The sequence below is a fragment of the Lathyrus oleraceus genome, chromosome 2 (assembly GCF_024323335.1).
Source record: "Lathyrus oleraceus cultivar Zhongwan6 chromosome 2, CAAS_Psat_ZW6_1.0, whole genome shotgun sequence".
NCBI classification, from domain to species: domain Eukaryota; kingdom Viridiplantae; phylum Streptophyta; class Magnoliopsida; order Fabales; family Fabaceae; genus Lathyrus; species Lathyrus oleraceus.
This window is the reverse complement of record NC_066580.1, coordinates 155,796,804-155,868,892: the sequence shown is the minus strand read 5'-3', so window position 1 is coordinate 155,868,892 and position 72,089 is coordinate 155,796,804. Positions and strand designations below refer to the sequence as shown.

The 72,089-nt window shown below is 37.9% G+C and overlaps 1 protein-coding gene and 1 non-coding gene across 2 annotated transcripts; both read left to right on the top strand.

The window, feature by feature from the left end:
- Positions 1-31,072: 31,072 nt before the first annotated feature.
- On the top strand, positions 31,073-31,179 carry LOC127124990 (small nucleolar RNA R71). The gene has a single exon (XR_007804459.1). It is a non-coding gene; the product is annotated as a small nucleolar RNA R71 (small nucleolar RNA).
- A 12,517-nt stretch (positions 31,180-43,696) lies between these two features.
- LOC127122388 (uncharacterized) lies at positions 43,697-54,897 on the top strand. Its single transcript, XM_051052728.1, has 4 exons — positions 43,697-45,271; positions 45,395-46,095; positions 53,076-54,105; positions 54,583-54,897. Exons 1-4 carry the CDS (start codon positions 43,697-43,699, stop codon positions 54,895-54,897), a joined length of 3,621 nt encoding a protein of 1,206 aa, XP_050908685.1.
- The last annotated feature ends 17,192 nt before the right edge of the window (positions 54,898-72,089 follow it).

The window sequence follows — 72,089 nt, the reverse complement described above, 5'->3', positions numbered from 1 at the left end:
CAAGATAATGTCAAGCTAGCAAATTGGTTCATGGTGGTTGACCAGAGAAAGTCAATTGGTCAAAACTGGGGTTCCCTAGACCCTATCTCCTACAATATTTGTCATATGAAAATGATTACAAGAGAAACGTTACTCTAAATAACATTCCAAATAACTTTCATGTTGAGGTCTAGATCTAGTTTTGCTGGGAAAGTCGTTTTTTATGGTTAAAGATTATAGGTCATTTTGTCTAAACCGTAGTTTGGAGGTAAACTTCCCAAGGCCATAACTTGCTTAATTTTTATGAGATTAAATCCATTAAAATTCCATGATCAATTTCAAGATGTCTAATTCAACTTTTATGTTTGGATTAAGTGCAAATTCAACTTGAAAATGCATGTGCCAAGAAGAAACATTATAGGTCATTTTGGGCCAATACCATTGAACAAGTGATTTTCCTCAACTTCTAAAATGTATAACTCCTTCATGAAAAATCCAAATGAGGTCAAATTTGTGACCATATTTAAGAGGTTTGAAACATATATAACTTTGATGAAGGAACATTTCTCATTTGAAGTCCATAGAAAAAGTTATTCAAGGTGGAAGAAGTGAACATTTGACTTGGGACTTTGAAAATTTTCAAATATGTTTGATTTCCCAAACTTCCACCTCAAAATGCATCATGATACAAGCTTCAAATTAAAACGTGGTCAACATGAAAGTTGTTCCCCTTGATCTAACCTTTCCAAAACATCCAAGATCATCTCATTTGGTTTAAAATTGAGGGACTTGCGCATGGGTGTAAGTTAAGGTATCATTTGGATAATTTCGAGTTCCACTTTTCATACACATTCGCATGAGCTTCTTACATGATTTTAGCATGAAGTACATTGGACTTAGATTAAATTTCATCATTTCATGGGCCTAATGCACACCCATGCATCCATGCAAGGGAGAATTTGAAAATTTACCAAATTTGGAAGTGTACAAATATAATTCACATTGGCTATAAATAGGACCCTTGATAATTAGATTTGGGATCCCTCTTGCCCAAGCTTCGACCCTCTCCTCCCCCAAACCCTATTGAAAGGATAATCTTGAAGGATTCTTGAGAAACCCAATTTCAATTCTCCTTCTGTTTTAGGATTGAAACTCCAAGAGTCCAAGCCTTTTAACAATTCAAATCATCTTCTGCAAGCTTCTAGAGTCAAGCCAAGCCAAATTGGAAGCCAGATCAAGCAATTCTAAAGCTCCTCGAAGGTGAGATTTCAGCAACTTCTTCTCTTTTATTCTCTCTTAATTCTCCACTATTCTTGTTAATTTTTGGTTTGCTGAAGTTATCCCAATGTAGGAAACAAGATTGAGTTGCTTTGAGGTCACATCGAAGCAACTCAGTTCATGATCCTCAAAATTCAAATCCCTGTATCTTTTCATATACTTGGATTTGGACAAAATTGAGGCCAGATTCGAGCTCCTGAGCATTTTTCCTTTAAATCCATGTCTTGCATTTTCATTTTGGTGATGGTTGAAGGTGGACCAGTCCGGTTAGGTCCACCAGAGAAGAAGACCGGAACTCTGGCTCCGGCGATGTGTTGGCAAGCATCTCAACCATAGGATCCATTTAAATTGTTTTAATCTTGGGCGTTGCTTTTGATTACCATGCATGTGTCTCAATTGACCAAGACATACATGGAACACGCACATATCACCATCTGATCTGCCACCTCAATTAATGAGGGAGATCAGATGGTCCACATGTCATTGAATTTCTGAATATTTCAATTAGTTGCTTATTTTTAATTAATTCATATTAATTTCATTATTGATCAAAAAATATGGCACTTTCACCAAAAAAATTCAAATATTTTTCTCCTTCATTTTCTGAATTAAAATTATATTTTGGACCAATATTGATATTTTTCATGAGTTAATTGTTTTGTGCATATTTTTAATTGTTTAAAAATACTTCAGACTTTTCAAAAATAATGAAATTTTTTATCCAAGGTCATGTGACCTTGTTTGACCTATGATAAATCTCTTGGCCAATTATTTGGTATTTTGAAGAGGTTTTAGGTTTTTGATCAAACATGATTTAATTTAATGTATTTTAATTTGATTTTTAATTGTTTAATTGTGTAAAAATTATGTTGAGCCATTTTTATTGACTTGTTAAGTTTGATTATGTGTTTTGGCATTGGTCAAGGTTGATTTGAATTTTGTTGGACTAAAATCATTAGATTTAGGGGATTGATGAAATGTACATTTCATCTCCCAAAATGAATGAATGATTTTAATTTGATAAAATTCCTCCCATGACCAATTTGTGTTTGTCTCATTTCCCCTCCCTCTTCATCTTCAATCCCCTTCTATCCCATCTCTTCCATTGGCCAATGACATCTCAATATCCTAAGGCTAATTGGTTCATCAATAACTTTTTTTTAGATGAACCAATACAAGTATGGATGAGATTAGGTCCATCCTTTGATCATTTTTTCTTTTTGTGTGTGGTATGATTTAGGAGTATTGTTCATTATACCATATCTCTAACATGCATTAACACCAAAATTTATATTTCCCGACCTCATATAGTTGTGACTTCTACATAAGTCCAATTACGATTGCTTAACATAGCGCTAAATTTTGACCCAAAGGCATAGTGTAGCGGGAAATTCATGATCATCAAGCTATTGACAAGCTAGAGATCAATTAACAAGAGCCGCCACCGCGCTTTTATTGTTTCCAAGGGAAAAGGGAAAAGTACGAACAAAACCCAAAGATCACAGGTAAGGGGGTTGGTTACACATAAGGAAGGTGTTAGCACCCAAAGTGTCCTAGGTACTCCTAGGGAGCCCTTTTTGTGTGCATATGTATTTTGTACAAAGTGATGTTTACAAACAAATAGAATGGGGGGATGAGAAAAGAATTCATTAATTATATTTTTGTGTTTGACAAGACCTTCGGTCTTGTGCCTACGTACCAACCTAAAAATGAGGGATCAAAACCTCGTAGTTCGTGATACAAATTTCAAAATGAGTGTGTTGATTTTAACAAAAATTAAGATTGAAAGGCACGAAGGCCTAAAATGATTTGAATGAGTTAGTTCTTTTTGGATTTTTGAAAGTTTAAGTCAAGTATAGTTAAATTTATTTACAAGTTTGATTTAAGAAAATAAGTTTGAAAACGCAATGGCATAAGGCCAAAGTTTCTATCTTTTTCTGCAAAAATGGTCAAAGTTTAGAACAAAAGTAGTTCACACAAAGAAGATTTTGAAAATGGAGGGAGAGATTTTGAAATTAAATAAATGGGGAGAAGATGAAGAGACCATCCTATGCACAAAATTAAAAGTTTATAGTTGAAAAGATCAGACCAAATGTGTAGCAATCCAATAGACAAAAATGTCAATAGAAACCCAAAATTCCCTTGGACTTTTAGAATTAAGCAATACACAAATGCACAATTATATTCTCTTGAAGAGTAAGGCATAAAATAAAGATGGTCTCATCCAAGCTTATCCATTCCATGTTCTTCTTCAAAATAGTCCATGTAACAGATGAATTTCACAAGTCACAGGTTCAAAATAACAGCTTCACAATGATCATGTTGCAGATGAATCTTAGAGAGATCTTCAAAGATGTATCAGATGAATTTCAAATTGCAAGCACTTGGTTCTTCAACAAGTTGGCATTGGCCAAGTCCATTAGCTTAGGGAAGTTGCCTAGATTCTAAGTCCTTTGCTCAAGATCAAACCAACAGTCCACTCAAAAGTTTTTTAGGGTTTTTAGGATTATTATGTACATTAATGGTCAAAGACCACAGAAACAATCAAAGTAATACAAACAAGATATATTACACAATATAGTCCAAATGGACAAAGTGTAAATTACATTAATATAAACAATTAGAATGATATGTACAATGAAAAATGATATAAAGTGCTAAAAGTAAATTGCATTAAAGTAAAAAATTAAAATTAAAAGTTAATAGTTAGTAGGTTAGAGGTTAGTTTTGTTTTGCTTTTCATTTCAAGACATTCTTTGGAGAACACTCAACCCACTTGTCACAAGCATGAATCCTTGAACCAAAACATCTTCCAAAGGAAGGAAAGAAGGCCAAGTTTCCACACAATACCCTGAAAGAGGGGAGACTTACAATCTCACTAACTAGAATGTTTATGCCTTTGGTATCACAAATTTAGCGCTATGTTAAGCAATCGTAATTGGACTTATGTAGAAGTCATAACTATTTGAGGTCGGGCAATAAAATTTTAGTGTTAATCGATCGTTGTGATTCCCACAGAGACCAATCGTCAATATATCGAATACTATCGTTACGGTGTTTATCTAAGACGGTATAAAAGATATGTTGGGTTTGCAAAATAACGGTAAATAATAAATGCAGGTAAAGATAGATTGAATGTAATTCACGTCAGTTAAGTGATGTTTCGATTGTCTAAATAAAACTACTTATGAGGCAATATTTTCTACTCTTGAAAAGAATCCATTTAACAGGAACTGTCACTTTCGCGTATCTAGAACCGAGTTTACCCTTAAATTAAGGCCTTTTATTGTCACTTATAAAAGGTTCGCAGAACGCTAAATTAGTAAACCTATTTTTAAGAAATGAGACTCGTAAACTTAGTTGAAAAGTGATTTTGATTTGGAAAGTTTACCCAAGGAGTTTCCTGATTTTAAACCTATCAACGCGTCCGAAAATAGTTTCAAAAATAGTTTTTCCTTAAAGTGATAAAGATTCCTAGTTACTAAGCCAGGGTGCTTTCGCACTCCTCGAATAGTTAAAACTACCCAAGTCTGTTTTAGAAAACTCAAGTTAAAAATCAAAACAACCTTTTAAGTATTTCTACAAATTTCAATATGTGAAACATTACTTTAACCACGATCCTTACATTCTAACCTTTAAAAGATTTAGCCAGACATGGTAACACAAACAAACATAACGGTGTTAATCATGATGAAAAGTTTGTTTTAGAATGTGAGGCGTAGGGAGCGAGTAAAGTGCGTAAAATAAATAAAATAAAGCGAGTGCGGAAAATAAATAAAGTAAAGCAAGTGCGGAAAATAAATAAAGTAAAGCGAGTGCGGAAAATAAATAAAGTAAAGCGAGTGCGGAAAATAAATAAAGTAAAGCAAGTGCCGAAAATAAATAAAATAAAAGCAATGCGGGAAATAAATAAAATAAAAGCGATGCGGGAAATAAATAAAATAAAGCGATAAATAAGAACCTGCTCCAAACGGAGGCTTCGATTTTGGTACAAAAACAAACCTCCGACTCCTGAAGCTAAAGACGATAGTAACTCGAACTGACCCAACTCAATCTCACAAAGATGCGATAACCCCCCGATGTGACGGATTATTGCTATTACAAATGATAAATTATATGCTTAGTGTTGTAAAACTAAGTTGGATGCTAGAAAACGAAATGAAATGAGCTATTTATAGAGATTTTCAGCAGTTTGTAAAGACCATGGTGCCCTCCAACTTCCCCTTAGTGGGACTTAGTGGGAACGTGATTTCCAAAGGTGGCGCCCGCCATCCCTTCATGGCGCCCGCCATGTGTGTAAATGGGGTGGATCATGGGAACGTGGTGGTTACCTCCTAGTTTAGGGATGGTGACTCATGGCTTCCCCTATAGCGGTCGCCATGTGCAACACCATGTGTGTAATTTCTCCGAAAAACCCTAATTTTAGGTCTTTTTGCTTCGTTTCTTCCAAAAGAGTCCGAAAGTGCTAAATATCTGAAAACAAGAGAAAAGAGAGCATAATAAAAATAAAATGATAATAAAGTCCTAATAAACATGTAAAATCCGATTCAAAAACACGGTGTAATTCGGTTTGATCAAATTCTCCCACCCTTAAACCTTTGCTTGTCCTCAAGCAAAACTCTTTATAGTTTATGCAAGAAAATCAGTATCAACTAGAGTTAACTTGAGGCAAAAAGACTTACGAGTTCATTAAAGGAATGTATCGATAGGTACCAACCAATCGAACTAAGGGTATCGTAGTGACACTTTCCGTAATTGCGGTCGTAGGCTTCGTTCCTATACAAATCAATCCACATTACCCACCATACCTAAGCCTTCTTTTTGTTTTCCTAAAGTCCTTTTCATTCAAGTGCAATCACATTAAGCCCGTTATCTGTACATACTCATAGTAAAGTGACCGGTTAGTGATTATCATCTTAAGCACGGGGCTCTGGTACATAAGTTGGTGTAACCCTTTTTATTCAACCTTATTTGCAGTCGTGGGGAATTGGATCGTAATCCACCCTACCAAGTTCAGCACCAGATACCTCTGAACCAACTAGCAAATAGGCTTATTATTTTGTTTTTCTAAGCATTAGGGCTCCCGCACATAAGTTGGTGTAACCCCTTTATTCAACACAATTTGCAGTTGTGGGGGATTGGATCGTAATCCACCCTACCAAGTTCAGCACCAGATACCTCTGAACCAACAAACAAATAGGCTAATTATTATTTATTATTTTTTTTCTCCTGCATGTTCCGCATATGTTTATATTTTGCTGGGTTAAATGACCGTGTGAGAGTCACCTAGCCCGGATATTCATGCGGTTTGGGAACAAAGCAGGGATTTTTGTGATCATTCACTTATTTTCATCGGTCCCCTACGTAGAGCATGCTTAAGCCGGAGTTGACTGCTAGGATAAACTACTTAAGGACCTATTTGGAACAAAAACTAGGGCTAAAGCATATGGGGTATCCGGATCGACTCTTATAATCATGAAGCCTAAGGTGTTAAGACAATACCGATTTTTAGAAAAAAAAATCCCAGGTCTTTTACATCCTATTATAAACCTGTCTTGTAGCCTGAATGTTCAAGATGTACTGGTTTCTTGGCTAAATTTATTTTTGGTAAGGTTAAAGAAATGGGGGAAATAAGGATACACTTACACAGATGACTCGTCAGGCACATGTTATTTTATTGAAAGGAAAAACAAGCAAACTAAAATAAACAAAACATACTAAAAGTAAAGGAAAGCGATAAAAAGCAACAAAAAATAAAGGAAAGAAAAAGAGATAAAATCTCCTCCCATACTTAAACCGAACATTGTCCTCAATGTTTCGATATGAGATATGGTAGAAGTAACCTGGAAGAGAGAGAGAGAGAGAGAGAGAGAGAGAGAGAGAGAGAGAGAGAGAGATGGGTGAGCACCGGTACCGTCACCGCCCTGGTCAGGATGCCTGGGTCGACGACGTCTGGTTCGAGAACTAAGTCCTTCCTGCAGCTGCTGAGAGCGACCTAGAACTAAACAAAATAAAATAAAGGACATAAAAAACATAATAATTAATATAATGCATATATATATATATATATAAGTATGTGAAGAGTCAATAATAATTCACGAGTCCAGAGATCTTAGGAAAAATAAAGCAAGCATAATGTCATAGGAAACGACAAAAATAGGCATGAATAATAAGTAACGAAAAAATAGGGAAATTCAAAGGGTATTTCTCGGTCCATGATGGCATCAACGCTCGGGATATAGTGGAGTCTCCTCGAATTCGTAGCCTCGAAGCTCTGTGATATGGCGTTGGAGATCAACGATCTCATCATGCAGCATATCAGTCTCGGTGTCGTGTGTAGCGGGGTATTTGTTACCTTTAGATTTATTGACTAAATCAAAAGTAAACCATACAAGTCGAGTCGCCATCGCACTTCTATTTATCCAAAGGAAAGGTTAGAAAGCGAACAAAAACCGAGAAGTTTTATCGAATCAAAAACTAATAAAAATGTCAGAGATCGGGGTAAGGGGGTTGGTTATGCAATGGGAAGGTTTTAAGCACCCAAAACATCCTAGGTACTCCTAGGGAGCCCTTTTCACACTTGTTGTAAGGTTGGTGTTTTGTGAAAAATTTATTTGTGCAAACATGATTGAGGAGGTGAGAAGAGAATATACAAGTTATTTACAATTTGTGTTTGGATGGATAAACCCATTGCCTACGTACCATCTTAAAAAAGATTAGGATCAAAACCTCGTAGTTCAGGATAAAAATCTCAAAACAAGTTGGTGAATTGATTGGTCCAAAAGCCTTAAGGTCTTTTGTTATCCAAGGGAGAAAAATCAACCTAAAAACCACAAATCCACCATGTGAGGATAGCTTCAACATGCTAGTGAGGGGTTAATCCTATAATAAGCATGGAAGACTCATTGTCCATCACTAAGGATATAGGTGAGTATTATATCTACCTCAAGGATAACTCAAACCTAAAAGCTAAAGGTTATGAAAAGTTTTGATAAGAAAGTGGCCATTGAAACCACAAAAGCTTTTGAATGAGTTATATTTACAAATGAAAAGTATTTACAAAATATGGTCAAAGTTAACTTAAAGATTCAATTCAAAATAAGTGTTATGAAAAGAAAGTTTGAAAATCAAAAGCATAATGCTTAGGTTTCTAATGTTTGAAAACAAGTGTTAAATGTTTGCACAAAAGTTTTGGCTTGGGTTAGAGTGGAGGGAAGAAGAAGAATGGCTAAGTCCTAATCATACAAGAGATGAAGGATAAGAAAACAAGACCACAAATGGAGTTCCTCTCTTGAGATCATATTGATGATCCAAGTAGCTCCCATCCTTTGGAATAAGCAAACAAATAGGTGTATACTCAAGCAATCAATCAATCAAGCAAAGCTCTTAGGAATCTTCCAATGGCTCTTGTATCTCTCTCTTTTGAAGCATATGATAATGGTTCTTCAATTTGGCTCAAATAGGAATCCCTAGCACAAAATCACACACATCAAAAAGTTCCATGAAGGAAATCAAGAATGGACAAGAGTGAGTTTAGAAATTTGGTCCTTCTAATCCATCTTCAACATTAAGGCCTTTTTTACTCCATTTTGCATAGGGTATGTCCTAGAATCTAAGTCATTTTTGTCCATTTTTGCATTTTGGTCCACAACAATCAAAATAAAAGCACAAGCATAATAATATATACACAATTATATGCTCAAGTGAGGAAAAGGAAAATTGCATTAACATAAACATGTGCTCAAGTGAGCAAAGGGCAAAAGCAAATGAATAATATGTACAAGAATAGTAAATTGCATAAATGTAAAGTGCAAGAATTAAATGTTAATGGTTAATGGTTAGTGTTAGAGTTAGTGTGCCATAAGGCAATTTAGCGCTATGTTAAGCAATCGTAATTGGACTTATGTAAAAGTCACAACTATCTGAGGCCGGTCAATAATAACGTAGGCAACAACACAAGTTAGAGATTTTGATTAGTGAATCAAACTCCTACAACTTGACATACCAAAAAGAAGATGAGAAATGATCTTGTATTGATTTAGGTTCTTTGCTTGATTAGGAAGCAACCTATCCTTAATGCAAATCCATTCACTTGATCCATGATCAAGATGAATTAGATTTGAATCAAGAAAGGTTAGACCTCCCATACATCAAGGCTAACCACCAATCTTTAACTCATTGATCAAAAAAGAAAAAGAAGAAGAAGAAGAAGAAGAAGAAGAAGAAGAATGAATATTAAACTGCATTAATGGAAATGAAATGAAGTAATGAACAAATATTGAACAAAGATATATGAGATCAAGGTCAAACAATAGTAAACAGAAGCAAGATGAAGATTAGAAGGTAAGAAACAAATAAAATGTTTTTGGTATTTTTCAAAAGTAAAATAATACTTGAATTAAAATAATAAAGAAAGGTCAAACTTCAAACTCACTTCAAATCAACTTTGAAAAGTCCAAGTGAATTATCCTAAGTTCAGCAAGGTCAAACAAAGTTTTACAAAAAATTTCAGCATTTTTAGAAGTCAGAAACTATTTTTAATCAATTAAAAATGCATAAAAATAACCTAATTGAATTAAAATCTCAAATAAATCTCAAATCAATTAATAAATTGATGAGAATATTTTTCATAGATCTATCATCATTCAAAGAGGTTGGAAAAATATTTTTGTATTTTTTGCATATCAAAAACTATTTTAAATGAATTAAAAATAACCAGAAAAGAGAAAATTCCGAAAAAATGTCAAATGATAAAATAAAAAAATATTAAAAATCACTTTTAGAAACTAGAAATTAAAAGAAGAAAAATGCAATTGGTCTCACATTTTTTGGACCAATAATGAAGGAGATATGATTTTTTGAAATGAAATGGAATTAAAGAAATAAAAAGAAAATTAAAATCAAAATTTAAAAATTGCAAAAAACATGGAGCGTTGGATGCAGAGCTCATTAATTGAGCTGGAAAATCGCTTGGTCCACACATGCGCGCCTACCATACGCTTCAGTCAAATGAATCACACGCTGCCATTAAATAAGTCATATCATTAGACGGCTATGATCAAATCTAGAAATTGAAACACATGGCTCAGATTTAATCTGGAGACTGGACGGTGGTATGCACCACCGTCTTCTCCGGCCAACTTCCGACACCGGTCAAATTTGCAGAGAAATAAATGTTTACCAAAAGCCACGATCCAGGTACCAAATGAAAGTTAGGGTGATGTACATCACCCCTGTACCAACCAATTCAGCTCTAGGCTTCCATAGAAAGTGGAATCAGAGCTTGAATTTGGTGGTGTCCAACTAGAACTTGATGGATTTCAACAATTCAAATCATGAAATGATTGCCTCTATGTAGAGGACTTCAGACAACCCAGCAACAACAAGAAACAAGCAATATTCAAGCAGATTCGAAGAAAATAAAATCTGAAGTAAACCTCTGAAATGGAGAGTTTGAGAGCATGATTTCCTTGTGATTAAGCTTGCAGTGTGATCTATGGATATAAGGTAAGCAAGGCTTAGGAACTTTAGATCTAAAAGTCAATCAATGAATTGAAGTTTAGATCTGAAAAAATTGAGAGAAAATGGTGAGTTCCTTTGAGTATGGGTGAGGAATCAATCGTGCAGCATGTAAGGCGCCTTCAGGTTATTGAAATGAGGAGTATAAGGCACTTATTTATAGCAAAAGGCATGGCTGAAAGCATGATCAAACCATTGCATGGATGGAAAGGGCCTCCATGCATGGGCCTGTACAGGCGTATGGAGGGCCCAATTCCACTTGGATTTTCAAGTTAATCATCAGCATATGTAATTTGGACGTGCAGTTGTGTATAATCAAATCATGCAATGCAATTTTAATTGATTTCCAAAAATGCACCAATATGTTCATGCTTTCGAAAATGGCTTTTCCATAATTGAAACATAACCTTATGAGTAAATGTTGGAAAGCTTTTTGCATGAGGATCAATTGTTATGTTGACCAAAACTTCATTTGACATTTGGAAATTGGTGAAAATTGATCATGAAGTGTAGGGTGCAAAACATGTACATGTGAGAATTTCAAAAATGGCCAAACTTTAAGCACTTCTGTTTCAGTGATGCAAGCTCCAAATTACACAACCTCCAGCATAAAAGTCGTAGATATTTTCAAGACAATCACTTTGGACTTAAATTTTGCATCATTTGGATTTTTTATGAAGAAGTTATGGGCACTTGAAGGTGGACTTTTTCACATTTAAATGCTTTGGGTCCAAAGTGACCTATAATGTTTTGCATTATCACATGTTTTTATTTTAGGATTTTGAACATTTGTTCAACATAAACAATGAAGTAGTCATCTTAAAATTTCCAATTCATTTGATCCCACCTCAAAATCATTAAAAATGAAGGAGTTATGTCCTTGGGAAGTTGACCCAAAATTAGGGTTTTAGTCAAAATGACCTATAATGTTTTGAAATGGATGATGGCCTTCCAAGATTCAAATAAATTTTTGATGAACATTAAAGTTGTTCATATGGTTCTTAAGAAATGGTTTTCTCTTGGGGTCATCTCCATTTGACAAACACATAAAAAGTTAGGTCTCAGTGTACTTCAAACTAGTCAGATGAATTAACTGATCAACTTCTCAAGTCCAAACTCATATCTTGATGGATTGATGGATGAGGGCACTCAAATAAATTCAAATATGCATGAAATGATGAATTAAAGAACTTCCCTTGATTTCATTTGAGCATGGGTTAAGGTTGCTTCATGAGCAAGGCACAGTTGATGAACATATGAATTAGGGTTTCCTTGGGAAACAAGCCTCAAACCCTTTGGTTTTCTTTGGTCAAAATGATGAATTTAGATACTTGGGAGGAATATATGATTAATAAGAGCTTTGGGAACCATTGCCATGCTTGCTTTCATCTTCTCTTGGCCATATCAATGCACATAGGATCTCCTAGAAGCTTTGGATCTTGTGACTGCTCAAGCTACAAACAAAAGATGTTAGTGACATATTTTTGTTCTTTTGGTTAGTGAATAAAATGAGAAAAGAAATAATATACAATTCAAGCATGCTTGGTGATCTCAAACCAACTCTCAAAAGTTCCCACCCCAAAGGTAAGGAGCCAAGATGCTTATGATCCTTGAGGCAAGATGCAAATGCAATGATATGATGCCATGAGGGATCTTAGGGTCAAAATTAGGGTCTTACAAATGCCCCTATTTAAGGTCATTCTAGCCGGAGAAGTAAAGGTTAAAATCTTCATCTCGACGAGGTAGAATGGGCTTAAATAATAACAAAGAGACGAATTTTGGTCCCTAAGAGACCTCGTGATGCAAATGTATGTATGTAAAAAGGTAACACTCTCTGGAGATATGTGTCCACAAAGAAGAAAAGAAGTCAGAAGAAACTGAAAATCCATATGATTAATACACCCATAATTGGGACAGAGACTTTGGGGACTCTTATGGGGATAAGAAAGGGAATAAAATGCGTGAGTAGGTCACGACTTAAGACTTGCTGAGAGACACAAGAGGAATTCCATGAAAATAAATCAATGGAAAGACTCGAGCTGACTCAGAGATGCATGTATTGGGGAATATGCCAATACAACAAAAACTATCCACAAAGGATACTTCGGATGAAAATCCGGACTCAGGTGGGGAAAATCCACTAAGGGACTTCGCTGGGAAATGTTCAAACAGGACTCATGTGAGGAAACAACAGGATGAGGTATTACCGGTTAGTGGGTAATAAGCTCAAGGAGACATGTGGTCAAAACACCGGTATGAGGGTGGGAGAACAACACGCTCGGGGAGAATGAACATCTAAGACCGGTATGAGGGTGATAGATATCAAACATCTAAAAACATCTGAGGAAGACCTAAAAAGGTATATTTCGACTCAGGAAATCTGACTCCACAGGGGACAAAAAGTCATAATAGGGAGCAGAAAAGGAAGGAACACCAGGGATACCGGTTACTGGGCATATAATAGGTGACCATCCAAGCGTGAATTGGGGAATATTTCCAAGACACTCATCATCCGAAAGGAGGGGTGAACATTTGATTCCATAAGGAAAATACGAAGCTTACTCGATTGGGGAAGAACAAAAGACTTCGACCAAAGAGTGCATGAGATATATTATCTATTACCGTCAGAACGTAGATAATATACTCGCATGGAATATTATCCACAACCGGTTACTGGGTTAATAAAGGATAAATCGACCAAAAGGAAAGGACATCGGGATACCGAATACTAGGTATAAGCTGATGACCAATCAAAGGGGAGAAACGATCATTACCAAACAAAAAGGGTAAATGAAAGATGACTCGCTGGGGATACATTGACAAAGGCAATGATCCGGGAGATATATCACCGGTTACTGGGAGTTATACTCAAAAAGTGAAGGAATATCAATACCGAATATGGGATAAAGATAACCAATAAAGAGGGGATTACATCTACCCAATACTAGGTAGAAAACCACGGAAGAGTAACCGCCATCGGTTAGGATGAACAAAATAAGGTTAACTCTTCAAGGGGATACAATGGGGTTTACAACTACCGGTATGAGGGTAGAAAACCATAGAAATAGGACTTACAACTACCGGTTACTGGGTAGAAGGCCACAGACTCCGCCGGGGGAAAAGATGGACAATTACTGGTTACTGAGCAATCATTCATCTAAACTGCGGGGAAGTGCAGGGGAAATAACAAGAGCAGTCAGTCTAGGAATAAACTAGAGAGACACAATGAAACAAGACTCAACCCAGTGAGGATACATCTTAGGGGAGAAACTCCATCCCAGTACATATTTTGGGAGGAAACTGAAATAACAGTCATCCACGAGGACATAACTCAGTGGGGAATATGGAAGAAAGGGTAGACACTTTCTGCCTATGAGGCTGACTCTATTATGGAGAGATCAAACACCGACATCTGCTTGGAGAAATATGTATCACCAAATAGCAAGAGACAACAATCAAAGATATATGGCAAAGAATGCAACATGAATATCTGAATGTTAAGAATATGCATGTATATGCGTAGTTTATGTATGATTAATGCTGACAAACAGACATATCTAACACAACCAGGTCCAAGAATCGATGGACAAACGTCCGGTACTAAATCTCAAAAGAGAGAGCCAGGCCCACTTGAGAACATCCAAACGGATACCAGAAAACAAAGATCTCTACAGGGAAAGGAGAACCAGTCACTCCCGTTGGGGAAGGTTTCAACACATCTTCCTCAAAAGTTCCCACGCCACTCCGAAATCAGGAAAAGTCTTGGATGGGGAATCTACACATGGATAAAATCCATCGTAGAATCAGGTCTACTGGGGAAATTATCAAAGAGAGAAATGAAACTCTATAGGGGAGTATCCACCAGTCAAAAATTCCAAAACCTATAAATTCCATGGACTGCTGAATAAATCATATCTGCCGAGGAGGAGAGAATACTACTCCGTTGGGGATGGAAAGATAAACATCTTCATCAAACACTCTACTCGGGAGGAAACCACAAACGGGCTCTGATCAGACAATTCCACTATGGAAACACTGCTGACGACCAAATTGGGGAATACCTGTAGGCAATCTACTAGGGATACCCTACTGGTGATCATACTGGGGAATAAAAGTGGGACCAGCCCTGGTGAGGATGGTCGAGGAGCAAATCTGCTGGAAATCAAAGTAGACAAGTCCGCAGGGGAAGAGCTACAAACCAAACTTGATGATAGTTCTGCTCATGATGGGGATTTCTTGCTCACTCTAGCGGAGAGATTTCTAGCTTGAAGTGACGGAAAACCAACTTCTTCGAAAAGATTAGCATATTCAATTTATCAATCTATAAGGGATTTTAGGTCAATCCACCCAAGAGATGACAACCATATAATTGATGACACAAATGCTAAATCCAGCCTCACTGGGGGGGGGGCTAGGAGATTAGGACCAGATTCCCAACTCTCTAGGGATTTGGTGATGCATAATCTTCTTCTGCACTCGCGGAGGAGATAATCCTGGAAGATAATGAAGAGGATACATGTTGGGAATATGAACAAATGTCTTACCCTTTCGGAGATCATACCATCCCTGGGAGAGCACTGAAGACGTCCCAAGTATCCTTTTTGTCATTGTGAATGTTCACTTTGTTTAAAACAATTTATGAAAATTTTATTTATTTAAACAATGATATTTTTCAATTAAAACATGCAAAACATTTGTTGAATAGAAACAAATAAGAGTGCAAAGAATTGGATAAAGGTTCAAATTTATTTGATGGAATGGTAGTCTGCAAATGGCAAGACTCCATGGATCTTTACAAATTTGAAATTGGTGGTATATATTGGAAAATGGCTACATTGAACATAATGACCATTTCTCCACCAACTCTGAATCCGATGTATTTGAAGCTTCAATTGATGATGACTGAGCAAAAATCTTTGACAGATGACAGTTGTAGAACAAAGTCTTTGTCAGGATGCAGTTACTTGCCAAATCCCTAATTTTTGCCTAGATTTCCCCAGGGTGAGGTACTCAATCTAGCGGGATACATATTCATTTTTTATGTCTCTAACTTTTGCCTGGATCGCCCTTTCAAGTTTTCAATCCACCGAGACGCTCATTTTTGCCTAAGCCGTCCTTTCGGGTTTTCAACTTAGCGAGCTATTCTGTTTTTATTTTTAGGAGAAGTATTTCTTGACTGCATCTGAATTCACAGGACGAGTGAAATCCACCCCATCCATAGTTGTAAGTATCAAAGCATCGCCTGAAAAGGCTCTCTTAACAACATATGGACCTTCATAGTTTGGAGTCCACTTACCCCTGGAATTGGGCGTGAAAGACAAATCTTTCTTGAGCACGAGGTCACCTTCTCGGAACACACGAGGCTTGACCTTCTTATCAAAGGATTTCTTCATCCTCTGCTGATATAATTGACCATGGCACATGGCCGTCAATCTCTTCTCCTCTATCAAATTCAGTTGGTGATAACGACTCTGAACCCATTCAGCGGCAGTCAACTTGGCTTCCATCAAGACTCTAATTGATGGGATCTCCACCTCTACTGGGAGCACAACCTCCATGCCATAGACAAGGGAAAAAGGGGTTGCCCCTGTTGAAGTGCGAACAGATGTACGGTACCCATGCAAAGCAAATGGCAGCATTTCATGCCAATCTTTATACGTAACAACCATCTTCTGGACAATCTTGATATTCTTAGTAGCAGCTTCAATAACCCCATTCATCTTGGGTCTATAAGGGGAAGAATTATGATGTGCAATCTTGAACTCGCTACACAGCTCTTTCATCATCTTGTTGTTCAAGTTAGATCCATTATCAGTAATGATCTTATCTGGCATACCATAACGGCATATGAGTTGATTCTTGATAAACTTCACAACCACTTGGCTGGTCACATTTGCATATGATGCCGCTTCAACCCACTTGGTGAAGTAATCAATTGCTACGAGAATAAATCAGTGACTGTTTGACGCTTTCGGCTCTATCATGCCAATCATGTCAATTCCCCACATAGAGAAAGACCATGGTGATGAAATCACATTTAAAAGTGTCAGGGGAATATGAATCTTATCAGCATAAATCTGACACTTGTGGCATTTCTTCACATATTTGCAGCAATCAGACTCCATTGTCAGCCAATAGTAGCCTGCTCTCAACATCTTTCTAGCCATGGCATGTCCATTGGAATGAGTACCAAATGAACCCTCATGGACTTCAATCATCAACAGGTCTGCTTCGTGTCTATCCATGCATCTAAGAAGAACCATGTTAAAATTCCTCTTCTAAAGCACATCACCATTGAGGTAGAAACTGCCTATTAATCTCCTCAAAGTCTTCCTGTCTTTAACAGATGCCCCAGGTGGGTAAATCTGACTTTGGAGAAAGCACTTGATATTATAATACCATGGCTTATCATCTTTCACTTCTTCAACTGTAAATACATGAGCTGGTCTATCCAAGCGCATCACAGTGACATTGGGAACTTCATTCCAATATTTCACCATAATCATCGAAGCAAGCGTAGCAAGAGCATCTGCCATCAGATTCTCATCTCGAGGAATATGATGGAAATCAACCTCAGTAAAGGAAGTTGAAATCCTCCTCGCATAATCTCTGTATGGGAGGAGGCCAGGCTGATTCGTCTCCCATTCACCCTTAATCTGATTAACAAGAAGGGCCGAATCACCATAAACATCAAGATGCTTGATCCTAAGATCAATACACTCTTCCAAACCCATAATACAGACCTCATACTCCGCCATATTATTCGTGCATTTGAAAGTTAACCTTGCTGTAAAAGGAAAATGTGTGCCCTGAGGAGTAATAATCACTGCCCCAATACCATTTCCATACTGATTTACAGCGCCATCAAACACCATGCTCCATCGGGAACCAGGCTATGGCCCTTCATCGAGCGTAGGCTCATCGCAATCTTTCATTTTCAAATACAGAATCTCCTCATCTGGGAAGTCATACTGAACTGACTGATAATCCTCGATTGGTTCATGTGCCAAGTGGTCAGCCAAGATACTACCTTTTATAGCTTTTTGAGCTCGATACTCAATATCATACTCAGATAACAACATCTGCCAACGGGCAATCCTCCCAGTTAAAGCAGGCTTTTCAAAGATATACTGAATTGGATCCATTATGGATATCAACCAAGTCGTATGATTCAACATATACTGGCGTAAGCGCTTAGCAGCCCAAGCCAAAGCACAACATGTCTTCTCATGCATCGATTAACGAGACTCACAATCAGTGAACTTCTTACTCAGGTAGTAAATAACATATTATTTATTTCCTGATTCGTCTTGCTGACCAAGAACACACCCCATTGAGTCCTCAAGAATTGTCAGATACATAATCAAGGGTCTCCCTTCTACAGGTGGAGATAGAATCGGGGGCTCCGACAAATACTCTTTAATACTGTCAAAGGTTTTTTTGGCAATCCTCGATCCAATCATGACACTGATCTTTCCGGAGGAGGTTGAATATCGGCGCACATGTGGCAATCATGTGGGATATAAATCTGGAGATATAATTCAAGCGGCCAAGAAACCCTCGGACTTTCTTCTTAGTTTTGGGCGCAGGCATCTCTTGTATTGCTTTGACCTTGGCAGGATCAACCTCAATACCTCTCTCGCTGACAATAAAGCCCAATAACTTGCCAGAACGGACTCCAAATGTACACTTGTTAGGATTCAGACGAAGCTTATACTTCCTTAAACGCTGAAATAGCTTCAACAAGTGCTCAACATGTTCAACTTCCGTTCTTGACTTTGCAATCATATCATCAACATATACCTCGATTTCTTTGTGCATCATATCATGAAACAAGGTAGTCATAGCTCGTTGATACGTGGCTCCAGCGTTCTTCAAATCGAAGGGCATCACTCGATAACAGAATATTCCCCAAGATGTGATGAATGTTGTCTTCTCCATATCCTCGGGTGCCATTTTAATCTGGTTATATCCGGAAAATCCATCCATAAATGAGAAGACGTTGAATTTAGCTGTATTATCTACCAACATGTCAATATGTGGTAGAGGAAAATCATCTTTCGAACTAGCTTTGTTCAAGTCTCTATCGTCCACACACATTTGGAGTTTTCCATCTTTCTTAGGCACGGGCACAATATTGGCCACCCATTGAGGATATGTAGAAGTCACCAGAAACCCCGTATCAATTTGCTTCTGAACTTCTTCTTTTATCTTCACTGCCATATCGGGATGAGTTCTTCTGAGCTTCTGCTTCACAGGCACACACTCAGGCTTCAAAGGCAGGAAATGTTGCACGATATCAATATCTAGACCAGGCATGTCTTCATATGACCAGGCAAAGACGTCAACGTATTCTCGTAGTAACTCCATCAACCCCTTCTTAACAGATTCTCCCAGGAGTGCCCCAATCTTCACTTCTCGCACACAATCCTCAGACCCCAAGTTGATTGTTTCCAAATTCTCAAGATGTGGCTGAATGATCTTCTCTTCATGCTCAAGCAGACGGGTAATCTCATCAGGAATCTCTTCAACATCATCTTCTTCTGCCTCAAATACAGGGAACTCAAAGTTAGGAGATGGAGTTGGATCATTATGTTCAATGGGTTTGATCAACCTGCATAATGATTTTGGATATAAAAGAGATTTTAGAATTCAAACAAGGCAAATCATTATGCAGATGAAAAGATTGATTTTATTCTATTTTAAGGTTTTATGTTATCACCAATTTCATGCACAAAGTAAAAAGTGAAAATAATTGGAAAAACAAACATTTAATCATGAATTTATTGAATGAAAATATCATTGTATTTATGAGCCAACAATGTCATCACTCCTCCTTTTGGCATGGGAGAAGGGTTTTTAAACAAAATGAATATTACGTTGACTTATGGACAACTGTTGGAACATCAACAGCGACCCAGTTATTGCAGACCCCTCCAGGGATGACAAAGTTACCAGAATCTTCCTCTGCATCCTCTTCCACAATAGCAACAGCTTCCTCATCTTGGACGGTGTAGATGAACCCACCATTCTGAAACAGCCCATGCTTGTTGAAAGCGCCAGAAGAATACCATATGCCAACCCGGGATTTGTTGTCTTCCAGCTTGATCATTTGTCCTAAACCGGTAGTTGTGCCATGCTCAATGGCCAACTTAGCATCATTGTAGGACACAAATGAAGAAGTTCCTTTCTTAGTAGGCTCAGCAATAGATAAATATTGGAACGGTGTTCCAACTTCATCCTCATCATCTATGTAAGAAAAGGAAGACAGATGGCTAACCAGAAGAGCCTTCTCTCCCCCTACCACCACCAACTTTTTGTTCTTGACAAATTTCAGTTTTTGGTGTAGGGTGGATGTCACGGCGCCTGCCTCGTGAATCCATGGTCTGCCTAACAGACAGCTATATGATGGGTGGATATCCATGACCTGAAAAGTGATCTGGAAATCACTTGGTCGGATCTTGACTGGGAGTTCAACCTCTCCAATCACAGTTTTGCGGGATCCATCAAAAGCTTTTACCACTACTCCACTCTGCCTCATGGGAGGCCCCTGATATGACAATCTAGCAAGAATGGATTTCGGAAACACATTTAGTGATGATCCAGTGTCTACCAGCACATTAGACATGGCATCATCCTTGCAGCTCATAGATATGTGAAGTGCCAAATTATGGTCTCTTCCCTCCTTAGGGAGATCAGCATCACAAAAACTCAGATTGTTACAAGCGATAATGTTTACAACAATACTATCAAATTGTTCTATTGTGACTTCATGATCTACATCCGCCACATCCAACACCTTCTACAGAGCTTCACGGTGTGGTTCTGAGTTCATCAACAAAGATAGCACAAAGATCCTTGATGGCGTTTGTAGAAGCTGATCTACAACGTTGTATTCACTCCTCGTGATGAGCCTCAGCATCTTATCACAGTCTTCTTTCATGGTGCCATTCTGGCCAGCAAAGACAGGAGTTCTCACAATAGTGGCGGGTTTACTAGCAACAAGTTCCGGATTCGGAGCAATAACAGCATTCCCAACCGGGCGCACAACATAATCAGCAACATCAACCCTTCTGATGTCAGCCTGGGGTTTCGGCGGAGCTGAGAAAAGATGACCTCTACAGGTCAGGCCACTGACATCGGCAATATTAACAACAGAAGTAGAGGGCATGGGCACCTCCTTCCCATCTTCCAATGCCACAACATTGTAACGATAGGGGACAGCTTTATCGAAAGAATATGGCACAGGGTCAACTGATTTAATAATCAAAGAGGGAGAAACCTTCTGCTTGCTGCCATCATATCAGATGAGAACAGGCTATGGGATCCGAAATACTAGAGATATCACATTGACTTCATCATCATCAACATCGCAATTCTGAAGTATTTCAATTACACCTTCATCCAGCATTTCTTGGATGTCTTTACGGACTTGGCAACATCCTCTTTGATTGATAGTGCAAACTCGACATCTATCATGGTCGTGCTCGTAATGACTGTATTCACACAACAGTCTGTGCATCTCGACCAAATATTGTCGAATATGGCTGACATATTTGACTTTATATTTACTAGGGCCGCCCTGGACCATGTTGATAGAGGATTTCCCATGCTCGGGCAATGGGTTCTTCTTAACGTTGGGACCTACGTCCTCGAAACACAAGATACCACTTCTCACAAGGTCTTGAACCTTGGTGTTCAGCGGGTAACAATTTTCCACGTCATGTCCAGGGGCACCGGAATGATAGACACAATATAACTCGGGCTTATACCACCACTGAGGGTTGGTAGGTATAGCCGGTGGATTGCGTGGAGTAATCAGCTTCCTTTCTATCAAAGAGGGATACAGCTCTGCATAGGTCATAGGAATAGGATCAAAGGTGACCCTTTTCCTCTCGTAGCAGGTACTAGTCTGATTGTTGTTTCGAGGCTGGTAGGCCTGCTGATTGCTCGACTTTATGAGTCGAATTGGGGTACAAACTGCAAGTGCACAGTTCTATCGCGTAGTTTTAAAAGATATCGATCCCACAGGGACTTATGAATCGATATACCGTTATCTAAGGTTACTTCATAAAGCTAAGGTGGATAATGTTTGATTGTTTGGGGAAAAGCTAAAAACTAAACTAAGATCTAGATTAAATATTAATAAAGCGGATATCGGTATGCAGTTCGTCGTAATTAGGGAATCAATTCTTTGTCGGTCTCTTGGTTTTAAAACAAATCTTTTCAGTTGACTTTATTGATTAAAAGTTTTATCTCAAACTCTCGCTCTGTTGAATAAACCATGATTTTATGTTAACGTAGCTGTCACTTATAGTTAAGTCAAAAACCACTTTTTGAAAACAATAGAATCCGTAGAAACTCTTTTTTAAGAAAACACTAACCGTTTAAACACCCTTATCTCAAACTCTCGCTCTGTTGACTTAGGTTATATAATTAAATTCAAATGCTTAACTCTCGTCCTCACATTCAATCTTTAAAAATACTTTTTGAAAAAGATTAGAATTTAATTAATTCTAAAAATTGCTCTCGCCCTGATCTAGAATTAATGTCCAATTTACACTGTCCAGTTAAAACCTCAAACTCTCGCTCTATTGATTTTAACTTCTTTATGTCTTTTACTTTCGTACAAAAACCTTGTTATTAAACCTGTAAATTGAGACCGTAAAAAGAGTGATTTTAATTTTAAACTTAATTAAACCAACTTAGTTTTGATTCCTTCATTCCGCTTACTTTACATACCGATATCTGAGCGAATTAGCCAGACATGCTAAACAAACTTAGATAATTATCATGCATAAACAGACTCATCTCAAGAAAATAATATAAATAAATAATAAAGCAAAGCATTAAACAATAATTAAAGAACCTGAATAATTTAAACAGTAGTCTTGAACACTCCACCACAAGCCGGTAGGATTTGTTCTTGAATTCTTCAATTAACCAACAAATTAAAACGAAGGAATAAAAAAACTAGATTCTAACGTAAGGTTAGATCCGGTGAAAAGGTACACAATAGTTTCCGGTGTAGAAACTATTATGTGAAAAACTAATTAAGTGCTAGAGAAGAAAATAAAATTGCCAAAAGAAAATAATAAGAGTTGCAAAAGTAGTATGTAAAAGATATGCCTAAGCTGCTGAGAAAAAGAAAATTGGAAACTGCCGAAATCTGGAAAAAAGCGTGTTGCTGCAGGTTTAGAAAGTAGCTATTTATATTGGTGCCCTCCGTAACGGTTTTCAAAGCATCTTCCGTAAATATAGCCATTACTTTGAAAAAGAGTCAAGCGTGCAGATAGGTTCAACGCGTTCCTGGTGCCAAAAATGTAGGAATGGTGAGACGTTCGTCACACCATGTGTGACGTTCGTTACAGGAGTGTGCAAGGCGTGACGCTCGTCACAGCCTCTGTGACGTTCGTCACAGGCACATCGCCTGTGTTCTTGTGCTTTGGGCTGGGCTTTGATGTTCGCTTCTTTTCACTCCTTTTTGCACCTCCTTTTCTTCCTTTTTTTTACTTTTGCTTCAAATTGATCACCTGAGACAAATAGAAAGGAAATACCGCGTAATATCTGATAAAATGAAGTAAACTGAAATAAATAATAATATAATTTAATTGAATTAAGTCCTAAAATATGATATAATTTCATGTTATCAAACTCCCACATACTTAGATCTTTGCTTGTCCTCAAGCAAAATACAGTATAGAACTCGTTAAAGGTTTTAGGCAGATGAAATTTCAAAACACACGTCAATTCGTATTAGGTTGCATGTAAATTTTGTTTAGAGGTAACTTGAGTTAAATCTTGACATCAACAACCACCGTCACAACCTAGATAACCCTGCCTTATGCAAATCAGTTCAAGTACACTATGATAGCTATCCTAGTTCCTTTACTCTTATTTCACCCGTTTTCATTCTAGCGAAATCACATTAAGCCCTTTATCTTTTCGCGCACATAGTGGAGTAACCGGTTAGTGATTCTGATCCCCTTTTTGCTAGAAGTTCTGGTACATAAGTCGGATAACTTCGTTATTCAGTCCATTGCAAATTGCGGGGGATCGGACCGTAGTCCGCCCTACCAAGTTCAGCACCAGATACCTGCTGAACCAACTCATAATGGATCTTTCATATTATGCCTTTGTATGATCTGCAACCTTTAGATTAAATGATCTGGTAAGGATCACCTAACTTACTTAGTGCATTTCCTGATATATATTTTTTTTTTATGTTACTTTGGGAATCATTCACTTATATTCATCGGCCCTCCACGTAGTTTGCTATTAAGATGGTGCTGACTTCTTGTATAAACTACTCGGGGTTACTTATAAAACTAAAAGTTCAAGGGATTGGTATAATAGGTACTTATCCTGATCTAACATGTTGAGGTTTGTTTAGAGTGTTTGGCGGTAGTAGTTTTTTTTTGTCTTAATTCGTCTCAAGTTCGATAAAATGAGCAACCTTTATACTTATTGGGTGTTGAATTTTTGTTGTGGCTCATGAAAATTGAGGGAATAGATAATAGAAATTTGTTCACACTCTGGACTTAACTTAAAATAAATCTAAATATATATATATATATATATATATATATATATATATATATATATATATATATATATATATATATATATATATATATATATATATATATATATATATTTTACAATAATTAAAAGGGAAATAACAATGAAAGGAAAGGTACATACTTGAAAAAAAATGGAAGTAGAAAGAACAAGTTTTCCCCCCATACTTAAATTAAACATTTTCCCCAATGTTTTAAGGAAATGAAATACAATAGGGAAAGGGAAGAGGAACTACAACTAAGGCTGCCTTCCGCCTCTGGTTCTTGGACCTGGTGATCGTTGATGTACTTCTAAGTTGTCAAATCTGCTGAACAACTCAGTGAACCGCTGGTCGGTTATGGCATTCCTAGCATCCTGTTGTTGTTACATTTGACGCATCATTTGCAGCATCTCGACATTCTGTGCTTGCATACCATCAATAGAATCCATGATGTCGTCGTTGGTTGCAGGCCTTCTTCGTCGACGACGTTGTGAGGATGGGCCAGTTGCATTATCAGAAGGGTTGAGCGGGACTGATTGTTGTGCAGGAGCATGATCACCTTGCTCCATGTCTTCAAACTCGTCTGCGGGAGGGTTTGCTTGTGAAGGCTCGGTGGCTTCGGGAGCATTTAGATCATAGAGGTGGCGGTGTTATAATCAGTTTCGGGCATATGATGTCGGAGGTCAGATATTGCTGATTCTTCGGTCTGAACAGGCTGAGGAGGAGGGTCAATATCATAATAGCCAGATGGTGTCTGAGGGTCAGATTCAGCATAAGGGATCTGGTCATCACAAATCTCATAGTCCTGGATGGATTCAGTGGATCTAGCAGGAGAGGGTGTTGCATTCAAATTGTAGAGCCAGTTACTGCGGTTGTGAACACTAGTCCTAGGATCGGGTAAGGTAAATAGGCAAAGAACCTGGTTATAAATTATAAGCTCGAACTCGTCAGATCCTAGGTTTGCTATAAACAAGGTGTTGAAGAGGAAGGGTATACTCATAATGGTAATGCCACAAAAAGGGCTTAAGTCAAGCATAGGCTGACGTAATCCAATAGCATTACCTATCATAGTTATCAAACCGCCTACTCTAATTGGTGCTCGCTCATCTTCGATAAGGTGGTCTAAATTTGCTAGCATAAAGGTGGCACCGTTTACTGGACAGTTCTGGGAAGCACAGAATATGATGAAAAGTTCATCACGTGAAATTGAAGTGCTGTTTGGCTTTTCTCCAAATAAGGTGTGGGTCAGGATCCCATGGAAGTAACGGAAAGCCGGGTTATGAATGTTTCCAGAGAGAAACGCATGTTCCTCGGGCTCATCATTTCCAGTCAAACTACCCCAAAAGTGTTCAAGTTCTCTATATTCAAAAAGTTCTTCCTGGCTTACTGTGAATGTATCAAGGGAGGTAGGGAAACCCAAAAGGTTGGTAAAGTCTCTAATATTAAATTGGTATTCCATGTTGAACATTCTGAACTGGATAAAACCTCTGCTAATGCCTTTCCCATGGCTGGGTAGATAGATTAGTGAGCTAAGGAATTCTAGTGTTAGTCTACGGTAGGTGACGAAATGTCGTAGGATAGGGGATGTTTCCCATCCTATATGATTCAGCAAATACAGGACACTTTCTCTTAGTCCAAGGGCGGTCATAGCCCAGTCATCAGCATATAAACTAGGTAGCATCTCTCTAGTGGCTAGTTCCTCAAATTTTAGTTTGTGAGCCATTCCTCTGAATTTGATACCCATACGATCAATATGTCCCATCTGATTAGTGTTAGCTAGAGAAAAGAAAACATGAGTTTTAGTCAGGATTTTGCCAAATGCCGAAAGAAGAAAGAAGTTTTTAATAAATTAAAATAAATTAAGAATGAATACTAAACAGAAAAGGATAATTAAGGAGAAAATAGAGAAATAATAATAATAATAATAATAGAATAAGGAAATAAAATAATTTGTGGGTTGTCTCCCACTAAGCGCTTTGTTTAATGTCGCAAGCTCGACATAAAAACAATCAATTACAATCTATAGTTTCTGGAGGCATTTCGTCTAAGTGCAAGACTTGCGAATCTTCATTGGTTTCCGCACAGTGATAGTGTTTTAGACGTTGTCCGTTTACGGTGAACGGTTCTGTGGATTTTCCTTTAATTTCTACCGCTCCACTGGGAAAGATGTTAGTGATATGAAAAGGACCTGACCATCTGGATCGTAGTTTTCCCGGAAATAGACCTTGCTTGAAGATTTTCCTTGATATGCGCTTGTCATGCCATTGTTTTGTTCTTTCTTTGTAGATTCTGGCATTTTCATAGGCGTCTCTTCTGAGTTCCTCTAATTCGTTTATGTCAAGGATTCTCTTTTCGCCGGCGGCCTTATAGTTTAGGTTCAGATTTCTAATAGCCCAATAGGCTTTATGTTCTAATTCTACCGGGAGGTGGCAGGATTTTCCATAAATGAGCTTAAATGGGGTCGTCCCTATGGGGGTTTTATAAGCAGTTCGATACGCCCATAAAGCTTCTGGTAATTTTAATGACCAATCTTTCCTTGAAGTGGCGACTGTTTTTTCTAATATTTGTTTAATCTCTCTGTTGGACACTTCCACTTGCCCACTGGTCTGAGGGTGGTAAGGTGTCGCTACTCTATGGCTTACGCCATACTTAAACAGAAGTTTTTCGAGTACCTTGGATATGAAATATGATCCACCATCACTGACTACTATTCTTGGGATGCCGAATCTCGGAAATATTATATTCTTAAAGAGTCTAGTTACTACTCGGGTGTCATTTGTTGGAGAAGCTATAGCTTCGATCCATTTTGAAACGTAGTCTACTGCCACGAGTATGTATTTGTTACTGAAAGAGGATGGAAAAGGTCCCATGAAGTTTATTCCCCACACGTCGAAAATCTCTACTTCCAAAATACCTTTTTGTGGCATCTCGTCATGTCAAGATATGTTTCTTGTGCGTTGACATCTGTCACATTCCTTAATAGCCGCATGTACGTCCTTCCATATATTTGGCCAATAAAAGCCGGATTGTAGGATTTTAGAGCAGGTCTTGGATGTACTTGCGTGTCCACCATAAGGAGCGGAGTGGCAGTGTTGGATTATATTTTCTACCTCTTCTTCGGGTATACATCGACGGAAAATACCATCGGGGCCTCTTTTGAAAAGTAAGGGATCGTCCCAGTAATAGTGTTTTATGTCGTAGAAGAATCGTTTCTTCTGCTGGTAAGATAAAGTAGGTGGAACTATTCCGGCAGCTAAATAATTGACGAGGTCAGCGTACCACGGTGTAACAGATACAGCTAGGGTGGTTTCTACTTGCTTGTCAGAGTTATTCTCTTCCAAAGTAGCTATGAGTTTATCGTACGAGAAATCATCATTAATTGATGTTCTTTCCGGTTCAAGGTTCTCAAGTCTAGAGAGGTGGTCTGCTACTACGTTTTCAGTTCCTTTCTTGTCTTTGATTTCCAAATCGAACTCTTGTAGTAACAGGATCCATCTTAGGAGTCTAGGTTTAGCATCTTTTTTTGTTAAGAGGTATTTGATAGCAGCGTGGTCAGTGTAAACTATTATTTTGGCTCCGACCAAGTAAGAACGAAATTTATCTAACGCAAACACAACTGCTAGGAGTTCTTTCTCGGTTGTGGCGTAATTCATCTGCGCTTCATCTAGAGTTCTACTTGCGTAATATATAACGTGAAGCTTTTTATCCTTTCGTTGTCCTAAAACAGCACCTACAGCGTAATCGCTGGCATCGCACATTATTTCGAATGGTTCATTCCAGTCGAGTGTCTGCATTATGGGTGCGGAGATCAATGCTTGCTTAAGCGTTTGAAATGCTTCTAAACAGTTATTGTCGAATATGAATTCAGCATCTTTCATCAATAGTCCGGTTAAAGGTTTAGTTATTTTAGAGAAGTCTTTGATGAATCGTCGGTAAAAACCGGCGTGTCCTAAGAAGCTTCGTACTTCTCTCACGGTTCTTGGGGGTTGAAGGTTTTCGATTACCTCTATTTTGGCTTTGTCTACTTCAATTCCTCTATTTGATATAATGTGTCCTAAAACAATTCCTTCTTGTACCATAAAGTGGCATTTCTCCCAATTAAGTACTAAGTTTACTTTTACACATCGCTCAAGAACTCTTTCTAGGTTCTCAAGTCATTCTTCAAAACTTTGTCCGCATACGAAAAAGTCATCCATAAATACTTCCATGATGTTTTCGAGAAAGTCGGCGAAAATTGCCATCATGCATCTTTGAAAGGTTGCAGGAGCATTACACAAGCCAAACGACATTCGTCTATAAGCGAAGGTACCAAAAGGGCATGTGAACGTCGTCTTTTCTTGGTCATCAGGATGAATTGGTATTTGAAAGAAGCCTGAATAACCGTCCAGATAGCAGAAATGTGAATGTTTTGCCAAACGTTCTAACATCTGGTCAATGAATGGTAAAGGGAAATGATCTTTTCGGGTTGCTTTGTTTAGTTTCCTATAGTCAATGCACATTCTCCATCCCGATTCGATTCGTTTGGTTATAGTTTCCCCTTTTTCGTTTTCAATAACGGTTATGCCTCCTTTCTTTGGTACTACGTGTACAGGACTAACCCATTTGCTATCAGATATAGGATATATGATACCTGCCTCTAATAACTTGGTTATTTCCTTCTTCACCACCTCACTCAGGATCGGATTTAGTCTCCTCTGGTGTTCTCTAGAAGTTTTGCAGTCTTCTTCTAGCATGATGCGGTGCATACAAATAGAAGGACTTATTCCTTTAAGATCGGTGATGTTGTAACCTAGTGCGGTCGGATACTTTCTTAAGATATGTAGGAGTTTTTCTGTTTCGAGTCTTCCTAGGTCTGCATTAACTATCACTGGTCGTTCAAGTTCTAAGTCTAGGAATTCATATCTCAGATTTTTGGGAAGTGTTTTCAGATCTAGGGTTGGTTTCTTAAGACACTGCGTAGGGTCCGGTGTTATTGCCAAACATTGGTTGAGTTTGTCTTCTACAGGACAGTCGGATGATTTGTCTTCCCCTAACTCTGTTTATTTTATGCATTCATCGATGATATCCATAAAGTAACATGTATCTTCTATTGCATGTGCTTTCAAAAATTGGGAAAGAATGAACTCAATTTTCTCTTCTCCTACTTCGAAGGTGAGTCGTCCTCGTTTTACGTCTATGATTGCACCGGCAGTTGCTAAAAATGGTCTTCCTAGTATAATGGGTGTAACTTCATCTTCTCTAATATCCATAATTATAAAATCGGTTGGAATGTAGAATTGACCTATGCGTACGGGAACGTTTTCAAGAATTCCTACAGGATATTTGACGGAACGATCTGCTAGTTGCACAGACATTTTAGTTGGTCTTAATTCTCCCATTTCAAGTCTCTTGCATATGGATAAAGGCATAACACTAATTCCGGCTCCTAAATCGCATAAGGCTTTGTCGATGACAAATTTTCCTAGCTGACAGGGTATAGAGAAACTACCCGGATCTTTGAGTTTAGGAGGCATGTTCTGGATTATAGTGCTACATTCGGCAAGGAGTGTAACGGTTTCGCTATCTTCAAGTTTCCTTTTATTAGAAAGAATTTCTTTTAAGAACTTGGCGTATGAGGGCATTTGCATAATAGCTTCTGTAAACGGAATTGTGACGTTTAATTGTTTTAGGAGGTCAACAAATTTTTTAAATTGGCCCGCATCTTTGGTTTTAACAAGCCTTTGAGGGTAAGGGATAGGTGGTTTATAAGGTGGTGGAGGTACATAAGGTTCCTTCTTTTCTACGGTTTCCTTATTACTCTCTTCCTTTTCCTTAGGTCTACTTTCTTCCTCAGTTGACTTTTTAGGGTTTTGGTTTCCTATCCTTGGATCAGACGGTCCTTCCACTTCCGTACCACTTCTTAATATGATTACATGAGCGTGGCTTCTCGGGTTAGGTTGGGGCTGTCCAGGAAATGTACCAGTTGGGGCAGCAGTAGGCGCTTGTTGTTGAGCTACTTGTGATATTTGTGTTTCCAGCATTTTGTTATGGGTAGCCAGGGCATCCACTTTACTTGCTAGTTGTTTGATTTGTTCGCCAGTGTGTACATTCTGGTTTAAGAAATCTTTATTGGTTTGTTGTTGAGAAGCTATAAAGTTTTCCATCATAATTTCCAAGTTGGATTTCCTAGGGGTGTTATTATTATGTGTAGATGGGTTCGGTTTCTGATATCCCGGAGGTATAGCTGGGGCTTGATTTAGAGATTGTCCAGGTGCGTACAAAGCATTATTACTCTTATATGAAAAATTTGGATGGTTCTTCCAATTTGAGTTATAGGTATGCGAATAGGGGCTTCCTTGAGCATAGTTCACTTGCTCTGCTTGGATTCCTGTCAAGAGTTGACAATCCGTAGGAGTGTGACCTTGGATTCCGCAGACCTCGCAATTCTGAGTTATAGCAACCACGGCGGTTGGAGGTGATACACTTAAACTTTCAATTTTCTGGACCAGAGCATCCACTTTTGCATTAACATGATCAAGGTTACTTATCTCGTACATGCCGGTTTTCGTTTGAGGTTTTTCCACCATTGTTCGTTCGGTTCCCCACTGATAGTGGTTTTGGGCCATGCTTTCGATGAGCTGGTAAGCATCAGCATAAGGTTTGTTCATTAGTGCACCACCTGCAGCGGCGTCTATTGTTAACCTTGTGTTGTACAAGAGACCATTATAGAATGTGTGAATTACTAACCAGTCTTCTAAACCATGGTGTGGGCAAAGTCTCATCATGTCTTTGTATCTTTCCCATGCTTCGAAAAGAGACTCGTTATCTTTCTGTTTAAATCCATTTATCTGGGCTCTTAACATAGCTGTTTTGCTTGGCGGAAAATATCGGGCAAGAAACACTTTCTTCAACTCGTTCCATGTGGTGACAGAGTTGGAGGGGAGAGATTGAAGCCATATTCTAGCGCTATCTCTTAGTGAGAAAGGAAAAGGACGAAGTCGAATTGCCTCTGAAGTGACACCATTAGCTTTAACAGTATCAGCGTATTGGACAAATACGGATAAATGAAGGTTAGGATCCTCGGTAGGATTTCCAGAGAATTGGTTCTGTTGCACTGCCTGCAACAACGAAGGTTTGAATTCGAAGTTGTTTGCTTCGATTGCTGGCGGAGCAATACTTGAATGCGGTTCATCTTGCGATGGAGCGGCGTAATCTCTAAGAGCACGAGCTGGTTCTGCCATCTCGGGTATCGAAGGGAAAATATTTTTGAAATCAGGAAGTTCGACAGGAGGGAGATTGTTTGCAGCACGATATTCCCGAATTCGTCGTAAGACTCAGAGATATAGTTCGATATCGTTGATTCGTAAGTAGAACGGCTCGCCTTGTGAGCGAGTATGTGGCATACAAATCAACGAAAGAAAGAAAAGAAAAAGAAACCTTAGTCTCTACAGCGTAACAGAAGAGTTACGATATCGATTAAATAAAAGTCCCCGGCAACGGCGCCAAAAACTTGATCGCTCGACTTTATGAGTCGAATTGGGGTACAAACTGCAAGTGCACAGTTCTATCGCGTAGTTTTAAAAGATATCGATCCCACAAGGGATTATGAATCGATATACCGTTATCTAAGGTTACTTCGTAAAGCTAAGGTGGATAATCTTTGATTGTTTGGGGAAAAGCTAAAAACTAAACTAAGATCTAGATTAAATATTAATAAAGCGGATATCGGTATGCAGTTCGTCGTAATTAGGGAATCAATTCTTTGTCGGTCCCTTGGTTTTAAAACAAATCTTTTCAGTTGACTTTATTGATTAAAAGTTTTATCTCAAACTCTCGCTCTGTTGAATAAACCATGATTTTATGTTAACGTAGCTGTCACTTATAGTTAAGTCAAAAACCACTTTTTGAAAACAATAGAATCCGTAGAAACTCTTTTTTAAGAAAACACTAACCGTTTAAACACCCTTATCTCAAACTCTCGCTCTGTTGACTTAGGTTATATAATTAAATTCAAATGCTTAACTCTCGTCCTCACATTCAATCTTTAAAAATACTTTTTGAAAAAGATTAGAATTTAATTAACTCTAAAAATTGCTCTCGCCCTGATCTAGAATTAATGTCCAATTTACATTGTCCAGTTAAAACCTCAAACTTTCGCTCTATTGATTTTAACTTCTTTATGTCTTTTACTTTCGTACAAAAACCTTGTTATTAAACCTGTAAATTGAGACCGTAAAATGAGTGATTTTAATTTTAAACTTAATTAAACCAACTTAGTTTTGATTCCTTCATTCCGCTTACTTTACATACCGATATCTGAGCGAATTAGCCAGACATGCTAAACAAACATAGATAATTATCATGCATAAACAGACTCATCTCAAGCAAATAATATAAATAAATAATAAAACAAAGCATTAAACAATAATTAAAGAACCTGAATAATTTAAACAGTAGTCTTGAACACTCCACCACAAGCCGGTAGGATTTGTTCTTGAATTCTTCAATTAACCAACAAATTAAAACGAAGGAATAAAAAAACTAGATTCTAACGTAAGGTTAGATCCGGTGAAAAGGTACACAATAGTTTCCGGTGTAGAAACTATTATGTGAAAAACTAATTAAGTTCTAGAGAAGAAAATAAAATTGCTAAAAGAAAATAATAAGAGTTGCAAAAGTAGTATGTAAAAGATATGCCTAAGCTGCTGAGAAAAAGAAAATTGGAAACTGCCGAAATCTGGAAAAAAGCGTGTTGCTGCAGGTTTAGAAAGTAGCTATTTATATTGGTGCCCTCCGTAACGGTTTTCAAAGCGTCTTCCGTAAATATAGCCATTACTTTGAAAAAGAGTCAAGCGTGCAGATAGGTTCAACGCGTTCCGGGTGCCAAAAATGTAGGAATGGTGTGACGTTCGTCACACCATGTGTGACGTTCGTTACAGGAGTGTGCAAGGCGTGACGCTCGTCACAGCCTCTGTGACGTTCGTCACAGGCACAGTGCCTGTGTTCTTGTGCTTTGGGCTGGGCTTTGATGTTCGCTTCTTTTCACTCCTTTTTGCACCTCCTTTTCTTCCTTTTTTTTACTTTTGCTTCAAATTGATCACCTGAGACAAATAGAAAGGAAATACCGCGTAATATCTGATAAAATGAAGTAAATTGAAATAAATAATAATATAATTTAATTGAATTAAGTTCTAAAATATGATATAATTTCATGTTATCACCTGCTATTAAGGACGGTGTTGTTGTTGTTGATATTGTTGATGTTGCTGTTGCTGGTTATTGTTGTGCTGATAGTGCTGGTTTTCTTTGAAAACAGGTGCTATGTGAGCCACCTGATGCTGATTACCGGCGGGACGCACGGTCTTCCTCCTTACTGAGGGTCTTCTTGGTTTAATATGGGAGGTCACAGCATATGCCTCGCCATCTTTCTTCTTTCCAAACGCCCCATATCGTTTGGCAGAAGAGCCTTCTTCTCTGGTCAGGCACCCTTCCCTGACTCCTTCCTCGAAACGCATCCCCATGTTCACCATCTCGGTGAAATCAGAAGGAGCGTTGGCAATCATCCGCTCATAATAGAATGAGCTCAAGGTCTTCAGGAAGATCTTGGTCATTTCTTTCTCTTCTGGCGGAGCCACAATCTGTGTTGCTAGCTCTCGCCACCTCTGGGCGTACTCTTTGAAAGTTTCCATGTCCTTCTGGGACATGGCTGTCAATTGATCCCTATCGGGAGCCATATCTACATTATACTTGTATTGCTTGACGAAGGCCTCGCCAAGGTCATTGAAGGATCGGATGTTTGCGCTGTCCAAGCCCATATACCATATCAGGGAAGCACCAGACAAACTGTCCTGGAAATAGTGAATAAGAAGCTGATCATTATCGGTCTGAGTCGACATCTTCCTCACATACATAACCAGGTGGCTGAGAGGGCAAGTATTTCCCTTGTACTTTTCAAAGTCAGGTACTCTGAATTTTACAGGGATTTTGACATTTGGTACTAAGCAGAGTTCAGCAGCAGACTTGCCAAAGATGTCCTTTCCTCTGAGAGTCTTGAGTTCCTTGTGGAGCTCAAGAAAATGATCGTTCATTGCATCCATCTTTTCATAGACATCTGGGCCCTCAGACGGCTCAGAGTGGAAGATGGTGTCGTCTACTCTGGGCATAGTAGGCACAACAGGAGGTGGAACGGCAAGGACCAGCCTAGATGCCGGCAGAGAAGAAAATGTGGGGGCAAGACCCTTAGGAACAAAGTTGGCAGGCATCCCCCAGGGAAACCCGACTGGCATAGCAGTTGGTGCAAAGTGGGCGCTGGCCGCAGGCACTGTTGAAGAGGCAATCTCAGAGATGATTGTCCTCTGGGGAGGAGTTGAAGGTCTTGGAGACGACTGGCTCTAGACGGCCATGAAATACTCCATCAGAGCAGTCAATCTGGCCACTTCCTCCTTGAGTTCACGGTTCTCTTGCTCTAGATGATCCATCAGTCTTGAAGCGTTGGCTCGAGTGTAGTACCGGTGAGTCAACTTGTCTTCAAAATAAATGAAGAACACAGAGTTAGACCACTGAACAAGAAGCCTGAAGCAAAACCTGCTTATGCACATGATGCATGCAATGCTTGTGCATATGATTTATTTTATTTATCAGAGGAACTTTAGAGTCCTATTTGCAAATATTTGAAAATATTAATCATTTAGACATATATGGAAATATCACATTAATAATATCTGGAAAAAATTTTACACCAAAGAAGTACAGTCTTGGTAACCAAATACAATACAAGAGAGAAGGAAAATGAACATCCTATGGAACCCTAGAAACAATCATCTAAGGCTCTGGAGACTGGAAGATAAGCTGCACGAAGCCTCTTCACCTCCCTCTCAAAGGCTGCCTCCATATCTGCCTTCTCTTTGGCGAGTCGATCATACTTCATCTTCCAAAACTTGGAAGACTGGGGAAGAAGAGAAGTCAATGCATCATCAGGCTCATCAATTACCTGGTGCTCCAAAAAATCTATCAAAGCATCCTTCTCTCTAAGCTGCTGACGTAACTCCTCTCGTTCACGGATCCAGGCACATGAACGGTCTTCGTCTCTCAACTCCTCTACTCCTTGGTCAGGGAGGGTTGAAGGCCCAGCTACAACCGAAGGCGTAGGTCTTGGATACTCATAAGGCATAAGGTACTCAGAAGCTCTCCTCCTAACCTAAGAGTTATAGGGTTCCAAAGCAATACAGTTCTTCGGACCCAACTCCTTTCTTCCCTTCCTATGGATCTTGCGCCAAGCGCGAACCATCCTGCCCTTCAAGCCTTGGGGATCTTTACCCTCCTGGAAGAATACACCTTCTAACAGAATTTTATTAGGTTTATCCTTAAGGGGGAACCCAAGCTGATGACGTGCCAAAATAGGGTTGTAGTTAATCCCACCATATGTACCAAGAAGAGGCACATTGGAGAATTCACCACAAGAGTCGATAATCTGCACACCATGATATACACGGTTGTACCAAAAGATATCATCATTAGTGAGAGACATAAGTCTCGTGGACCACCGTAGACATCCTTTGTTCTCCTTGAAGGCGACCTTCTGCGGCAAGTGCGAAATAAACCACTTGTACAACAGAGGAAAACAACACACAATGGTACCACCACCCTCTGCATTCCTCATATGCAAAGAGAAATAAGTGTCACCCAACAGAGTCAGAACGGGATTAAGAGTAGAGAAGATCCTAATAGTGTTCATATCCATAAACTTGTCGATGTTGGGGAATAACACTAGCCCATAGATGAGAAGTACAAATATGGCCTCAAAGGTATCCTCACTCATGGCCTTCCCATACATAGTAGCTTGAGCGATGAGGAACTCAGAAGGGAGACCTTGAATTCCACCTTTGGTAGTCATATGAGCACCAACCAGAGATTCATCTATATGCAACATATCAGCTATCGCTTGAGAAGTAGGAACCCTCTCTAAGCCACTGAACGACAACTAATCTAGGATAGGTATGCCCACAAGATAGGCATACTCCTCAAGCGTAGGCAAGAGCTAGAAATCCGGAAATGTGAAGCAACGGTACAAGGGATCATAAAACTGCACCAATACACTCATCAAACATTCGTCTACCTGAGTAGCCATAATAGATAGAAGCTTCCCATGACGAGGCTTGAAATCCAAGGGATCTAATACATAGGATGTAAAATTCCTTAGCTCTTTCAAGTCGGGTTGTTTGAAACTGTACTTCTTCGTATTCCTTTTTTGTCTTTCCATGTCTGAAAATTTGCAAGTAGACCTCTTAAGTTCCTTTGAAAATTCTCTCATTATTGATGATATGGATGCAAATGGGTGCATGAATGCATGGATGCAACAATCACACTCAAGGATCAATCAAAACACACCACACAAAGGTCATGGGATGGATCAAGTCATCCTTAATATCAATCATCCATTTTGGTGGATTATGGTTTACACCTTATCAACACCCAAGTTCCATTAATATTAAGGATACAAGAACGGATCAACCATGAATCAAGGGTTTGTTGCAAGTCACGAGCATGGAGTCTCGGTTAAGGACCACCCAAAGGGAGTGTACTAGGGTTAAACCTGCCAGACATGTTCTACAAGAGGTTCCCACAGTCATCATCCCATCTTTCGGATATTATCGGATAAACGACTACTCGTATTCCAAAAATATTCTCAAGAGAGACTCTTATGAGTGTAGTATCGCGTAACAATCGTATCAAATCTTACACTCGAACGACTTTCGCACTACATCCTAAGAATAGGCCAAGATGGGCTTGGTAAACTAAGGTCCTTGGCTTCTAAAGTCTATATTGGAAAGAGTAATGTCTAACCACGACTACTCGTGTGACATTATTGATCCCAACATGACCTCCACCAAGTGAATGGGCTTGCAAGTCAACTTGCGAAGGAATAACTCCACACAAGTTGACAAGACTATGCAATTCTCCTATCCTAAGTGCACTCGAATTTGGGTATAGAACTCATCTCACAAAGATCACCAAGCATACAAGGAATTAATATATCAAGCAATTCAATCATTACATACAATACAGTAATCCCAAATGGCACAAATAATATGTCACAAAATAATATACAAAACAATACAAGTCGAGTTGCCACCACACTTCTATTTATCCAAAGGAAAGGTTAGAAAGCGAACAAAAATCGAGAAGTTTTATCGAATCAAAAACTAATAAAAATGTCAGAGATCGGGGTAAGGGGGTTGGTTATGCAATGGGAAGCTTTTAAGCACCCAAAACATCCTAGGTACTCCTAGGGAGACCTTTTCACACTTGTTGTAAGGTTGGTATTTTGTGAAAAATTTGTTTGTGCAAACATGATTGAGGAGGTGAGAAGAGAATCTACAAGTTATTTACAATTTGTGTTTGGATGGATAAACCCATTGCCTACGTACCATCTTAAAAAAGATTAGGATCAAAACCTCGTAGTTCGGGATAAAAATCTCAAAACAAGTTGGTGAATTGATTGGTCCAAAAGCCTTAAGGTCTTTTGTTATCCAAGGGAGAAAACTCAACCTAAAAACCACAAATCCACCATGTGAGGATAGCTTCAACATGCTAGTGAGGGGTTAACCCTATAATAAGCATGGAAGACTCATTGTCCATCACTAAGGATATAGGTGAGTATTATGTCTACCTCAAGGATAAATCAAACCTAATAGCTAAAGGTTATGAAAAGTTTTGATAAGAAAGTGGCCATTGAAACCACAAAAGCTTTTGAATGAGTTATATTTACAAATGAAAAGTATTTACAAAATATGGTCAAAGTTAACTTAAAGATTCAATTCAAAATAAGTGTTATGAAAAGAAATTTGAAAATCAAACGCATAATGCCTAGGTTTCTAATGTTTGAAAACAAGTGTTAAATGTTTGCACAAAAGTTTTGTCTTGGGTTAGAGTGGAGGGAAGAAGAAGAATGGTTAAGTATTAATCATACAAGAGATGAAGGATAAGAAAACAAGACCACAAATGGAGTTCCTCTCTTGAGATCATATTGATGATCCAAGTAGCTCCCATCCTTTGGAATAAGCAAACAAATAGCTGTATACTCAAGCAATCAATCAATCAAGCAAAGCTCTTAGGAATCTTCCAATGGCTCTTGTATCTCTCTCTTTTGAAGCATATGACAATGGTTCTTCAATTTGGATCAAATAGGAATCCCTAGCACAAAAGCACACACATCAAAAAGTTTCATGAAGCAAATCAAGAGTGGACAAGAGTGAGTTTAGAGATTTGGTCCTTCTAATCCATCTTCAACATTAAGGCCTTTTTTACTCCATTTTGCATAGGGTATGTCCTATAATCTAAGTCCTTTTTGTCCATTTTTGCATTTTGGTCCATAACAATCAAAACAAAAGCACAAGCACAATAATATATACACAATTATGTGCTCAAGTGAGCAAAAGGCAAATTGCATTAACATAAACATGTGCTCAAGTGAGCAAAGGGCAAAATCAAATGAATAATATGTACAAGAATAGTAAATTGCATAAATGTAAAGTGCAAGAATTAAATGTTACTGGTTAATGGTTAGTGTTAGAGTTAGTATGCCATAAGGCAATTTAGCGCTATGTTAAGCAATCGTAATTGGGCTTATGTAGAAGTCATAACTATCTGAGGCCGGTTAATAATAATGTAGGCAACAACACAAGTTAGAGATTTTGATTAGTGAATCAAACTCCTACAACTTGCCATGCCAAAAAGAAGATGAGAAATGATCTTGTATTGATTTAGGTTCTTTGCTTGATTAGGAAGTAACTTATCCTTAATGCAAAGCCATTTACTTGATCCATGATCAAGATGAATTAGATTTGAATCAAGGAAGGTTAGACCTCCCATACATCAAGGCTAACCACCAATCTTTAACTCATTGATCAAAAAAGAAAAAGAAGAAGAAGAAGAATGAATATTAAAGTGCATTAATGGAAATGAAATGAAGTAATCAACAAGTATTGACCAAAGATATATGAGATCAAGGTCAAACAATAGTAAACAAAAGCAAGATGAAGATTAGAAGGCAAGAAACAAATAAAATGTTTTTGGTATTTTTCAAAAGTAAAATAATACTTGAATTAAAATAATAAAGAAAGGTCAAACTTCAAACTCACTTCAAATCAACTTTGAAAAGTCACAGTGAATTATCCTAAGTTCAGCAAGGTCAAACAAAGTTTGACAAAAAATTTCAGCATTTTTAGAAGTCAGAAACTATTTTTAATCAATTAAAAATGCATAAAAATAACCTAATTGAATTAAAATCTAAAATAAATCTCAAATCAATTAATAAATTGATGAGAATATTTTTCATAGATCTATCATCATTCAAAGAGGTTGGAAAAATATTTTTGTATTTTTTGCATATCAAAAACTATTTTAAATGAATTAAAAATAACCAGAAAAGAGAAAATTCAAAAAAAATATCAAATGATAAAATAAAAAAATATTAAAAATCACTTTTAGAAACTAGAAATTAAAAGAAGAAAAATGCAATTGGTCTCACATTTTTTGGACCAATAATGAAGGAGATATGATTTTTTGAAATGAAATGGAATTAAAGAAATAAAAAGAAAATTAAAATCAAAATTTAAAAATTGCAAAAAACATGGAGCGTTGGATGCAGATCTCATTAATTGAGCTGACAAATCGCTTGGTCCACACATGCGCGCCTACCATACGCTTCAGTCAAATGAATCACACGCTGCCATTAAATAAGTCATATCATTAGACGGTTATGATCAAATCTGGAAATAGAAACGTGTTGATTCTAAGTGTTGGTAGCAATTTTGGTAAAACTAAGAGTGTTCACAAGATGTCATGTGTGATGTCTTAACATGAGATATCCTATGTACCTACTGGAGTTCAAGAACATGTGCAAGCAGGATTGTTTCAGAATGCCACATACAATGCCATGGCTTCTGATACTGGATGTACCTGCTGGAGCTTAAATGAAAGACATGTTCATGCAAGATTGTTTCAGATGACATACACAATGTCATGGCATCTGATATGGTTGTACCTGCTGGAAGTTATAAAAGGACTTATTGGATTATGCAGGATTTTTCCAGGATGTCAGACCCGATGTCATGACATCCTGTTGACAGAACATTCAATATGAATGTCTGGTGTTTTGTGATTGCACAATTAATGGCAATCTTTGGATGATTGAAGATATGGCTAGCTGGCGCATTCAATCATGGATTACAACCAAATTTACTTATTTTCCAAGGAGATCTAAACAACTGTTATAAAAATATATGATTGGAAAATAGATTTAGGGTTTTCAAGATGTCCAAGCCCAGCTGGATGCTTCTATAAAAAGGGACTTAGAAAACCTGTTTGAACACACAACCAAGACTGAGCGAAATAGAGAGAGAGAGCTAGGGTTTGTGTCTGTTTAGTCGTAAGACTTGTAGGTCATTCAAGTCATCCATTGATGATTGAATTGGACTGATTTGTGGTTGTAATTTGTCACTCTAAAGCTGTTAAGCAAGAGTGTGTGTCCACTTGATCAAAGTTTTGAAGCAAGATCAAATGTGTCTCTTCTTGATCAAAGCTTTGAAGGAAGATCAAGAGTGTGTCTTCTTGATTGAAACTGTGAAGTAAAATCAAGAGTGTGTAATTGAAAAGTATTTTCTTTTCACAAGGGATTGTTGTTTAAAATCATTGGTGTGTGATTGTAAGTGAAGTGAGTGGGTTCTCATATCTAAGAGTGCTTAGGTAGAAGTTGCATGGGTAGAGATTAGGTGATAAAGATTGTAACTTGTTGAAGTGTACGGATAGTCTTTGAACTAATTCTATTTTTAGTGAATTTCCTTCCTGGCTTGGTAGCCCCTAGACGTAGGTGAGTTGCACCGAACTGGGTTAACAATTGCCTGTGTTATTTGCTTTGCCATTCTGTTTATTTATCCATTGTGTGTTGACAGATATCAGTGTCGTAACATTACCTTAGACATCTTATATCTGATACCAGAATTTCAATTGGTATCAGAGCAGGCATCCTGCTCTGGTTCTGGGTGAGATCTAGGGGCAATACTTTCTGGTACAATGGAGAGAGATTAAGGATCTGTTCATAGGCCACCAATTTTGGATGGTTCTAACTATGAGTATTGGAAACCTAGAATGGTATCCTTTTTAGAATCCCTTGATAACAAGGCTTGGAAAGTTGTCTTGACAGGCTGGGTGCACCCTGTAGTCACTAAAGAAGGAGAAGCCACTACTGAGAAGAAGCCTGAAGAACAATGGTCCAAGGAGGAGTGTAACGCCCAAAAATAATTATTTGTTATTTTTAATATTTAAGTAATTATTGTGGTTAGTCGGAAATTAGTCGAAAGTCGTAGAAATTATTATAAGAAATAATAATATAATTGTGGTGTTATTTGAGTAAGTGGGCTTATCATTGTGTGCTAATTAGTAAAATGAGAGGTGTTATATTAGGCCCATTAGAAATTAGGATATTTAGTTAATTTAATAAAGAGAAAATAAAATAAGTGATAGAAACAAAAGAAAAGAAACAGTAGTGGAGAGAAGTTAGCAGACCACACATTAAGGGGTGGCGCAGTCCACCCACAGGAGGAAATTACTCATGGTGCAAGCCATGACACTTAAAGTGGCGAAAGCCACCTAAACCATATGTGGCGCCAGCCACTGAAATTAAGAGAATGGGAAATTGTTTTCCCTTAGTAAATGTTAAAAAGGATTATAATACTAGGTGTACGTTAAAAAGAGTTATACAATATTTAGTTATGTTATAAGGAATTATATAATACTTAGTTTATGTCAAAAAGACATATATGATATTTAGTTATGTTATAAGGAATTATATAATACTTAGTTTATGTCAAAAAGAGATATATGATATATAGTATATTAATATATTAAGTGCAACATGAATGGAAATACAAGTAGCATAATAAATTAGGTAACAAGAATCTTATATATTCACTAATAGAAATGGATGAATTAGAATGAGTAGAAAAAATAGCAGGGTTATAGATTTGGAGAAATTGCTAGTAATTGAACCAAAAATTTTGACAGGAACTGAAATTAGTTTTTGACATCAAAATTTCTTTTGAGTGATGACAGAAAAAAAAAAGTTTCTTTATTTTTATGACAGAAACTTGAAAATTTATTTTATAGTAGTATTTAGCAGAAACAGAATTTTATAAGAAACTCGTGTTAATAGCAGAGTGTTAAAACATTACCGTTTTAGTCTGTTTAGCCGATTTAGGCGAAAAAAATCGAATTGCTCAGAATTTAATGAAATTCGTCGGGGTGAGTCGGGTAATATTATAGTTAATTTTGATGAGTAATTTTGTTGGGTTTATGTTATGAAATGTCGATACAAGTATGATTGAGTTGTTAAGTTATTCCGTGTACGGAAAGTTGTTAAAGTTACTGAGTTGTAAGCTTGGTGAGCCAAAGTTGATTATAAGTTGATTATGTTGAAAACATTGTTGTGTTGCTATTATTATTATGTTATCGGAATTTTAAAGTCGTGTATGTCATGTAAATTCATATGCATTAAGTCGGAGCTTTGCTCACACCACGTTGGCCTGGATTGGCAAAAGTTGAAAGTTGAAGGCTTAAGCCTTGATGCCTCGTTAAATCGGCAAATTTTAAGTTGGGAGTTTTACTCCGAATGGTACCACATGCATGACGAGTCGAGTCTCATTAGAGTTGCATTTTTGTTGGTTTGTTGTATGGGTATTTAATTTAATTGAGAAGTGGTGTTTGTGTACGATTCTTAATTACTGTATTGTTTTTCATATACTGATTATAATTATTGTAACTCACCCCTTCTGTTGAATGTTGTCCTTATGTGACAACGTGCAGGTAATCCTGAGAAGTAGCCGGTTACCGTTGGTCGGGTCAGTGGTCAGTCGCTCTGATACGTAGCACTCGGGGGGATTGTCGCGTGTCTGCTTTGTGGATCTTTTAATTGTTACTAAAATTTAAATTGTTTGAAGGATTATAGTTGTTTACTCTTTAAGTTAAGTCGTATTTATGTTGCTTAAAGATGATAAGAATTTTTTTATGAATCCGCTGCGTAAGATTTTATGAAGTTGAATTATTGGAGTGAATGACATTATTTTGTCGAATCAAGAAAAGTGTTACATATTGTTATGATTCCTTAAAGTGGAAATTGTTTAAAGTTGAATATGTAATATTCCATTTATAGAAAATTTTACGACTCTGATTTTGTTGTTATAACTCGTGGGTAGAAAATGGGGTGTTACATTAGTGGTATCAGAGCAGGTCGGTCTGTCCGGCCAGTTGTCGTGTCGTTACTGTCTAACAATTGTGTATTGTTATTAATCTAACTTTTAAGTTGTGTTGTAGTGATAAGTTGAAATGGCTGGAAGGAATGACGCTGCAATGGCTGCCGCAATGCAAGCGATGGCACAAGCTGTGCAGAACTTGCCAAATGCTGGTGGAGATGCTGGATCACGTAGCTTGGCGACTTTTCAAAGAGAGAATCCGCCGGTGTTTAAAGGGAAGCATGATCCAGATGCAGCCTTGGGATGGTTGAAAGAGATCGAGAGAATCTTCCGTGTTATGGATTGCACTCCAGCTCAGAAGGTTCGGTATGGTACTCACATGCTAGCAGTCGAAGCTGATGACTGGTGGCTAGAGACTCACGAGAGGTTGACCGTGGCAGGTGAAGTCATTACTTGGGATGTATTCCGTAGGGAATTCATGAGAAAGTATTATCCGGAAGATGTCCGTGGTAAGAAAGAAATTGAGTTCCTTGAGCTGAAGCAAGGAAACATGTCTGTCACTGATTATGCTGCAAAATTTGTGGAGTTGTCCAAATTTTATCCTCATTACACTGGTGCTGGTGCTGAATTTTCAAAGTGCATCAAGTTTGAAAACGGACTGCGCTCTGAAATTAAGAAGGCTGTTGGGTATCAGAAGATACGCATTTTTACTGAATTGGTTGATAGCTGCAGGATATTTGAAGAAGACAATAATGCTCATTACAAGATTGTCAGTGACCGCAGGGGCAAGCAACATCAAAACCGTGGCAAGCCGTATGATGCTCCAGTGGGAAAAGGGAAACAAAGAGCTGCTCCGGCTCAGAGGACTAGTAGGGGAGGTGCTCCTGCTGGTATAGTTTGCTTCAAATGTGGTCAGGCTGGTCATAAGAGTAATGTATGCACTGCTGAAGTAAAGAGGTGTTTTCGCTGTGGTAAGACTGGCCATGCAATAGCTGATTGCAAGCACAAGGAAATGATTTGTTTTAATTGTGGCGAAGAAGGGCATATTGGAAGTCAGTGTCAGAAGCCAAAGAAATCTCGAACTGGAAAGGTGTTCGCATTGACCGGAACTCAAACCTCCAGTGAGGACAGACTTATCCGAGGTACATGTTTCATAAATGGTACTCCTTTAATTACTATTATTGATACCGGTGCTACACACTGTTTTATTTCTGCTTACTGTGCTCGAAGACTGGGTTTAAAATTGTCCGCTTTGGATGGTGAATTGATTGTTGAGACCCCAGCTAAGAGATCAATAACTACTTCTTGGGTATGTTTAAAATGTCCTTTGTCGATCTTCGATAAAGATTTCTATGTTGATTTAGTATGTTTGCCGTTGGATGGGATGGATGTAATTCTTGGTATGAACTGGTTAGAGTATAATTATGTTCATATAAATTGTTATCATAAGTCGGTGAGGTTTTCCACTCCTGAAGAGGAAGGAGTTGACTTATTACCTTTCAGAGAATTGCGAAAATTGATGAAAGAGGAAGCTCAGATGTTTTCTTTGATGGCGACGTTGTCGGTTGAGAGTAAAGCTAAGATTGATGAACTGTTAGTGGTGAAAGAATTCCCTGAAGTTTTTCCTGATGAAATTCCTAGTGTGCCGCCAGAGAGGGAAGTTAAATTTACTATTGATCTGGTACCTGGTACTAGGCCTGTTTCGATGGCACCGTATAGAATGTTGGCATCTGAATTGTATGAATTAAAGAAGCAATTGGAAGACTTACTTGAGAAAAAGTTTATAAGACCAAGCGTGTCACCGTGGGGAGCTCCAGTGTTGCTAGTAAAGAAGAAAGATGGTAGTATGAGGCTTTGTATTGATTATAGACAATTGAATAAAGTAACGATCAAGAATAAGTATCCACTACCGAGAATAGATGATTTGATGGATCAATTAGTGGGTGCTTGTGTGTTCAGTAAAATTGATTTGAGATCGGGCTATCATCAGATCAAAGTGAAAGATGAAGACATCCAGAAGACAGCGTTCAGAACTCGGTATGGACATTATGAGTATTCTGTGATGCCTTTCGGTGTGACTAATGCGCCGGGAGTATTTATGGAATACATGAATCGTATTTTCCATACTTATCTGGACCATTTTGTGGTAGTATTTATTGATGATATTTTGATTTACTCTAAGTCCAAAGAAGAGCACAAGGAACATTTGAGATTAGTGTTGGATGTTTTGAAAGATAAGAAATTGTATGCGAAGCTGTCCAAGTGTGAGTTTTGGTTAAGAGAAGTCAGTTTTCTCGGCCATGTAATTTCAGGAAAAGGTATTGCTGTAGATCCTTCCAAGGTAGAAGCTGTATTGCAATGGGAGACTCCTAAGTCGGCTACCGAGATTAGAAGCTTTTTGGGATTAGCTGGATATTATAGAAGGTTTATTGAAGGATTTTCTAAGTTAGCATTTCCGTTAACTAAATTAACTTGTAAAGGTAAAGCTTTCGTGTGGGATGTTCAGTGCGAAGAGAGTTTTAATGAATTAAAAAGGAGATTGACGTCGGCGCCGGTTTTGACTTTGCCAAATCCGGAGGAACCGTTTGTAATTTACTGTGATGCTTCATTGATGGGTTTAGGAGGTGTGCTCATGCAAAATAATAAAGTAATTGCTTATGCGTCGCGACAGTTAAGAATTCATGAAAAGAACTATCCTACGCATGATCTTGAACTTGCTGCTGTGGTGTTTGTGCTAAAAATCTTGAGGCATTACCTTTATGGTTCCAGATTTGAAGTTTTCAGCGATCATAAAAGTTTAAAGTATCTATTTGATCAGAAAGAGCTGAACATGAGACAACGTAGGTGGTTAGAATTGCTTAAGGATTATGATTTCGGTTTGAATTATCATCCAGGAAAAGCAAATGTTGTGGCCGATGCTTTAAGTAGAAAGACCTTGCATGTGTCAGCAATGATGATTAAGGAGTTGGAATTAATTGAGCAATTTCGTGATATGAGTTTGGTTTGCGAAGTAACCCCGCAGAGTGTAATGCTAGGAATGCTAAAGATTAATAATGATTTTATGGATAGTATCCGAGAGGCACAGAAATTGGATGTGAAATTAGTAGATATCCTTAATCGTTGTGATCAATCAGAGAAGAGTGACTTTAAGATTGATGCGAGAGGTGTGTTGAAATTAAGGGAAAGAATTTGTATTTCTGATGACGCGATTTTGAAAAGAAGCATTCTAGAAGAGGGTCATAGAAGCGGTTTGAGTATTCATCCAGGAGCTACTAAAATGTATCAGGATTTAAAGAAAATATTTTGGTGGCCCGGAATGAAAGAAGATGTGGCTCGTTTTGTGTATGCGTGCTTAACTTGTCAGAAGTCGAAGATTGAGCATCAGAAGCCTGCTGGGTTGATGCAACCGTTGGAAGTTCCAGAATGGAAATGGGATAGCATTTCTATGGACTTTGTAACGGGGCTGCCTGCTACTTTAAGAGGGCATGATTCGATTTGGGTGATCGTTGATAGGCTCACGAAGTCGGCTCACTTCATACCTATTAACATCACTTACCCAATTGCGAAGTTGGCAGAGATTTACATCCGAGTAATTGTAAAGTTGCATGGTGTCCCTCTGTGTATTGTGTCGGACAGAGATCCGAGGTTTACATCGGAATTTTGGAAAAGTCTGCAAGATTCGTTGGGCTCTAAGTTGAGGTTGAGTTCGGCATATCATCCTCAAACTGATGGCCAAACTGAAAGAACTATTCAGTCATTGGAGGATTTACTGAGAGCTTGTGTTCTTGAACAAGGAGGTTCGTGGGACACTTATCTTCCATTGATCGAGTTCACATATAATAATAGTTACCATTCTAGTATCGGAATGGCGCCTTTTGAAGCATTGTATGGTCGTAGATGTAGAACTCCGTTGTGTTGGCACGAATCTGGTGAGGGTGTAGTACTGGGACCAGAGTTAGTTCGAGAAACTACCGAGAAAGTGAAGTTTATCCGAGAGAAGATGAAAGCTTCTCAGAGTAGGCAGAAGAGTTACCATGACAAGCGGAAGAAGGATTTAGAATTTCAAGCTGGTGACCATGTGTTTTTGAGAGTCACGCCTGTGACCGGTGTTGGGAGGGCTTTGAAGTCTAAAAAGCTCACTCCTCGCTTCATTGGTCCGTATCAAATCTTAGAACGAGTTGGAAAAGTTGCTTATCGGATGGCATTACCACCTAATCTTTCGAATTTGCATGATGTATTCCATGTGTCGCAGCTTCGGAAGTATGTCTCAGATCCGTCTCATGTGGTTAGTATGGATGATGTGCAAGTGCGGGATAATTTAACAATGGAGACAAAGCCTGTACGAGTTGAAGATCGTGAAACAAAGACTCTTCGAGGAAAAGAGATTGTGTTGGTTAAAGTCGTTTGGTTGGGAGCTGCGGGCGAAAGCATGACATGGGAATTGGAGAGCAAGATGCGAGACTCCTATCCTGAGCTGTTTGAAGCAGGTAAATTTTCGAGGACGAAAATATTCTAAGTGGGGGAGAGTTGTAACGCCCAAAAATAATTATTTGTTATTTTTAATATTTAAGTAATTATTGTGGTTAGTCGGAAATTAGTCGAAAGTCGTAGAAATTATTATAAGAAATAATAATATAATTGTGGTGTTATTTGAGTAAGTGGGCTTATCATTGTGTGCTAATTAGTAAAATGAGAGGTGTTATATTAGGCCCATTAGAAATTAGGATATTTAGTTAATTTAATAAAGAGAAAATAAAATAAGTGATAGAAACAAAAGAAAAGAAACAATAGTGGAGAGAAGTTAGCAGAAGAGGAATTTGAGAACTGTTGTACGAACGAGAGGGAAGGAGAAGAAAATTTCCGGAATCCGATTCTTAGAGCAACCTTCGATCCAAAATAATAAGGTAAGGGTGGGTTCGATTATTATAACCAGGTTAGGATGAATAATATGAGGGTTGGGGATTATATGAATGTTTCCCATTGATTTATTTTCGATAAATAATTGATGTCAGTGTATAAATTGATAATAGTGTTGATGTTGATTTATTTGATCTTAATATTGTGTTTATGTCAAATTGTCGATTTTATGAAATTGTTGCTGGGTTGATTCTCTGTGAAAATTTGATTTTCATATTGTTGTGTCGTTGTTGGGTGTTGTGTTGTTACCGGTGATTGAAAACAAAATGACAGGGTGGCGCCGACCACACATTAAGGGGTGGCGCAGTCCACCCACAGGAGGAAATTACTCATGGTGCAAGCCATGACACTTAAAGTGGCGAAAGCCACCTAAACCATATGTGGCGCCAGCCACTGAAATTAAGAGAATGGGAAATTGTTTTCCCTTAGTAAATGTTAAAAAGGATTATAATACTAGGTGTACGTTAAAAAGAGTTATACAATATTTAGTTATGTTATAAGGAATTATATAATACTTAGTTTATGTCAAAAAGAGATATATGATATATAGTATATTAATATATTAAGTGCAACATGAATGGAAATACAAGTAGCATAATAAATTAGGTAACAAGAATCTTATATATTCACTAATAGAAATGGATGAATTAGAATGAGTAGAAAAAATAGCAGGGTTGTAGATTTGGAGAAATTGCTAGTAATTGAACCAAAAATTTTGACAGGAACTGAAATTAGTTTTTGACATCAAAATTTCTTTTGAGTGATGACAGAAAAAAAAAGTTTCTTTATTTTTATGACAGAAACTTGAAAATTTATTTTATAGTAGTATTTAGCAGAAACAGAATTTTATAAGAAACTCGTGTTAATAGCAGAGTGTTAAAACATTACCGTTTTAGTCGGTTTAGCCGATTTAGGCGAAAAAAATCGAATTGCTCAGAATTTAATGAAATTCGTCGGGGTGAGTCGGGTAATATTATAGTTAATTTTGATGAGTAATTTTGTTGGGTTTATGTTATGAAATGTCGATACAAGTATGACTGAGTTGTTAAGTTATTCCGTGTACGGAAAGTTGTTAAAGTTACTGAGTTGTAAGCTTGGTGAGCCAAAGTTGATTATAAGTTGATTATGTTGAAAACATTGTTGTGTTGCTATTATTATTATGTTATCGGAATTTTAAAGTCGTGTATGTCATGTAAATTCATATGCATTAAGTCGGAGCTTTGCTCACACCACGTTGGCCTGGATTGGCAAAAGTTGAAAGTTGAAGGCTTAAGCCTTGATGCCTCGTTAAATCGGAAAATTTTAAGTTGGGAGTTTTACTCCGAATGGTACCACATGCATGACGAGTCGAGTCTCATTAGAGTTGCATTTTTGTTGGTTTGTTGTATGGGTATTTAATTTAATTGAGAAGTGGTGTTTGTGTACGATTCTTAATTACTGTATTGTTTTTCATATACTGATTATAATTATTGTAACTCACCCCTTCTGTTGAATGTTGTCCTTATGTGACAACGTGCAGGTAATCCTGAGAAGTAGCCGGTTACCGTTGGTCGGGTCAGTGGTCAGTCGCTCTGATACGTAGCACTCGGGGGGATTGTCGCGTGTCTGCTTTGTGGATCTTTTAATTGTTACTAAAATTTAAATTGTTTGAAGGATTATAGTTGTTTACTCTTTAATTTAAGTCGTATTTATGTTGCTTAAAGATGATAAGAATTTTTTTATGAATCCGCTGCGTAAGATTTTATGAAGTTGAATTATTGGAGTGAATGACATTATTTTGTCGAATCAAGAAAAGTGTTACATATTGTTATGATTCCTTAAAGTGGAAATTGTTTAAAGTTGAATATGTAATATTCCATTTATAGAAAATTTTACGACTCTGATTTTGTTGTTATAACTCATGGGTAGAAAATGGGGTGTTACAAGGAGGATGATCTTGCTCTTGGAAACTCTAAAGCCTTGAATGCAATATTCAATGGGGTAGACAAGAATACTTTCAGGCTGGTAAATAACTGTGAAGTGGCCAAAGATGCTTGGAACATACTCAAGATCACTCATGAAGGCACCACTAGGGTAAAGATGTCTAGACTTCAGCTGCTCACCTCCAAGTTTGAAAACTTAAGGATGAAAGAAGATGAAAACATTCATGAATTTCACTAGTGTATCCTTGAGATTGCTAATGCTTCAAGATCCCTAGGAGAGAAGATGACAGATGAAAAGTTGGTGAGAAAAATACTCAGGTCACTCCATAAGAGATTTGCAATGAAGGTGACTGCCATAGAAGAGTCTCAAGACATCTCCAACATGAGGGTAGATGAGCTAATTGGTTCCCTCCAAACCTTTGAGTTAGGGTTAAATGATGGTGTTGAAAGGAAAACAAAGAGCATTGTCTTCATGTCAAACACGGAAGAGGATAAGAGTCAGGAGGGTGATGAAGATCTTGTCAATGAAGTAGCAATGTTGGGAAGGCAGTTCAATAAACTGTTGAAAAAGATGGATGTAAGATCAAGGGAAAATGTCAAGAACATCTCATCTGACATCAGTAAATCAAACCATGCTGGAAGTAAAGCAAGATCAGATGAGAAGCTCAAAGAAGGAAAATAGGTTCAATGCTATGAATGTGATGGGTATGGACACATCAGGACTGAATGTGGAACCTACCTCAAGAAATAGAAGATGAGCCTTGTTGCCACTTGGTCTGATGAGAGTGAAATAGAGGAGGCTGCAAATCTTGTGACAGAAATGACAGGACGATGGGAATCTGATGAAGACTTAAGTGATGATGAAGTAACCTTTGAAGAATTGGCCTCTACCTACAGAAAGTTGTGTCACAAAAGTGTAGAGTTGTGCAAACAGGTTGATAGCCAGAAGAAGGAAATTACTCAACTTGAGAACGAGAAGACAAAATACTTGGAAACCATCTCCAAGTTACAAACAGAAGCAGTGGTTCTGAATGCCAAGCTAGACAAAAAATCCACAAGCTGAAAATCAGAAGATAGCACAGCTGGAAAGTGAGAAGGCAGACCATGCAAAAACCATCTCAAAATTGAAGACTGAAGTCATGTTTCAAAATTCTAAATTAGAAGAGATGACCAAGTATGTAAGGATGTTAAGCAATGGGTCTGACTCCTTAGACAAGATTCTTCAAACTGGACAAATAACAGGAGACAAATCAGGCATTGGGTATAATAACTCAAAACCTGAGAGCAGTAACACTGGTGTCAAACCTCAAGCCAAACTTAAGTGCATTCAAAAACCTGTGATGTTACATCATATGTCACAGCACCAGAGGAGAAAACAGTTGAAAGGGAAACACCAAAGATGGAGATGCCATTACTGTGGGAAATTTGGTCATCTAAAGCCTTTCTGCTATAAACTGTATGGCTATCCTAGGTCTACTCATCATCAGGATCACCATCAATTCAGACCCAAACAGCACATGCCTATCATCAAAAAGCAATGGGTCCCTAAGACTAATGTCACAAGTCTGATAGCTCACATTCCCCTCAGAATCTCAGCCAAAGAAGAATGGTACTTCGATAGTGGGTGTTCCAGACACATGACTGGAAACCAAGACCTGCTAACTGATCTGCATCTCCATACTATAAGTCATGTAACCTTTGGAGATGGAGCAAAAGGTGAAATCGAGGGAACAGGTAAGCTTGATTGCCTTGGAATACCTAGACTTGACAAGGTTCTACTAGTCAAAGGCTTAACTGCAAACCTCATAAGCATCAGTCAACTATGTGATCAAGGTCTAAAGGTCATCTTCACCATTACTGAGTGTCTAATCCTTGACATAAATAATGAAGTAATTATAAGAGGAATCAGGACCAAAGACAATTGCAACATATGGCGCTCTCAATTGGATTATTCCTTAAAGTATTGGTTGAGTAAAGATGCTCTCAAGAGTGATAAAAAACAAGGCTGGGGGAAATGTCATACAAAGATGTCACACCAGAAGCTCAGAGGAGAAAAGGTTATGATGGCTCAAAAAACTGAGAGTTTAGACCAAACAGGTGAACATATGACCAGTCATAGGGAGAATGGAACTAAGCCACAAGAGACTCTATGCAAAAAGGCCAAGGACATTATGGATAAGATTTGGATGACACCTGCTAAAGGTATAGAAGATGATAGCATTTTGGCTCAACTGGGTTGGATGAAACTATTACTGAGTGCATCCAATGTCACACACGATGTCATAACATTGTATTATGACTTCCTGAATGCTAAAACCTGGTCCAAAAATCAGATTCAGCACAGATGGACAAAGTACTGGTATTGCTATTATCACTCCATTAGAAAATTTGTGGAAGACAAATTCAGAAGTCTAAAGCTTGGCTGGAACTAGCAGACAAGCTTGCAAGGAATTTGGGTAAAGTTGAAAATGAGGGAAGAAAATTAGGGATTTTGACTCTTGAGAAATTATGGCAGTTAAAAGGGAAAAATAAAGAAAATAAAAATAGTGTCTGCCTCTTTAAAAGAAAGAGCCACATTAATGATGAATCATTCCCTGGAATTGAAAATAGTATCTATTCCCATAGCACACGCTACCTAAATGCAACAATCTCCCTCTCCATTCATCTTCTCAGAAAAGCTCAGCTAGGGCAAAGAAACGTTTCTCAAAAGTTCCACAACATGTCCAAACATCCATCATCATCTGGTACCAAACCTTCCCAACATGCAAAGACTCCATCCATGGAGTTTGAAGATGAAGACGTGATGGACGTCACTCCTCTGTGCATGATATCGGGCGACACCACAGGTCCCTCCTCCAATACTGGAGATAGGCAAGGTAATACCTCTGGTAACTCCTCTCTTCTTAAAGACATGTATTATGCTGATAGTGCTATAAGGAAACTAGTCACGAGAATTCTGAGTGAAGGGCACAAAGTTGAAGGGGTTTCTACCCCTCTGTCCAGAAGGGAACCCTCTCCTGAAGGAGAACCCCATGCTGATAAAGATGATGATTCATCTAGATCAGAAAAGGAGGTTGCTGCTGAAGGGCTTTGCTCTCTAGGTAAAACCCTACCTAGCAAGAAACCAAATGTGCCTCAAGAAAAGATTATTGACCTAGAGGAAGGAAGCACTGAAGGAGAGGATGATCCTTTGGTTCATCTGGTAAAACCTAGTGTAGCTGAAAAACTGAGAACTAAGAAAGGAAAAAGGGTGGCTAAAATGAGAGCTGCTAGGGTGAAAAAGACTGCAGGTATAGGACCCTCAAAACCCTGGAGCAAGGTTGAGGTTGGGAAAAGAAAAGAAAGAGACAACACTGATTCTGTGGAGGATGTCAAAAACGATGTCCCAGACATCTCCCCTGCCAAAAGGCAGGTTGTTCAGAAATCTTTTGGCAAGGCTGCTGCTGTCCATCTAGACAACATCTCCTTTCATTTGGAAGATGGAGCAGCAAAGTGGAAATATGTCATTCAGAGAAGAGTAGCCATTGAAAGAGAACTTGGACAAGAAGTTGTAGAGGTAAAGGAGGTAATTGAGCTTATCAAAAATGCTAAACTCATGAAGACTGTGGTAACTCTACCCCAATGCTATGAGGGGCTGGTTAAAGAGTTTATTGTTAATATCCCTGAGGATATTCATGATAAGAACAACAGGGAGTTTTGCAAGGTATTTGTAAGGGGAAAATGTGTGAAATTCTCACCAAGTGTCATCAACAAGTTCCTAGGAAGAGGAATGGATGGAGGAGTAGACCTAGAAACCACAGACAATGAGGTTTGTAGGGTTATCACAGTTGGCCAAGTTAAGGAATGGCCTAGTAGAAATCACTTATCAGCTGGAAAGCTCAGTGTTAAATATGCCATCTTGCACAAGATTGGCTCAGCTAATTGGATTCCTCCTAATCATGCCTCTACTATCTCCATCAATCTTGGAAGAATCATTCATGCAATTGGAACAAGGGTTAACTATGATTTTGGCAAGTTCATATTTGATCAAACCATTAGACATGCTTCTACAAATGCTGTGAAGTTACCCATTGCCTTCCCCTCCCTTATTTGTGGCATTATCCTGAGCCAACAACCAGGGATTCTGAGTACAAGTGACATTCCAAGTAGGAGAAAATCCCCTTTGTCCATTCATTACAAGCTGTTTAAGGGAAGTCATGTCAATGATGTCGTGACATCTGCCAGAAGGGAGTCTACATCTAAAGGGAGCCTGATTGACCAACTAAAAGAGACCTGCAAAGAATTGGACAATGGTATAAGGGTGGCCAGGGCCAGAAAAGAAGCTTTAGAAGTTCTCATCTATAGCCTGGAAAGGGAAGACATAGAGAAGGCTGGTAAGGATTCAAATGCAAGACCTAAATCCCAATCCAGTGGCAGCTCTGGAAGTTTAGAAGACTCTGAAGGTGCAGGTGAAGATACAAGTGAAGGTGAAAGTGATGTTTCTTCTTCTGATTAATGGTTCCTGGTTGAGTTAAAGACTGGGAGGTGTGCTGGAAAGTTTGGTGGAAACTGGTGCTGATTGGAAGGCTAATATTTTTTTTCTGTTTTTGTATTTTGTGGCAGTCTTTTTGATGCCTGTTATGTAATATTTAGGGCTCTTAAAGAGTTCCTTGAATTTGTTCATTATCTCAGCTTTCAGCTGTCTATAATGTTGGTGTGTACTGCATGAATATTATGTTTTAACATGTTTAATGTTATAAAATCTGTCTTGACATTCTCTGACAGACTAATTGACATTTATTTTGTCTAATTGGTCACCTTTGGTCAATTTTGAATAAAAAGGGGGAGAAGTGTTGTTATGGAAGCAGTTGTGGAGAGATGTGTGTGGATGGACTGGAGGACAACCATTATTGAAAGAAGTGCACAGGTGCTACAACAGTATGTTGTTCTGTTTACAGATGTCAAACAGGATGTCTGATATGGTGCATAGATCTTGATGTTGAAGCAGATGTCAGTATGACATTCTGGCTGGTACAAGTGTTGGAGTTACAGTAGCTGTTATTTGATAAATGCACAGTTTGAGGGGGAGAAGAAGTACCCTTGTGCATTTGTGTGTCTTACTAGTTCCATCCATAACTAGTAATTCTGTTTGTTGCACAGATTAAGGGGGAGGAGAAGTACCCTTGTGCATGTGTGTATTACTAGTAGCCATAACTAGTAATTGTTTTGCTTTTGCTGCTGATTAAACTACTGTTATGGTGTTTAAACTGTTAATAGTTTGCCTTGTGAACAAAAAGACTGATATATGTTTTAGCCAAAATTTGCCAAAGGGGGAGTTTGTTGATTCTAAGTGTTGGCAACAATTTTGGTAAAACAAAGAGTGTTTACAAGATGTCATGTGTGATGTCTTAACATGAGATATCCTATGTACCTGTTGGAGTTCAAGAACATGTGCAAGCAGGATTGTTTCAGAATGCCACATACAATGCCATGGCTTCTGATATTGGATGTACCTGCTGGAGCTTAAATGAAAGACATGTTCATGCAGGATTATTTCAGATGACATACACAATGTCATGGCATCTGATATGGTTGTACCTGCTATAAGTTATAAAAGGAATTATTGGATTATGCAGGATTTTTCCAGGATGTCAGACCCGATGTCATGACATCCTGTACACAGAACATTCAGTATGAATGTCTGGTGTTTTGTGATTGCACAATTAATGGCAATCTTTGGATGATTGAAGATATGGCTAGCTGGCGCATTCAATCATGGATTACAACCAGATTTACTTATTTTCCAAGGAGATCTAAACAGCTGTTATAAAAAGATATGATTGGAAAATAGATTTAGGGTTTTCAAGATGTCCAAGCCCAGCTGGATGCTTCTATAAAAAGGGACTTAGAAAACCTGTTTGAACACACAACCAAGACTGAGCAAAATATAGAGAGAGAGCTAGGGTTTGTGTCTGTTTAGTCCTAAGACTTGTAGGTCATTCAAGTCATCCATTGATGATTGAATTGGACTGATTTGTGGTTGTAATTTGTCACTCTAAAGCTACTAAGCAAGAGTGTGTGTCCACTTGATCAAAGTTGTGAAGCAAGATCAAGTGTGTGTTTTCTTGATCAAAGCTTTGAAGCAAGATCAAGAGTGTGTCTTCTTGATTGAAACTGTGAAGTAAAATCAAGAGTGTGTAATTGAAAAGTATTTTCTTTTCAGAAGGGATTGTTGTTTAAAATTACTGGTGTGTGATTGTAAGGGAAGTGAGTGCTTTCTCATATCTAAGAGTGCTTAGGTAAAAGTTGCACGGGTAGAGATTAGGTGAGAAAGACTGTAACTTATTGAAGTGTACGGATAGTCTTTGAACTAATTCTATTTTTAGTGAATTTCCTTCCTGGCTTGGTAGCCCCCAGACGTAGGTGAGTTGCACCGAACTGGGTTAACAATTGCCTGTGTTATTTGCTTTACCATTCTGTTTATTTATCCATTGTGTGTTGACAGATATCAGTGTCATAACATTACCTTCGACATCTTATATCTGATACCAGAATTTCAAAATGCATGACTCAGATTTAATTTGGAGACTGAACGGTGGTATGCACCAGCATCTTCTCCGGCCAACTTCCGGCACCGGTCAAATTTGTAGAGAAATTAATGTTCACCAAAAGCCACGATCCAACTAGCAAATGAAAGCTGGGGTGATGTACATCACCCCTGTACCAACCAATTCAGCTCTACGCTTCCATAGGAAGAGGAATCAGAGCTTGAATTTTGTGGTGTCCAACTCGAACTTGATGGATTTCAACAATTCAAAGCATGAAATGATTGCCTCTATGTAGAGGACTTCAGACAACCCAGCAACAACAAGAAACAAGCAATATTCAAGCAAATTCGAAGAAAATAAAATCTGAAGTAAACCTCTGAAATAGAGAGTTTCAGAGCACGACTTCTTGGTGATTAAGCTTGCAGTGTGATCTATGGATTAAGGTAAGCAAGGCTTAGGAACTTTAGATCTAAAAATCAATCAATGAAATTGAAGTTTAGATCTGAAAAAATTGAGAGAAAATGGTAAGTTCCTTTGAGTATGGGTGAGGAATCAATCGTGCAGCATGTAAGGCACCTTCAGGCTATTGAAATGAGGAGCATAAGGCACTTATTTATAGCAAAAGGCATGGCTGAAAGCATGATCAAAGCATTGCATGGATGGAAAGGGCCTCCATGCATGGGCCTGTACAGGCGCATGGAGGGCCCAATTCCACTTGGATTTGCAAGCTAATCATCAGCAGATGTAATTTGGATGTGCAGATGGTGTATAATCAAATCATGCAATGCAATTTTAATTGATTTCCAAAAATCCACCAATATGTTCATGCTTTCGAAAATGGCTTTTCCATAATTGAAACATAACCTTATGAGGAATGGTTGGAAAGATTTTTGCATGAGAATCATTTGTTATGTTGACCAAAACTTCATTTGACATTCAGAAATTGGTGAAAATTGATCATGAAGTGTAGGGTGCAAAACATGTACATGTGAGAATTCAAAAATGGCCAAACTTTAAGCACTTCTGTTTCAATGATGCAAGCTCCAAATAACAAAAGCTTCAATATCAAAGTTGTAGATATTTTCAAGGCAATCAATTTGGACTTAAATTTTGCATCATTTGGATTTTTGATGAATACGTTATGGGCACTTGAAGTTGGACTTTTTTACATTTCAATGCTTTGGGTCCAAAGTGACCTATAATGTTTTCCATTATCACATGTATTTATTTTGGGATGTTGAAAATTTGTTAAATGTAAAAAATGAAGTAGTCATCTTAAAATTTCCAATGCATTTGATCCCACCTCAAAATCATGAAAAATGAAGGAGTTATGTCCTTGGGAAGTTGACCCAAAATTAGGGTTTTAGTCAAAATGACCTATAATGTTTTTAAATGTATGATGGCCTTCAAGCTTCAAATCACTTTTTTTGATGAACATGAAAGTTTTTCATATGGTTCTTAAGAACATTGTTTTTCTTGGGTGCATCTCCATTTGACAAACACATAAAACGTTAGGTCTGAGTGTACTTCAAAATAGTCAGATGAATTGCCTGATCAACTTCTCAAGTCCAAACTCATATCTTGATGGATTGATGGATGAGGGCACTTAAATAAGTTCAAATATGCATGAAATGATGAATTAAATAAATTCCCTTGATTGAATTTGATCATGGGTTGAGGTTGCTTCATGAGCAAGGCACAATTAATGAACAAATGAATTAGGGTTTCCTTGGGAAACAAGCCTCAAACCCTTTGGTTTGCTTTGGTCAAAATGATGAATTGAGATACTTGGGAGGCATATATGATGAATAAGAGCTTTGGGAACCATTGCCATGCTTGCTTTCATATTCTCTTGGCCATATCAATATACATAGGATCTCCTAGAAGCTTTGGATCTTGTGACTGCTCAAGCTACAAACAAAAGATGTTAGTGACATATTTTTGTGCTTTTGGTTAGTGAATAAAATGAGAAAAGCAATAATATACAATTCAAGCATGCTTGGTGATCTCAAACCAACTCTCAAAAGTTCCCACCCCAAAGGTAAGGAGCCAAGATGCTTATGATCCTTGAGGCAAGATGCAAATGTAATGATATGATGCCATGAGGGATCTTAGGGTCAAAATTAGGGTCTTACATCGTGTGAGGCAACTTCTACCTCGACCTACAGGGAAACGTCAGCAAGCTCCTGGAGAAGCTCAGCTATCTCCATGTGAAGCTTAACCAATTCAGACTGCATGCTCGGAGTCTGGAGATTAGGATTGTTGGTACGAACTTTAATTATGATCGGTGCAATATCTGGTGCATCTACTGTCTCTCCCTACCCTTTTATGGCATAGACCCAATTGGTCTGATCAATAACACAAGTCACCTGAGGGTCAAGTAAAGTGAAGTAGTGAATGTTCTCACCCTCAATTACCAATCTGTATTGATCCTGGTGGAAAGAAGATCTCCTCATCAGGCCACGGGCTGAGGCTATGTGACTCACCTATCGAGTGAGATAGTCTCCTATCGAGTCCCAGGGCTGAGGCTATGTGAGTCACCGTGCTTCCGACAATTATGGGACTCGCAGTAGAGCGAGCATTAAGGTATAGGCTCTCGATCAAGAAAGCTCCACAGTCTACCGGGCTTGATTGAGTGGTACAGTACATGAAGAAGATCTCTTCAGCACTCACATGCGCATCAGGGTCACTCTTCCCCTGGAAGGTGTGGGCAATGATCATCTAGAAGTATCGGAAAGCAGGGTTGTGAATCTTGTTGGAGATCTGGGTTGAAGGGTCAGGACTACCTCCACACGTGATATCGCTCCAAAACTTCTCGACGTCTTGGCTCAGAAAGTAGCTCATGGGGAGCTTGGACGAAGCATCATAGGCAGTCTGGAAACCAAGCAAGTCGCTGAAACGCTTGTGGTTGAAGGTGTATTCTGCCCCAAACAATCTGAAGTTAATGTATCCTCCATCACTAGCGTGACCAACATAAGTCTCGTAGACAAGCGAGCTCAGGAACACCAAGGTCAGGTTCCTGTAAGTCACGTGCATAGCATCTGTATATTCATCCCACTGTAACGGATTGCATTAGTGCCTGACACTAGGCTCAATGCCCAATGCCTTCATGCAGCTCGAGTCGGGATATCTAGTAGGCAGCATCGGGCGCTGCGAAAGCATGGCGTAACGCTGCTCTTGAACTGGGTCACAAAATATTACTGGCATAATGTCGATATTCTCCATTCCTGAAAAGTTAGATTAGAAACAGAGGACACCTGAAATCACAAATATTATAACTGTTAGTCTCCACATAGATATACATATATATATATATATATATAAAACAAATAAAATATAAATTGAAAATAGTAAAAGTAGAGGAAAAGAAGTCATGGGTTTCCTCCCATGTAGCGCTTGTTTAACATCGTTAGCTTGACGATTCGAACTTTATATGTTAGAGGTAGGAACTGGAGGGTCGGTCAAAGTTTGGTCGTGACATTCTGTGGGTATGTCACCTCTTTGGTATTGCTTCAATCTTTGTCCCTTTACCACGAATGGATTACAGGAGTTGTTCCGGATTTCAACTGCTCCGGATTTCAGGATTTTGGACACCTCAAAGGGGCCTGTTGTAGCAGGGTATTCGTTGCCTTTAGATTTATTGATTAAACCAAAAGTAAGCATACAATTCGAGTCGCCACCACACTTTTATTTGTCCAAAGGAAAGGCTAAAAAGCGAACAAAATCCAAGTAAGAAGTTTTTAAGCACCCAAAACATTCTTAGTACTCTAAGGGAGCCCTTTTTGCAAATGTGTATTGTAGGTTGGTATTTATGAAAATATGTGCAAACAAGATTGGGGGGTGAGAAGAGAATATTCATTATATTTACAATTTTTTTGTTTGAATGGATGAACCCATTGCCTACGTAACATCACAAAGGTAGGATCAAAAGCTCGTAGTTCGGGGTAAAAATCTCAAAGATTGGTGAATTGATTTGATCAAAAGCCTTAAGGTCTTTTGTTATCAAAGGGAGAAAACTCAACCTAAACCAACAATCCACCATGTGAGGAGGGCTTCAACATACTAGTGAGGGGTTAACCCTATAATAAGTATGGAAGACTTATAGTCCAATCACTAAGGATAAGGTGAGGTTTACATCAACCACTATGATAACTCAAACCTATGACTAATGCTTATGAAAAAAAAAGTTTTAACAAAGGTGGCCATTGGAACCACAAAAACAACTTGAAGTGAGTTGTATTTACAAGTTAGAAGTATTCACAAAAAATGAGGTCAAAGTTGACTTAAGGTTTATTCACAATGAGTATTTAATGAAAAGATTTTGGAAAATCAAAGGCATAAGGCCTAGGTTTCTAGTTTGAAAACAATGTCAAAGTTTGCACAAAATGAGTTTGGCTTGGGTTAGAGTGGAGAGAAGAAGAGAAGGGCTAGTCCTAAACATGTAAAGATAAGAGAAGAGATAAAACCCTTGGAGTTCCTTTTCTTGAGATCATAAAGATGATTAAAGATGCTCCTTTACTTTGGACTTAGCAAGCAACAAACAATCAAAACAAGTATACATTCAAGCTCCTAGGATCTCCATTTGGCTTGTCTCTCTTAACTTGGCCACTCATGACAATGGTCCTTCTTACTATCTCAAGATGGAATCCCTATCACACAAGAGAAAACATCAAAAAGTTCACAATACAATAAGAGGAATGGACAAAGAATGAGTTTAGATTAGGGGTCCTTTGAAGTCAACTTTAAGATTTAGCATTCTAAAGACATGAGGCCTAGTTGCTCTTCAACTCCTTTAAGCATAGGTAAGGTCCTAATTCTAAGTCCTTTCTCCTTTTTACATTGGGTTCACACAAACAAAGGCAAAACAATCACAAAGCAACAATATATTTATGTACAATAATGAGCTCAAATGAGCAAAAGGAAAATGGTATAAACATAAAATATGTGCTCAAGTGAGCAAAGGGAAAAGCAATATGAATAAATGAGCAAGAAAGTAAATTGCATTAAAGTAAATTGCAAGAAATTAAATGATTGAATTAAAGTTAGTAGTTAGTAGTTAATGTTAGTGTGTCATAAGACAATTTAGCGCTATGTTAAGCAATCATAAGGGGACTAATGTAGTAGTCCCACCTATCTGAGGCCGGTCAATAAAACTATAGGCAAATAAACACAAGTTAGAGATCATGACTAGTAAGCCAAGCTCCTATAACTTGCCATGCCAAAAGAAAAGAAGGAAGACCTTGTATGGACTTTAGGTTTTTTGCTTGACCAAGAAGCAACCTATCTTAGACACAAAGCAACTCACTTGATCTTTGATCAAGTTAAGTTTGATTTGGATCAAAGAAGGTTAAGCCTCTCATATGTCAAGACTAACCACAAATCATTAACTCATTGGTCAAAATAAAAAGAAGAAATGAGATGAAGATGAAATGAATAAAAGGAGAATTCAAATGAAATATCAAAATACAATGATCAAATGTGAATCAAATCATCATCAACCAATGTAAAACAGAAGAGAAATGAAGATTAGAAGTCAACAAGTCAAACATATTTTTTTTGGTATTCTTGGAATTAAAATAAATGCAAAATTAAAATGGACAAAATATGGTCAAACCTCAAATTCAACTCAAATCAACTTCAACAAGTCCAATTGAATCATCATAGGTCTAACAAGGTCAAACAAGGTTTGACAAAAAATTTCAACATTTTTTGAAATCAGAAACTATTTTAAAACAATTAAAAACAATAAAAATAACACAATATGAATTAAAATCTCAAATAAATCTCAAATCAATTAAGAAATTGATGAGACTATTTTTCATTGACTCATCATTATCCATATGTGTTAAGAAAATATTTTTGGGATTTTCAGATATCAAAAAGTATTTAAAATGAATCAAAAACTATTAAAAACAAAATAATTCACAAAAAATATTAAATGAAGTCACAAAGATAATTAAAAATTAGATTATGAAACTAGATTTTTCAAGAAATTTTTTGCCATTGGTCTCATATTTTTGTAACTTCAAAAAAAATAGTTATGAATTTTTGAAAATAAAAGGAATTAAAAGAAATTAAATCAGAAAATAGAAAATAGAAAAAATCAGGGGCGCTTGGATTTGTTTCATTAAATGACGTGGCCTCATCAAGCGGCTCAGAGACGCGGTCTCACCATATTCCACAGTCAAGCGCGCAAAAACATATTTAAAAAAAGGCCATGATTAAAACGTTTGGGAGAGATCTGAAGGCCTGGAAGCATCCACGTGGGGATGGTGGTGGAAACCACCATCTTCTCCGGCCAGTTAACAACTTCCGGCCACCACGCGCAGGTTTTTGAAAGTTAATAAAAATAAACAAACATGGTACCAAAATGAAGCTAGGGTGATGTACATCACCCCTGTAACCTTGGATTTTCCTCAAAGTTTATATGGAATGAGAGATCTGAGCTTGAAAATCAAGGTGCGCAAACTGAAATGTCTCAAATCATGAAATCAAGACCACCACTGGCCTGCCTCTTGCTCGGGGACTTCAGAAAACAGTTCAAACTAGAGAAATTCATATTGTATAGCAAGCTTTAGATCAAAACAGTTTGGTGTTATACCTTTGAAGTGTAGTTTTAAACAGCACGATCTGCTCAAGTTCTTGCTTCCAATTTGATCTTGAGGTAATGAGGATGCAAGGCTAAGGAATTAAGACTTGAACATCAACTACTGATGTTGAAATTCAAGCTTGAAATTGAGAAATGAAAATGGAAATTCCTTTGAGTGAGGTTGGGATTCCAATTCAGCAGCCTTCCAGATCACCTTGAGGTTGAGATTCGGATGAGCAAGGCCATGTATTTATAGTTGAGCTGAAGGCAAGGCAATGAAATGCTCGTGTGCATGAAGATTGGGTCCTCCATGTATGGGCCTGTACAGGCGTATGTGAGGCCCAAAATTTAATGGAATTGCAAGCTTAGATCATTTGCAGATGGTTTGGACGTGCACAAGGCTTGGCATTAGTTTGCATTTCAAGTTTCAATGTGAATTGCATAATTGGACATAAACCTTTATCTCTTCGAAACTCACACATTGAAAATCCAAACATGGTGGTGTGAGTAATGGTTGGAAAGATATTGACATAAGGAACAAAATCTATGCTGGGAAAAAATCCATTTGGAGTTTGGAAATTTATGAAAATTGGCTTTGAAGTTTGAGGTACAAAACATGTTTAGGTTTCCTTTGAATTTTTTTGCCAAAAGTGATCAACTTCAAGCCATTTTATTTCAATGATGCAAGCCTTAAATGGAAAACCCTCCAACATAAAGATTGTATATCTTTTCAGGATGATCAATTTGGACTTAAATATCGAATCATTTGGATTTTTTATGAGAAAGTTATGGGCCCTTGAAGTTGGACATTTTTCACATTCAATGGTTTTGGTCCAAAGTGACCTATAATGTTTTGTATTATCACATATGTTTATTTTAATATTATGAAATTTTGTACAACATAAAATTTGAATTAGACATATTAATATTTCCAATACAATTGGTCTCACCTCAAATTCATAAAAAATAAAGAAGTTAGGTCCTTGGGAAGTTGACCCAAAATTAGGGTTTCAGTCAAAATGACCTATAATTTTTTGAAATGAATTATGACCTTAAAAGTTTCAAATAAATTTTTGATGAACATGAAAGTTGTTCATATGGTTCTTAATAACATTTTTTCTCTTGGGGCATCTTCATTTGACAAACACGTTAAAATTTAGGTCTCAGTGATCCTCAGTTTAGTCAAATGACTTGATTGGTCAACTTCTCAAAGCCAAACCCCAAATATTGATGAATGAATGATTGAGAATACTCACGTAGGCTCATATATGCATAAAATATTTAATTAAAGAACTTAACTTGATTGGATTTTATCATAGGTTGAGGTTGCTTCATGAGCAAGGCACAGCCAATGCACAGTTGAATTAGGGTTTCCTTGGGAAACAATCCTCAAGCCCTTTGGGTTATCTTGATCAAATTGGCAAATTGAGATACTTGGGAGACATATATGATTATTTAGATCTTTGTGGACCATTGTCATGCTTGTTCTCATCTTCATCTAGCCACTTTGTTGAGCATAGGAGACTCCTAGGAGCATTGTGAGCACATGATCACTTGAGCTTCAAAACAAAAGAGGTTAGTGACATATTTTTATGCTTTTGGGTTAGTTAAAGAAATAAGAAAAGCAATATTATACAATTCAAGCATTCTTGGTGGTCTCAAAACACTCACACAAGTCCCAACGCAAGGGTAAAGGAGCCAAACATGTTGTGATCCTTGAGGCAATGCAATTAGCAAATGATATGATGCCATGAGGGATCTTAGGGTCAAAATTAGGGTCTTACACCTGTCCATCTCGAGCGCAGCTTACCTGGAAAAAGACGTAATCTCGAATTGAATAGAATAATAGAGTCTTCTATATTAAATTCCTTTTTCACGATCCTCTTGTCGTGCCAAGCTTTGGTTCTTTCCTTGTATATAACGTCATTCTCGTAAGCATTCTGGCGAAGTTCCTCCAATTTGTGAATATCAAGGATTCGCTTCTTGGTAGATGCTAGGTAATCCAAATTTAGGGTCTTGATGGCCCAATATGCCTTGTGCTTGAGTTCAAAAGGTAAGTGGCATGACTTCTTGTAGACCAACTGGTACGGTGTAGTTCTAATGGGGGTCTTGTAAGTAGTTCTGTAAGCCCACAGTGCTTTTGTTAGCTTTTCAGACCAATCTTTTCTAGATATTGATACAGTGTTCTCCAAGATCTGCTTAATCTCTCTGTTGGATACTTCCACTTGACCATTAGTCGGGGGGTGATATGGTGTTGCTACTCCGTGTTTCACTCCATATTTCCTTAGGAGTTTATTGAATATTCTGGATATAAAATGTGACCCACCATCGCTTAAGACAAGTCGTGGAACTCCAAATCTGGGAAAGATATTATTCTTGAACATCTTGATGACTACTCTTGTGTCGTTGGTGGGTGCGGCTATAGGTTCTATCCACTTGGACACATAGTCAACGGCTACCAAAATGTACTTGTTTCACAATGAAGATGGAAAAGGTCCCATGAAATCTATACCCCAAACGTCAAATAGTTCTACTTCTTGGATGTTCTTCAAAGGCATTTCGTCACGTCTTGAGATATTCCCAGCGCGGTGGCACCGGTCACATCAGACAATATAAGCATGGACATCACGTCATAATGTCGGCCAATAAAGACCAGCTTGAAGGATCTTAGTGTATGTCTTGGACGTGCTTAAATGTCCACCATAGGGTGAAGAATGACAATTCTCTATGATGTTTCTGACTTCCTCCTCCGGGACGCAACATCGAAATATGTTATCAGTTCCTCTTTTGAAAAGGAGAGGTTCGTCCCAATAGAAGTGTCTTATATCTTTAAAGAATTTCTTCTTCTGTTGATAGTTGAGGTCAGGTGGTATGATATCAATGGCTAGCTGGTTCACAAAATCAGTGTACCATGGTACTCTGCTAATTTCTGAAATCGTCTCAAGGTTGTCTCTATCAGGTTCAAGGGGAGAGGTATCTATCTTAGCTACTAGTCTGTCATAAGTGAAGCCATCATTTATAGGTAAATGATCTGGCTTTAAATGCTCTAATCTGGAAAGATGGTCAGCAACTACGTTTTCTGTTCCTTTTTTGTCTCTAATGTCTAAGCCGAATTCTTGTAGCAAAAGGATCCACCTGAGTAATCTAGGTTTTGCATCCTTTTTGCTCAGAAGGTAACGGATAGCTGCATGGTCTGTATAGACTATAATCTTAGATCCTACGAGATAAGACCTAAATTTATTGATTACGAAAACTACAACTAGGAGTTCCTTCTCTGTTGTTGTATAATTTAATTGAGCGGCATCTAGGGTTATACTAGCGTAATATATTACGTGTAGTTTCCTATCTTTTCTTTTCCCTAAAACAACTCCTATAGCAAAATCGCTAGCATCACACATTATTTCGAAGGGTTTAGTCCAATCTGGGGTTTGTAGAATGGGTGCTGAGATTAATGCTTGTTTTAACTGGTTAAAGGCTTTGATGCATTTCTCATCGAAAATAAATTCGATGTCTTTCATCAGAAGGCCGATCAGGGGTTTTGTTATTTTAGAGAAGTCTTTTATGAAGCGTCGGTAGAAACCGGCGTGTCCAAGGAAACTACGGACTTCTCTAACTGTCTTAGGAGGTTTAAGGTTTTCTATAACTTCTATTTTTGCTTTATCGAACTCAATACCTCTTTCAGATATTATATGTCCTAACACTATGCCTTCTTTCACCATAAAGTGGTATTTCTCCCAGTTTAACACTAGGTTAACTTCTACGCATCTCTCTAGGATTTTCTCAAGGTTAATAAGGCAGTCTTCAAAGTCTAATCCACACACCAAGAAAACGTCCATAAATACTTCCATGATTCCATTGAGATAATCCGCGAAGATTGACATCATACAACATTGGAAAGTAGTTGGCGCATTACAGAGTCCAAACGACATTCGTCTGTAAGTAAACGTTCCGTAGGGACAGGTAAAGGTTGTTTTCTCTTGATCCTCGGGGTGAATGGGTATTTGGAAAAATCCAGAATATCCATCAAGATAAAAAAAGTAAGAGTGTCTAGCAAGACGCTCAAGCATTTAATCTATGAATGGAAGGGGGAAATGGTCTTTCCTAGTTGCCTTATTTAGCTTCCTATAATCTATGCACATACGTCATTCGCCTTCTATGCGTTTAACGACATGCTCTCCTTTTTCGTTCTGCACGACTGTGATGCCCTCCTTCTTGGGTACCACATGTGCAGGACTTACCCACTTACTATCATAAATATGATAGATTATACCAGCTTCCAGTAGTTTAAGGACTTCCTTTTTCACCACCTCGCTCATCACAGGGTTGATTCGTCTCTGATGTTCTTTGGAAGGTTTTGAATCCTCCTCTAGTGAGATCCTATGCATACATACGGATGGGCTAATACCTTTTAAATCAGAGATGTTGTACCCTAAGGCAGAGGGGTATCTTCTTAAAACATCTAAGAGTCGATTTGTCTCCTCTTGGTTTAAGGTGGCACTAACTATTATTGGGCGGTTCATTTCTTCATCCAGGAAACTCATATCTTAGGTTCTTGGGCTGGTTTTTTAGAATTAGGTGAAGGGTCTGGAGTAAGATCCAGACATTCGTTAGTGTGAAGTTTCGTTTCCTCTAACTCGTCACCTTTTTCATTCGGGTTTGAAAATGGTTCGATCTTAGGTTCTTCTTGATCAAATTCTCTTATGCACTCATCTATGATATCGATCACATAACATGCGACTCCTAGAATTGGTGCCATCAGGAATTTCAAAAGAATCAACTCGATCTTTTCATCCCCTACTTCGAAGGTTAATTTCCCTATTTTGACATCTATTATAGCTCCGGCTGTTGATAAGAATGGTCTACCTAAAAGGATAGGGATATCTTCGTCTTCTTTGATATCCATGACCACAAAGTGAATGTATTGCTTTTAACAAAATTTTAAGTTTGAAAGGCACAAGGGCCTAAAGTGGTTTGAATGGGTTAGTTCTTTTTGGCTTTTTTAAAAGTTTAAGTCAAGTATAGTTAAGTTTATTTACAGATTTTTGATTTAAGAAAAGAAGTTTGAAAATGCAATGGCATAAGGCCAAAGTTTCTATCATTTTTGCAAAAGTGGTAAAAGTTTAGAACAAAATAAGTTCAATCAAAAAATATTTTGAAAAGGGAGGGAGAGATTTTGAAATTAAAGAAATGGGGAGAAGATGAAGGGATTAATCCTATGCACAAAATTAAAAGTTAAGAGTTGAAAAGATCTGACCAATGGGTAGCAATCCAATAGACAAGAATATCAATAGAAACCCATAATTCCCTTGGACATTTAGAATCAAGCAACCCACAAATGCACAATTATATTATCTTGAAGAGAAAAGGCATCAAATAAAGATAGCCACATCCAAGCTTTAGCCATTCCATGATCTTCTTCAAATTAGCCCATGTAACAAATGAATTCCACAAGTCACAGGTTCAAAATAACAGCTTCACAATGATCAAGTTGCAGATGAACTCAGAGGGTGTAGCGGGAAATTCATGATCATCAAGCTATTGACAAGCTAGAGATCAATTAACAAGAGTCGCCACCGCACTTTTACTGTTTCCAAGGGAAAAGGGAAAAAGTACGAACAAAACCCAATAAGTAAGAAGTTTTCAACTAAAAACTAATAAAAATCAGAGATCACAGGTAAGGGGGTTGGTTACACAGAGGGAAGGTGTTAACACCCAAAGTGTCCTAGGTACTCCTAGGGAGCCCTTTTTGTGTGCATATGTATTTTGTACAAAGTGATGTTTACAAACAAATAGAATAGGGGGATGAGAAAAGAATTCATTAATTACATTTTTGTGTTTGACAAGACCTTCGGTCTTGTTCCTACGTACCAACATAAAAATGAGGGATCAAAACCTCGTAGTTCGTGCTATAAACTGCAAAATGAGTGCATTAATTTTAACAAAATTTAAATTTGAATGGCACCAGGGCCTAAAATGATTTGAATGGGTTAGTTCTTTTTGGATTTTTGAAAGTCTAATTGGAGTATGATTAGGTTCATTTACATGCTTCATTTAAGAAAATAAGTTTGAAAAGGCAATGACATAAGGCCAAAGTTTCTACCTTTTTTGCAAAAGTGGTCAAAGTTTAGAACAAAAGTAGTTAACACAAAGAAGATTTTTAAAATGGAGGGAGAGATTTTGAAATTAAAGAAATGGGGAGAAGATGAAGAGACTACCCTATGCACAAAATTTAAAAGTTTAAAGTTGAAAAGATCTGACCAAATGGGTAGCAATCCACTAGACAAGCATGTCAATAGAAACCCAGAACTCCCTTGGACTTTTAGAATCAAGCGACACACAAATGCACAATTATATTATCTTGAATAACAAGGGCATCAAATAAAGATGGCCTCATCCAAGCTTATCCACTTCATGATCTTCTTCAAAATGGCCCAGCAACAGATGAATTCCACAAGTCACAGGTTCAAAATAACAGCTTAGCATTAATACTACTATCAACATGGTGGACGGCTGTCCAGGGAATTTTCGAGTATTAGATGTACGACGTATCTATAGGTCGTTAGTGGAAATGCATAAAAACTTGTGTTTGATCGGTGACTATGAACATGACCATGATGGTTGTGTAATCTATAGCGTGAACCCCCGTGGGTGTATGATTGTCAAGAGAGATATCTAGAAGTTGATAGATTAGAATGTAATCCAGATTCATAACTTAAGGGATATAGATGATGTAAATGTGATCTTGCTAGTATTTAAGACCACTGAGCAGGTAGTTATCCAGTTTGATTACATCAACAACAACAATGTTAACAGACCGATATCACCATTAGTTATACGGTTAACGGGACATGTTTTGTATGCATCCGATAAAGCTGTGCCATATCAATACAATGCCACAATGATAGAAAATGGTCAAGAGGTTCCTCTACCAGTTGCATACTTTATGGTGAATATTACTGATATTGCGAAGGTGACCCGTAGTGGTCGTGTGTTTGGTCCGGTTTTTCTGAGAGAGGTAGAAGATGCTGCAGCAAGCAAGAAGGTAGAGATTCCAGTAGCGAATCCGGTTAGTACTTCAGTGTGTCAGTATGGTGAATCTAGAAAACTGAAGGCTAATGATGATGATGAAGTTTTGAAATTGATCAAAAGAAGCAAGTTCAATGTTGTGGAGCAGTTGCTCCAAACTCCATCAAAGATCTTCGTGTTGTCACTATTGATGAACTCTGAGGCACATAGGGAGGCACTACAGAAAGTGCTTGAGAAGGCTTATGTTGAGCATGATGTGACTGCGGATCAGTTTGACCATATTTTTATCAATATTACTTCCTGCAATAATCTGAGCTTTTGTGATGAAGAGCTTCGTGAGGAAGGCCGAAATCACAATCTGGCACTGCACATTCAATGAACTGCAAGGAGGACGCTCTGTCTAATGTGTTGGTTGACACAGGGTCATCTTTAAATGTGCTTCCGAAATCAACTTTATCAAGACTTTATTACAAGGCGCCCCAATGAGATACAATGGCGTAATTATTAAACCGCTCAACAGTTCTCAAAAAACTGTCATTGGTAAAGTGGACCTTCTAGTGAAGATAGGTCCGAGTGATTTCCATATCACTTTCCAGGTAATGGATATCCACTCGGGATACATTTGTCTAATGGGAAGGCCGTGGATTCATGAAGCTGGAGCTGTAACGTCTATTTTACACCAGAAGTTGAAATTCGTAAAGAACGACAAGCTTGTCGTTGTTGGTGGAGAGAAGGCACTATTGGTAAGCCATCTATCATCTTTCACGTTTGTTATTGCTGAGGAGGAGGTTGGAACGATGTTCCAAGCCTTGTATATTGCTGAGGAGAAGAAACCTGGGGCACCCATGTCTTCTTTAAAAGATGCACAAAAGGCTATTGAGGCTGACAACATTGATCAATGGGGTCGTATGATAGAGATTGCTGAGAACAAGAATAGGGTTGGATTAGGAATTCAACCAGGGTTGTTCAACGTCAGAACTAAAGTTATGAAACCAAGTTTCCGCAGTGGAGGGTTCATTCATGGGAATGATCAACACTTAGCTATTGTGATTGAAGACAGTGATGATGAAGATGAACCTTGCGCCAACTCTGTGACGCATGGCCAGACTTTGAACAATTGGGTTACTGTTGATGTCCCTACTATTACTCATCGTTCTAAGTAATTTATTTTTTCATTTTTTAAGAAAAATCCTTCTCCTATGCCTAAGGAAGAAGTGAACATTGTTGGGCATTTCTATTATCACCAATAAAATACAATTTTACTCATCCGCATCTATGATGTTTTATTTTTACTTTTTCTTTTCTGAAAATGGTAATCACGAAAAAACATAAATAAATAATAATCTTCCATCTGCATAATATTTTGTCACAATTCACTTCTCTAAAATCAAAATATCAAATCATTATGCAGGTTGGTTCTAAAACCCATTGAATACAATGATCCTACTCCCTCTCCAAACTTTTATTTCCCTGTGTTCGAAGCTGAGGAAGAGACGGATGATGAAGAGGTATCTGATGAATTATCACGTTTACTTGAGCACGAGG

What these genes read in the sequence shown, in the direction of transcription:
- LOC127122388 (XM_051052728.1), top strand. Translation starts at nt 43,697, where the DNA reads ATGGCTGGAAGGAATGACGCTGCAATGGCTGCCGCAATGCAAGCGATG. An exon ending in GTACTAGGCCTGTTTCGATG is followed by an intron (nt 45,272 to 45,394) that starts GCACCGTATAGA and finishes TTGCTAGTAAAG; the next exon opens with AAGAAAGATGGTAGTATGAG. An exon ending in GAGAGTTTTAATGAATTAAA is followed by an intron (nt 46,096 to 53,075) that starts AAGGAGATTGAC and finishes TCATCTTCTCAG; the next exon opens with AAAAGCTCAGCTAGGGCAAA.